This window comes from Misgurnus anguillicaudatus, chromosome 8 (assembly GCF_027580225.2).
Source record: "Misgurnus anguillicaudatus chromosome 8, ASM2758022v2, whole genome shotgun sequence".
In the NCBI taxonomy this organism is placed as follows: domain Eukaryota; kingdom Metazoa; phylum Chordata; class Actinopteri; order Cypriniformes; family Cobitidae; genus Misgurnus; species Misgurnus anguillicaudatus.
The window spans coordinates 44839101-44911189 of NC_073344.2; the positions used below are offsets into that span (position 1 = coordinate 44839101).

Genomic DNA, 72089 nt, shown 5'->3' on the forward strand with positions numbered 1-72089 from the left:
AGTGAAAACTATGCTTTGGGAGGAGGGAACAATTCAGTTTGAAGACCAAAATGTGCGAAAGCTGAGCAGCACCTTATTTCTGGATGTTAGCTGTGATGAAGCATATTTCAATCTATTCAGAAGCAGTGTTTATGAAGTTGGCATGGAGCTTGGAAGGACCATCTGAAACAGAAGAGACTTACATGTAGGACGAGTGTCAAATAAAAGTTCAGATTAGGTCATATCAGTCAGTAGATTTTGCACTTTTCAGCCTTTGAAATAACAACAGTTTAATATGCACCAAAATCATAACACAAGTACAAGCTCTGACATCCTTATTATTAATAGTAGGAATATTTAAAAAACTTACTAAGGTCAGAGTTCTGAATGGGGCTAGTTTCATATACAGCAAATAGTGTTTGAATTGATTCTCCTGCAAATAAACAATCATACTTACATTGGAAGACAGATAAATTGTCACGCTAATTAAAAAATAGTTATACTGGATTGCACAAAAAAATGAAGGAATAAAACTGTGATAAACATTGAATTGTAGGATGATTATTTCCCAGTGTTACATATATGCACATTTTACATTTATGAGTAAAAGTATTGATTTTCAACTTTTTTCAAAGATCAGGAAAGTACACTTACAATGAGCACAAGTGGACAAAACACATTGGATAAATGTAGTATTTTCTTATAAATTAAAATGGCAAGTAAATGCTAGATTAAGTATTTAATAAGAGTATGATTGCATGAACTTACCTTAAGTGAACAGTCCTGCATGATGGTGGTTGTATAATGGTGTGTGCATTTCTTTATTTAGTGAAACTGTTCCTCCTTGATTTACATATTTGGTTATTAAGTTGAGTTGTTGTGCTAGCAATAAAGATAAAAAATTGTCATCAGACCAACATAAATAAATGGCTGTACATGTACAAAATGTTGGTTTATTGAAGGATTTTGTTTTGTACAGTTTATTTTTACAAATGTGTTTTTTTTCTCAATATATGTATTCATTTGTTATTTTAAACTGTGTTATATATTCTAACAGAATACATATATTACATATAACATATATTGTTATAATATAAATGATTCTTCAATAAATATTTATGTTATAAAAGTTATTACCTGGTTTATAGATGAAAATTATCTTACCTATTTATATGAAGTGTGATGATAATGAATCAGCAAGGGAGGACAAGTACTCATTTCTTCTTCTCTTATCCTTTATAGGATACGTCTTTTTTGCATTTGTGATGAAGATTTTGTTTTTTTCATTTTACAGCACATTTAAAGTTTTGTATACATTTGATCAGTGTAAATAGTAAAATGTAAGTTTATATTTATTTTCATTATGAAATTACTTTACATAGACAATTTTTAAAATAAAATACATGGAGCAAACAAACAAAAATAGATAAATGAATGGATGAATGAAGTAATTAAGTAATATAAGAAAGCTATTAAGATAAAAACTGGAAAACTGAAATAAAACATTTAGATGAGTGTTAAGGACTTAATTTTGTATATGTATTATAAAATAATTGGAATCATAATATTAGTAAAAAAAAAATCATCATTATGATAAACAAGAATATGTACAAGTCTTTAACACCCACTAATCATAGAAATATTAAAATAACCCAAAAGCCTAAGGCTGCCTTTACTTGTTATAGTGAAGGCAGCAAAAATTCCCACAGGGTCCGTCCTATTTTAAACTATAACCCTGTATCCCCCTCCCTCCCATCATGCTGGACGATTATATCATAGTAACCACTTCAGTACAATGCATTCATGACAACTAAAATATGTTGGCATGATATCAACATTTATTTTGTTTAAGTCAATATCTTTCATATATACATGATCAATTAATGTGCCATATTCAGTTGTTGCCTTTTCAACAACTTGTGTGAAACCATTATCCTTCATGACATCATGAATGGTTGATTTATTTGCAAGGTTTTCATTAAAATCTCCTAAAATTATTTTGCCACCTTGCAAGCTATTTATTTGATCAATTAAATTAGTTAAATTTTGTCTAAACATATCCATGTTATATGATGGTGGTCTGTATACAACTGCCACAGTTGTGTGTAATTGTTCTATACTACACATTAGACATTCAATTTTAATACATGGTAAACTAACTACATCAACTTTTACTTTATGTTTGTGATAAACACCAACACCACCATGATCTTTCTGTTTTAGTTTAGCAAAAACATCATGACTTGTGTCATATGAAAGAATTCGTAATTTGTTATTGAAAGAGTATCCAGGTAGTGTTATATCATTTTCAAAATAGCTTTGCTTTAGCCATGTCTCTGTAACACAAATCATATCTGCTTGAAAATATCTTTGATCTTGTCGAATATCTAAAATGTGTGGAATTAGTCCTTGAACATTGTGTAGGATCAGTTTAAATTGTAAACTTTCTGTTGTTTGACTTTGAGTAATAAATGGAGGCATTACCTGGAGAGCTTGCTCAATGTCACCTTTTGAAAAAATAGCTTTTTCATTGAAGTCTTCAATTATCAGTCCATCAAGAGAGGTCACTCGACTTAATGCAACATATGCTTGTCCTGGAGCAAATATCTTTTTCAGTGAAACAACAGCTTTGCTTACAGTCAGACCTTGTACTTTATGAACTGTACATGACCAGGCCAATCTTAAAGGAAACTGTCTTCTCATACCACCACTATTTGTTACTTTTTCTTCTTCTGGTTCTATGGGTGTTGTTTTTTCAAGTCCGGGTCTTAAGCATGGATTTTTATTTCTGGCTTCTTTACCAACTCGTTTATCATCAAATTCAATGTATAGTTTTGATGGAAATGTTTGATTATCATCATAATGGAATTCTTTAATTGTTCCAAATATTCCATTTACAAGGCCATCCGAAACATTAATATTTTTCAACAACATTACTCGAGCATCAATGGCTAATTCAAGAGATTTCTCCAATGAACTGCTGTGAACTTTGGAATGAAATCCATCTTTTCTTTCCCTTCGGCCAGTTTTGGCATTTCTCTCAAAGTCCTGTGCATTTATTGTAACTGTGTCAGAGCAGATTTTGTACAACATTTTTACATTATGCTCATCAACTTCACTATTAGTTGCATATATGTGGATATCTTTACTATATTCAGCGTCACCAGTTTCACAGCTTTTAAGAGTAACAATATCTTTTTCAAGCATTGGTTCATCTTTCTTACGAAGCCTTAAACGATTTAATATTTCTGCAAAGTTTTTGTCTTTCTGGCGCATGATCTCTGTTAGCTCAATTATACTGAAGTTAGTTTCCCACAAATTCACACCATTTGGTTCAGTGTAAAGTGCCTTTCCTTTAACAGGAGGCAGTTGATAAAAATCTCCAACTGCTATAACAGAGACTTTTCCAAATGGTGAATAATCTCCTGTTTGTTTAATTTGTCTCAATCTTCCATGAATATATGCAAGAAGTTTATGATCAACCATAGAAATTTCATCAATTATTAATATTTGCAGTTTTCCAAATTTTGCTCTCAATGAATTAATTTTTTCATCTCCAAGTGGCTGATAAGGCAGTGTAGCATTTGTTCCAATAGAAAAAGTGCTGTGTATAGTGGCAGCATTAATATTGTAAGCAGAAACACCAGTCGGAGCTGTTAACAGTACATGTGTCTCATCAGGGTTCTCTGACAGCTTGGAAAGAATGCGAGTAGTTTCGTAATAGATTGCTTTAATCAGCACTGACTTTCCAACACCTCCTGGACCAGATATAAACACATGAAATGGATCTGAGTTTTCACTTTGTACTTTATGTAAACACCACTGTCGAACTTTGTAAAAGATTTGTGTCTGTTTTTCATTTAGAGAACGTAGCAAAGCCATTGCATCTTTCTTTGACATAGCAGATGGATTTCTTTCTAATGTGGAAACACCAGCATTTGGTAATAGATCAGGTATGACATCATCATATTCATCTGTTTCTATTTGTAGTTCTTTACTCTCCAGACATTCTAAACGTTCAAGTTCTGTTTCTGGACAGATTTGTGCCCACGCATCTTCCATTGGTCCATGTTGTTCTAAATCTTGTTGGGCTTTCTGTATTGTGTCTGCTTCTTTTTCAAATTTTGCCATATTTGTATCCATTATACTTTTTACTGATTGAAGCTGATCTTTATACATTTTAACATATCCAGTCTCATAGAAATTCTGATAGGAATTAAAATCAGCGGGTTTTAATTGGGTTTTCAAAAAATGAGGCAAAAATAACTCTAATATACTTTGATGATAGTTTTCAGGGTTTTTAGTCGGTGAAAAGCGAGCATATCGTATAATAGCAAAATCTGTGCGAGTTCTTTTCCTCACAAAACCCATGTCATTTTCCAATTCTACTCTGTCGGAAGACCTTTCAGATTTTGATAAAACTCTGTATTGTGATGCAAAAGTTGCTAAACACATTTCAGTAAAATGTTCTGTTTTTGGACGAGCTCTGTATCTGTCTGTGATGCTTTTCATCCATATTTCTTCATTTTCATTTTCTGCACTTTCAACTTTTTTATTTATGATTTTTAAGGGTAAACTCATTTTCACTGTATTACTTCCAGTTGGAACAAAAACTACTTTTCTTGATCCCTCTTTTAGTTTCATGTTAGTTAATCGATAAACACTCTCTTGAGCTGAAACGTCTCGATTATGTAAAAACAAACTTCCAAGTTTTCTTAAAGCCTGTTTTGCATCCATGTTGCCCTGATTGTATGCTTCTTTCTGAGCATTTGCCAGCAATAATCCCATTTCTCTCTCTTGTTTGGAAATGTAGGAAATTATATAAACTATACAAGAGTAAGCATCAACAACAAACTGTATGTCCATGTTTGTATTCCAACATCGTAAAAGATCTCTGTTATACTGATTCACCCATATATCACATGGCTTTCTTTTTAAAAGAACACTTGTTTTCTTTGTCATTTTGTTATAAGCTGCTTCAAATAATTCTTGATTTATACCTACTGTTTCAAACAAAGAGTCTACTGAGTCAAACACAATATCAGTATTCAACAAACACTCTTTTACTTTCTTTACTATAACTTCAGCTATTTCTTTTGGTATTTGTTTACAATTATTCATCTTTTTGCTTTTTTTTACACGTTTTATATTATCAGGTTGATTCTCATCTTCATTTGCATCATTTTGGCAACTTCTTGTAATGAAAGTGTTTTTACTTGCTGGACGGGGAAAATTGAATCGACATGTAGTACCCTTCTTTTTGCATGTCTTGGAATGTCTTTTACTGTGTTGTTGAACATTATTCACAATTTCATACATTTCGTCTTCTTCAGAAGGCATCTCACAAGTTATGTATTGATCTACAAATTTTACAACCTTATCATCATCATCTCTGTCCACCTGAGGAGCATTTTCCACCCAAAATAGACAATGTGTATGAGGTGATCCACGTTGTTGAAATTCTATTCGATAGAAATAATCAATTATTTTTCCTATTGGTTGAGCTGGTGACATAATAACATCTTTCAGGAAGCAATGAAATCGATGATCAAACATTCTGGCAGCTGTTACAGGATTACGTTTAAGCATTCCACATCTGTCAGACCAGTCCAGTTCATCAAGAGGTTTTTCACATCTTTCTTGTTTTGCTAAAGTTTTCATTAGTTCTGTCCATCTCAAATCGGCTGAAGAAAACGAACAAAACCAAGTTGGGATACCAAGTTGTCTTACCATTGCAAACAAATCTTTCTGAACACTTTGCCAAAAAACAGGAGTTCCTCTCACAGGCTTTAAGAATTTGTAACCCTCATCAAAATTAAAAATCTTTTGCAGTGACTCTTTGTTTCTCAGTGTCTCTGATGTAATTTTGTGTATGTTGTTTGTGTCATAGCCTTAGCTTTTGAAATAACTTGATTGAGCTCAGATAAATATTGTCCATAGAAAATGTAATCCAGGTTTTGGGCAAAACGTCCATCAGCATTTAAAATTCTATTGTTTAAATATCTAGACAGTGTTATTTTTTCAGATCTTGGAGCATGAAATGTCCCTGTTCCTTTGGGGAAAAGAGTTGGAAAGCATTTAGCTTCATTACTTTCATCCATTAACATTCTCACAGGATTATTGCCCTCTGCTGGTGCAACTGATGTAATACCATTAAAATGTTGATCTAAGATTTCCTGTCCCAAGTCTACTGGTTGTAAACATGAATCCATAAACAAGCCATGTTGTTGGCGATCATGAAGTGTTTCATCAGAGATGTCATCTTCATTTTCATTACTTTCCTTATTGTAGCGGTAGACTTATAGTGAGCCGCTGTTCGGAGGGGAAAGCACAATTGACGCGAAGTCTGAATCCTTCATATTAATCCTTTATTTGAACAGAAAACAAACAAAAAAAGAATACATACAGCCACTTCCCTCCCGGGAAACACGGTCAGAAAATTGTATCCGCTTCCCCTTACTGAACTCCTCCCCGTTCCTTACCTGCCCTATCTAAATACATAATAGTAATGAGATAATAAAAGTGTCAAATTCAAAACATTCAAAATTAGTCCTTGTACAATCCCAAATAACACACAAATAATAATAATCAAACACAGATTTAATTATATTCAAAATATTAAATAAATCCTTTTAATCAAAACATGCAATCAAAATAGAAATGGGAAGAAAAGAGGAATGGCTCCAACATTCCGGCCCCTAATTGTCAACTTGTGACAATTCTAATAATTCATTTCAAAAGGAGCCATACATTTTCTTAAAGGCCAATGTCAGAGTCTTTGAGTCTTATTATCAGTATATTTGTATTCTCATAACATGTCTCTAAGGAAGCACAATTTGCTAATTGGTCTCTCCAGAATGCTGTTCTTTGTTCTGACCTTAACTCGCCGTACATCTCCTTTCCTGTCCGGGAATGTCTCCAGGATCCGACCTAAAAGCCAGGAATTTCGAGGTGAAGAATCGTCGATAATGAGAACAATATCACCAGTTTTAAGATTTTGTTTGACTTTGTTCCACTTCTGCCTCCTCTGCATTAATGGGAGGTACTCTCTAATCCATCGTTTCCAGAAAAGATCGCAGATGTATTGCACCTGTTTCCATCTTCTTCTAGAATAGATGTCATCCTTCTGAAAAAGCCCAGGAGGCAAAGTAGGAATTCCTTTCATTTGGAGTAGATGATTGGGGGTTAAGGCTTCTGGATCGTTAACATCCTCAGAAACTGTAGTGATTGGCCGATCATTAAGTATGACTTCCACTTCACATAACGCAGTCTGTAGGCCCTCATCATCAAGAGTCTGTTGTTTCAGGATGGAATATAGGATCTTTTTGAGAATTCTAATGATTCGTTCCCATACACCTCCGTGATGAGAACCCAAAGGAGGATTAAAAGTCCACTTTACATTATCTCTCAGCAATGCCTTCTGCAACTGGTCATGATTGATGTTAACAAAGGCCTCTTTCAATTCTCGCTCTGCTCCAATGAAGTTGGTTCCATTGTCTGAAATTATCTCTTTGACTTGACCACTTCTACAAAAAAATCTTCTGAGGGCACAAATACAGGAATCTGTGTTCAGAGAATAAGCCATTTCAAGGTGAACAGCTCTACTATTAAAGCATGTAAATATCACGCCATATCTCTTGATGTGACTTCTACCCCTCTTCACCTCAATGGGACCAAAATAATCAATTCCGACATGACTGAAAGGTGGTAAATCAGGTGTAATTCGATTTAGGGGTAAATCTGCCATCTTTTGTTCGATTGCGTGTCCATGCCAACGTTTACAGAACAAGCAATTTCTGAGAACTTTCCTGGCAGTAGCATTGCCTTTAATAATCCAGTATTTTTCATGGAGTTTAGCAAGCAGTTGGCTTCTACCACAATGACCTGACGTTTTGTGAATATGCTCCATTAACAATCTGCACAGGTGACTCTCGTTGGGTATAATAGCTGGATGCTTAAACACCTTTGGCATTGCCATCCTACTCAGCCTTCCTCCAACTCTTAGAATGTCATCGTCCAGAATCGGATCCAATTTGTATATCCTGCTACTCATTTTCACAGCATGACCTTTCTTCAGTGAAGTCATTTCATCTTGGAAGTTCTGAGACTGAACATAACGAACAATGGAATCTTCGGCAAGTAAAAGATCTTTTACTGAAAGAGTTTGGGTACCAAGCTGAGATTTAATTTTAGTCATATGATTGTCAAGCATCTCTTGAGCTTTGGGATGTTGTGAAAAGAGAGCTGCTGATTCCTTCCGTTTTTGACTCAAGTGAAGGAGTACATTCCTACATTTCAACAACCATGCAGTTGCTTTTCGCAATTTCTCCCATGAGGAAAAATACTCAATCAACTGACTGAGGGGGTAGAGCTTACCGTAGTGGTACTAAAAACTACAGTCGTTCTCCTTATCTCTGTATCATTGTCCGCGATGCAAAACGATTCCTGGGTTTTAGGCCAGTCAGCAACAGGACTTCTCAAATATTCTGGGCCTCTTAACCATCTTCCATCATTCTTAAAAGAGCTAGATCTTAAGCCTCGGGAGGCATCATCAGCAGGATTAGCTGCAGAACACACATAGCGCCACTGAAACTTCTGTGACAGATCTCTTATAGTAGAAACTCTATTGGCAACAAATGTCTGAAATCTGCTGGTGTCGTTCAAGATGTATTTGAGAACTGATGTACTGTCAGTCCAAAATACTGAATCATCCAGAGTTAACTCTAGTTCTTCTCTTAACATTCGGTCAACTTTTACAGCGAGAACTGCAGCTGCCAATTCCAGTCTAGGGATGGTTACCACCTTCAGTGGGGCTACTCTTGCTTTACCCATCACAAAAACAACATGGACAGAACCCTTAGTATCTGCAAGGCGTAGGTAGCTAGCTGTCCCGTAGCCGATTTCACTAGCATCGCTAAAGTGTTGTAATTGGGCACTGCAAATTTCCCCGATATTCTTGGGTACAAAACATCTGCTGAAACTTAAATTTGAAAGTAACTTGAGTTCCTCTAGCCACTTGTTCCATTTTTGTGCGAAGGCTGCAGGAATTTCTTCGTCCCATCCACAACCCATTCTGCACAACTCCTGTCCAATTCTTTTAGCTGGCAGTATTACTGGGGAAAGAAATCCAAGTGGGTCGTAAACGGAGTTGGTGACTGATAGAATACCTCTTCTAGTACATGGTCGTTGTTTCAAAGCCATTTTAAAGGTAAAGGTATCATTCTCAGTATCCCACTGAAGTCCCAGTGCACTATCTACAGGAAGTTCCTCTCTGCGCAAGTCAAGATGTCTCACTTCTTTAGATCTCTCCTCTTCAGGGATTGAAGCTAATACAGTGCGACAATTGCTCACCCATTTAGTGAGCCTGAATCCACCAGTAGCACATACTGTACGAAGCTCTTTCACCAGCTTGATGGCTTGACCTTCATTTGAGACAGACTTTAGGCAATCATCCACATAGAAGTTCTTACGAATTGTGGATAGAACTTCTGGATCAGCTTTGCCTTCATTGTCATCTGCTGTCTTCTTCAACGCAAAGTTGGCACAACTTGGCGAAGAAACAGCTCCGAATAAATGTACGGTCATTCTGAACTCTTTCAAAGGCTGACCAATATCACCTTTAGGCCACCACAAGAATCTTAAAAAATCAAGGTCTTCCTTAGGAACCTTTATTTGGTGAAACATACCCTCGATATCCGCCATTACAGCGACCGGCTGTTGGCGAAACCGGAGTATTACACCTAAAAGGGTATTAGTGAGATCTGGGCCCTGCAACAATGCTGAATTCAATGAAGCACCTTGAAATGAGGCAGAACAGTCAAATACCACTCGAATTTTCTTTTTTCTTTTATGGTAGACTCCATGATGGGGAATGTACCATACTCTACCATCGTCCCTGTTGAGCTCTGTTTGTGGAACTTCCTCAGCATGGCCCTTTTTTAGGATGTCACCAATGAAGTCTCTATAATCGGATAAAAAGGCTTCATCCTTCCTAAATCTCTTATATATGCTCCGGGCTCGTTGTTCTGCAATCTTTTTGTTGTCCGGCAGGGTAAGGCCAGATTTACGAAATGGAAGGCATATTTGATAATGACCATCAGTTTTAACTACAGAGTTGTTCACAATTTCCAGAAATCTCTGGTCCTCAAAAGAAAGTTCACATTTCTCATCATAAGCTTGCTCTGGGAAATCATTGTTGTACTGTTCCTTGAGTAATTCATCCAGTTTAGCCACTGAGATCCTGTTAGACATAATTGCTCGTCCCTGAACAAGTGTAGATGAATTACCACTTAGTGGACCATTAACGAGCCATCCTAAACATGTTTGGACTGCATAGGGACCGTCCTTTTGGCTGTTAATAATTCTTAGTGGTTCCATCGCTTTCGGAACATTAATTCCGATCAACAGATCAATATCTGCTTTTGTGGAACACAGTCGAACATCTTTGAGATATGGCCATCTCTTTATGTCTTCTTCCCTGGGTATATTGTCCTGGCTAACTGGAATCGAATCTTGTGTAAAAGTTTCAGGCAATTCTATGAAGTAGTTGCTGTCCAGCCCACTCACTTCCAAGTCCCTCAACTGAAAGGTTTTTATAGGTTTTTCCTGTCCCATTGTTTTGAGCAAAATCTCAATTCGTTTGCCTTCCACATTCAACCGTCTCATTAATCTCTCTGTGCAAAATGTGGCTGAACTTCCAGGGTCTAAGAAGGCATACGTCTGGAACACTCTATTACCTTTTGTAGCTTTTACTTTTACTGGAATAATTGCAAGCTTGCAATCAGCTGTACCAGCCCCTGTACACTCAGTAGCGACAACAGCCATAGCAACAGATCTGTTGGTGGTTCCTACAACATCCTCTTTCTTGTGCATGTCAATCGATGTATTAGATGAGCCTTCATTCAATGAAGCATTTCTAATATGTAACAGTTTGGGGTGTTTTTTAGAACATATTTGACAGATGAGACGCTTTTTGCAAAATTTGGTCATATGCCCTTTTTTAAGACAAGCAAAACAAAGACCTTTGGCTCTTAAGAATTCAATTTTATCTTCATGTGATATGTTTGCCATTTTAACACAAGAGTCCATTGCATGATCAGAAGCACAAAACAGACAGGGTTTATTAAAAGCAACTTTTGCAACATCTTGATACTTTTCATTTTGTTGACGACTATCTTTTTCTGCTTCAATAGAAGAAACCGTGGTAACAAAGCTTTTCTTACTAGAAGATTTATGCAAAAGAGGCTCAGTCATTGTCTTTCTAATAATAGGATTTGGCTTTGGATCTTGAATCTCTCCAAAAACTGGATCAAGAAGAATCCTGGCTTGTTTCTCGATGAAAGCTACCAAATCAGCAAAGTCTGACCTTCTTTGAGAGCGTTCAAGAATTTCACAAGATGTAGCTCTCCACTTCTCTCTTAGCTTATAAGGAAGCCTAGAGACAATTATCTTAAGATTGAGTGGTAAATTCAATTCCGCCATGTTAGCCAGATCTTGTGCTGCATTGCAACATCCTCTGAGGTAGATTGCATAGCTGTACAATGCTTTTCCATCGTCGGGACGAATATTGCTCCATTTCAAAGCTTTCTCCATGTATGCACTAGCAATCTTAAATTCATCTCCAAAATGATTTTTTAACAAACGTTTGGCTTCATCATAACCTCTGTTAGCATTCATGTACAGACAACTTCGAACAAGTTCCTTTGGTTCACCTGCTGTGAACTGTTCCAGATAATACAATCGATCTTGATTGTTATCCGTCTTCTCCTCAATATTATGAATAAAAGACCTCATAAAAGCTCTATATTCCAGTGGATCACCACTGAATACTGGAATCTCCCTTGTAGGAAGTGAAACTTGTTTCTGCTGGGTCACAAACAAGTTAGCTAAATCGCTTTGTCTTTGCAGAACAGGACCAAGATCAACACCGGCAGTGGTGGTGTATATAGCTCCATCATGCTGTTGGTCCATGTGTGATGTTATAGTTGTGGTTGCAGCTGTTGTTTGATCAGTGGTGAGCCCCAACGAGACTTGAGGTCTCTGAACAATCCTTTGCAGTGGAGTCTTGGGAACGGTTCCGATCCTTGTATAATGTAGAGGAGATGTTTCAGAATCAATGAACAAAGACGATTTCTCTTCCAAGGCCTTATCCAGATATTCATTCATAGCATTTCCTTTATTAGAAGATGAATGATAACTATGCAGTTCACTTCCTTCAGAGAATTCCAACACTTTTAACTTTGCATTTGCAGCATCTATTTCAGACTGCAACTGAAGAGCTTCCATTTTAGATTCCAACTGAGCTTTTTCCAATTCAAGTGCCTGTTTCTTTTTAAGAGCTTCAGCACGGGCAAGTAAAGCTGCTTTATCAGCTGCAATTGTCACACGAGCTGACAGAATTGAACTGTTTCTAGATTTACTTGATCCTTTTGAACTTTTAGAAATATTAGATGCACTATCAAAATGTTCAATCAGAGTCTGAGGATCGGATTGGTTATTTTTCCACAGCTCCAATTCAACCAGTCAATTCTTTCGTTTTCTTTGACATCATCAGATAAAAGCAATTGTACAGACTCATGCACCTGATAAAACTCATTTAAAGCTCTTTGAAATTCAAGTTGAAGTTCATTCACTTTATTAACATTGCTCACATCAATCATCAAAGCCTTTAATTCGTTCATTTTTCTTGTACATGCCCCAAGTTTGCCTCTCCGTGAAGCACTGAGTGATTTAAAACTCTCCATTGCAATTTCAGTGCCTTCAGTCTCAGTCATTATAGACACTTCTTCAAAATGCAGTTATTTGTCATGAATAAGAATCAGAATCAAGCTTGCGTACTTGCGTCAGCCACTTGCAACAACTTGCATCCAAAACACTTGCTTAAATCTTCGGTCCACATATAAACAACCTTGAACCATCTTGCAAGACTGCCATCATCAACTTCAACTTCATATCAAACTTCACATGTGCACATGCAACAGCGATCTTAATTTGAACACTCCAAAGTTCACAAATAGCTTTCATATTATGCCATATCAGATCGTCAAAAACAGATTACTTCCAACGCAGATTCACCGCCAGCATAATTCATAATAAATCTGCCTAATGGCTACTCACGGCCCAGCAACATGTTCAAACAGCGTCCTAGACGATTTCCATCCTTCGCTGAATCCTCCAAAGCCCAGTGCTGCGGCACAAAACAACTCCAATCGACAGCTGGTCAGGTCTTTCTCATGATCAGCGTCCGCGTTTTCGCGGAATTTTCTGACTTAAATGTAGCGGTACACTTATAGTGAGCCGCTGTTCGGAGGGGAAAGCACAATTGACGCGTAGTCTGAATCCTTCATATTAATCCTTTATTTGAACAGAAAACAAACAAAAAAAAAGAATACATACAGCCACTTCCCTGCCGGGAAACACGGTCAGAAAATTGTATCCGCTTCCCCTTACTGAACTCCTCCCCGTTCCTTACCTGCCCTATCTAAATACATAATAGTAATGAGATAATAAAAGTGTCAAATTCAAAACATTCAAAATTAGTCCTTGTACAATCCCAAATAACACACAAATAATAATAATCAAACACAGATTTAATTATATTCAAAATATTAAATAAATCCTTTTAATCAAAACATGCAATGAAAATAGAAATGGGAAGAAAAGAGGAATGGCTCCAACACTTATTATCAACACATATATCTTGACACATGTCTAAATCAAGTTCATTTTTATTACTTTTATTATTGATCTCTTGTACTGTTTTACTGAGAGGATTAATCCAACTATCGTTAAACTCTACATCTGTATACCATTTGTTATTTTCTTTTAAATATGTTAGTGCTGTTTTTATCTTATCAGTATGTACAAATTGATATTCATAGTGCCCTTTGTAGGTTAATTTCCTCTTAAGCTTCACTCGTATCATCAAATCATCATTTTCTGATCTTGGTAAAACATTCACAACATCTGTAACATTAGATGGAACACAAGTAATCGGACCATGAACCGAATTTTGGCCCCCACGAGGTAAAGCCACAAGTTTCATAAATGGAATATTCTTTGATATTAGATGTTGTTCAAGAGAGTTTAAACAACTCAATTCATTAGGAATGGGATCCAGAGCAAGATTATTTACTACACTTTCTGCAGGCATTTTACCTTCACATATTTTTCGATGACACGTATAACAAATCCACAAAGATTCAGCTGGACTGTTTCTATATATGCAGTGTTCATTACAGTTGCTAACACATTCATGAAGATAATTAAATGTTATACATTTTTCTGCAATATTGCCAACATTGACAGATTTTTGAAAGTATGTATGTATTTTGCAAGATTTCACCTGCATTTTAAAACAGCAGCGATGGCATACTGAACAAACATATTCAGGACCAATAGATATTTTTTCTTTAAATTGTTCAATCACACAGTCTATCTCCTTTCTTTTCATGTGTGCCACACATCGTGTTTCAACATTTCTCATTTTTATACTACTGGCAAAACTATTATCATTTTTATATTTCTGTATATTGTAATCTATGACCATGTTTCTGTGTGCTTCATCTTCCTTGTACTTTTTTACACTCAATGATTTGACCCTCTCTCTGTGTGCTTCATCTTCCCTGTACTTATTTACACTAAATGATTTGAGACTTTCTCTATGTGCTTCATCTTCACTGTATTTTTTTGCACTGTAAGCCTTCAGAGACTCTCTATATGCATCATTGTTTATATATTTTCCAATGTTATACCTGTTTACAGACTCTCTGTGTTCCGCATCTGTATTGTACTTGTGGATGCTATATGCCTTTACACTATTACAATGCAAAACATCTGATTTGTACTTCTCTATACTATAATTCTTGACTTTTTCTTTATATTGTTCATTTTGTTTGTACTTATCAGTACCGAGTTTTATTTTTGACATTCTGTATATTTCATTATCATTGTATCTTTTGTTCTCTTTCTTTTTTTCTCATCTTTTAAGTCATCATTGTTGTTGTACTTACGTTTCTGTCTATTAAGCTTACATGGATCTGAGAGTGTATTTAAAGATACATTAGGAAGTGAACCTCCATTTGATTCTTTACAACACAAAGAACAAGAACCATCTTTACTTTTTACACACTGAACAACTTCATAATGACAGCTATTTACATGTATCAGGTAAATTCCTCTGTTTTCACAGCTTTGCCTATTACTTACTACAGATGAACATGAATATTTAAGCCATTTACTTTCACTATATGTAAAAATGTCTACACCAATTAAATCTGAAGTGGCTTGAATCTCAAGTTCTGTAGCCCAAACGCCAAGGTATTTCATTCTTGATGTGACAATATACTCCGATACAGAACTGTAACCTTGTCTGAGATACTGTGTGTATTTTTCCTCATTGTGCAGTATGTGTGTAACAACAGCTCGTCTTAGTTTTCTGTGTTCTTTTTCACTTCCACTAACAGCGTAAGTTACAGCTCTAAAGAGACAATTACCGTCAGCAAGAATACTTTTGATTTCGCAAGGCTCAGACATTGTAACAGCATTAATTACATTATTCTGTTCTCTTGCAATGTTAACAATATTTAGTTTTGAACACAGATTTTTTTGTTGCTGTACTGTTAATGGGTTAAACTGAAAAGTAATACTCTCAGTTTCTGACATCAATTCAATATTCATTTGTTGAGCATATAGAAGTTATTTCAGGTTTCTTTTGAGCATTCGTTTCATTTACAGATATTTTATCTGTACATATGACATCTGTGAAAGGCACACTACTTTCAACATCAATTTCCATTTGTGATTTCAGACCTTTACTCGCCTTCTCTATTGCAACAGATTTCTGCATTTTTGGACATGACACCAGATTATGTAGCCTGTTCGCATGAATCATAATTGCTTTTACCCCTGTTACCTCAAAATCATGAAAATTTGCATTCAATGACACACCAAGTTTTCTGAAATGAATGAACAGGGACTCCATGTTAGGATGCAACATCATTATACTTTTACCCCCTTCTGCACATGTTCCATCACTGGATCGTGAATGTGGATCAATTACAGCATACCAGGAGCCTTCTCTGACAGCTGCACATGTGTTTATACCAATAGTTACCAAACATGCATCAAAACTCTGGAATGCTAGATTTACTGCTTCATGAAATGGCATAGCAAACCCTTTCAGCTCTTTATCATATTCATTTACACCAAACAGTCCAGTATATGATTCACCATAGTTTATTGAAAAATCATAATTGTTCAGTGTGTGCATATCAGGCAGCTCATGAACACGTATGAAGCCTCGAACAGGATCGTTGATTTTCCCAGCATCTCTCATGGCACTGTACAACTTGTCTCCATTTACCAGAACAGCATCCAGGTCACTTGTGGTCCACTGCAACACATTTTTTAATTTACACATCATAACAGCAATTAAACTGTTTGCCCCACATTGCTTAAACTTATTTATTCCAAAACGAAAATGTCCTTGATGGAAAGACCCTGTGATGCAAGATGTGTGTTGGTCATGCTTAGAATAATACTCACGATCATGATTACAATCAAACTTAGGATCAGAGTTAGAGACAGACTTAGAATTAGGATCATGGCTAGGAACGTGCCTAGGATCATGATTACAATCAATCTTAGGATCAGACTTAGAATTAGGATCATGCCTAGGAATGTGCCTAGGATCATGATTACAAACAATCTTAGGATCAGACTTAGATTCAGTGTTAAGTTCAATCTTAGAGTCATGGTTCAGTTCAGTATTAAGTTCAATCTTAGAGTCATGGTTCAGTTCAGTATTAAGTTCAATCTTAGGATCATGCTTAAGTTTTTTAGGATTTTCAGGTTTTTTAGTTTTTTTAGGATTTTCAGGGTTTTTAGGATTTTCAGGGTTTTTAGGATTTTCAGGTTTTGCCAATGTTTTAAGAGGTGGCAAAACCTCTTCAGGATCAGCAGCCATCCGGTCTGCAATCCTCTTCTTGGCAGCCTGGGACCGACGGGAGTGCTTTGTACACGGCATCTACAAACACAAAAACAGAAAGAGAAATTAAACTACATTACTGCATCCTAATACATAAACACAATAAAAAATTAAAAACACTGTTACTAGTGTTACTACTAGTTTGCATTATAAAGTTTCTATTTATTATGAAATTGTATGTCATTGTCTTTCATTTGGCTGTTTACAGATTCCATGTTCTCTCTGTTACAATTATATAAATACAAGCATCAACTTTATTTTAATGTAAAATGTTTCTTATAAATATATCATAGCAAACATACATTCTTATAAATATATCATAGCAGATACATAAACTTATTATAATATGCAAATAGAAATAACCTAAATATACACTTTCATAACACATAATAACATTACCATATAAAGTAATTATGCTTTTACATAAACATTGTGTTATAGATAAGAGTGTGACTAAAGAGCATACACAGTTTCAAACAGCAAGTGAACATAAAATAGTTATTTTTTATAGTTGAAAGAATTATTTTATTAAAATTATATAATGAAGACAGTGTTATTATTTATTTGATTCGATTTCTGTACCTTAATACAAATTTTAGACCTTACTAAATGTGCAAATCTTTTTCTTTTTAGAAATGTTTGTAATTTCTTTATTCCTTCTTATTAAATTTTTCCCACCCCTTTTTGCTGATCCAAAAAATGATCCAATTTGTGCCTTAAAAAATCGTAATGTGATCCAAACCGTAGTGCAAGCGCAGACCCGTTGGCCTATAACATCACACTACCACGAGATCGGTTTAAAGGAAACTGAGTCATTTACATTGGTTTCACGATGGTAAGACATCTCATACCGATCGCTCTGCGCAGCGCCGCAAGAAGCCAAACTAGAGCTAAGCTAAGCCTATAGTTGAACTGCTATTTCTATATTTTATAGTGTTTAATGAAACCGCAGGTGTTGCTATTTGAAAATGTTACGCCTTTAAAACGCAATTTCAGTTTAAAAACGATTAACTTAATTGTGCAGACCTTGGAAAATATATTTATGTACAAACGTGTGATGCCATTATTACAACATAACTCAAAAACACCTCACATACTTTTGTACGTTGTACTCAAAATGCTGCAGTTTTTTGACGAGGCCTACTTCAACAAAAACTACACCTTTACACACTTATTTTCGATATCTAAGCACAAAACATATAAAAAACTACACTGCAATGAAACATTGCAAATAATTAACATTAATGTACAGAAGATTAAGTTTACATGAAGGTAGCAAAAAAAACACGACCTACCTTGTTTCTCCTCAAGTCAAAAATGGAGATTCTTACCCATTTAGTAAATCAAGATGCATATAACGCCACCTACTGGAAATGGTTGGGAAGCATTAGAAACCCCCATATTTAAATGCTATTCATTAACGTGTTGCATCACCCATGCTTTCTAGCTTTAAAACAGACACTTTGAAAGTTTACTAAAAAATCAAAATTATATTATTATTGTCATAATAAAAATTATTCTAAAACTGATACGTCTCAAACTGAATTTAATTAAATGCTTCCCATATCAATATATAAATAAAACAGATGGCCGTTTCTCAAACGGAATGTTCCTTTTGGAGGTCCATCATTTGGAGGTCGTAAATGTAAGTTGTACATCATAAAGACGTTTATTTTTAGAATATTAACAATTAAAAACTTCAGTATTATTCTTAGATAATCGTAAATTATTAAAATATACTTATGATTTGGGAATGCAATGTTCAGTTAACTGAAATAAACATGAGTTAACGTATGCAGCCTCCATATGCGACCTCCAGACGATGCAGCCGTCCATTGGACAAACCATTTCCATTTACCAAAGCCTTCCGAGAGTTCTGGTGCCGTTGGGTCTTCCGTTACTATGCAAAGACAATTGTTTCAGATGGAGGCAGACTGCTCTTTAGTACTGGACGAACCAATTGCTAGGTTTTTACAACATACTTAAGATCATTTAAATGAATTTAAACATTTTTGTTCACTACATTTAAACAACATTTAAACGTATCCTGAATGTTACATAAAAATAAAAAATGGATTTCATGTTTTTTAACTATAACCCGCACTTAAAAGTGAACCATGAAGAACATCAAACAAGCTTTAACAAACCTAACATTCGCTACAAATGTCATACGTAGAAACAACAACACTAACTCTAATGTTACATTATTATTATTATTATTATTACATTTTAACAATAATCCCGGATAGCACATACACACATCTCTGAGATGTCTATTTAATATCTGCATTTACAACGACTAAATATACATTTTCAAATATCTGTTAATCTTTAATACGTCTTTGACATCTTACAGGAAACATTTCAGAGTACTTTCACATACACGCTAAATGACAAACATATTGTGTAAGAAATTTCTTAGATTATATTATTTGAAGAGTTTGGTTCCAAAACGCAATAAATCCATTTTGACAAATTTTGGTAAAAACGTGTTTTCTATACCAAGAAAGTGACAAGATGAAAACAACTATTTTCTGTTACAAACTTTCACACAGCATCTTTAGGTTATAAAAACATAAAAAATTCAAATCCATAAGTTGATTTTCAAAGATTTATTATAAAAACGGATTATTTTTTCCACAAAATGCAATAAATCCATGACAAGTTTTTATTCAAAATGCTATAAATCTATTGAATCAATAGCCTATATAAATGTGCATTCATCTTTGCCATGTTATATTCATTTAGTTGAACAGTTGTACACACTAATTAAAAATATAAACATTAATGTCATTAATCAAAACACTTACTTTGTCATATTAAGATCACTGTCATTGCGGTTACTTGACGTCTTCGCTTAACGTCTTTCACAGCGATCGACTGTAAAATGTTTTTGGTCCTGCTCGATTTTCGTTGACTTTGAGTAAAATTATGGAAAGTTTTTCATAAGATCTTCTGGGGTCAATGTGTTAGCATGAGAAGCTTGATGCTGTCGGGAGAACAAGCACCCGTCTCCCGAGTGCCTCTCAGGGAAATTGTTAGATGCTGATGGCTTACGTTTCTTTCCCATCACAGAAAACCATCACAGGTTTAGCGATGCAATTAAAGTATTATTTTGTTTTGTTTGTTGATCACGTAGTACAAAGTAGATGAGGAAAACCAGGACTCCGTGGACTACGCGCGTCCGCCATTGTTTGTTTACATTGCGTGAACGGTGGGCTGTAATATCAGAAATGGAGTTATTGCGTTCTGTAAAAAAGTGGGAGTGGCGTTTGTCGCATTTTGGGAAAAAAGGGAGAAAAGATGACAGAATAACACGGCGGATATTGGATTTTGCGTAAAATTAAGAATTTACTTTTAACTACTGACCTGATATAATACTGATTTTGGCAGTAACTCATTTTTTTCAAAAATGGCGTTTATTGCGTTTTGGAACCAAACTCTTCATTTATAAATCCAGATTTTTACCAACATATAAACAGAAGAACCTGTGATATCTGTAATGCACAAACAATACAAAAGTTATCTTACATTTGACAAAAATAATTTATTCATGCCACCAATTTCTTAAAACAAATCTTATTATTAAACTTTAAATAACATATTAGACACTATATTCATATTTTTTTAATAGCTGAATCCCTTATGATATAAAACAAACTGGGCCCGGTTCCCCAAAACGTTCTTATCGCTAAGTAGTTCTTATCCTATTCCTTAATCTCTCTTAACTCTATGGCACGATTCCCAAAACGTTCGTATGCTAAGTATATCTTCTGTAAGTCACACTTTCGTAAGGTTGGTCTGGACCATTCGTAAGCTCTCTCCTAGCGTTGTTTGAGCGCAAAACGCTATTGCCGCAGTCTTTAGAAATCAGCGCACCGCAGTACAAGTCAAACTATGGTATGCTGACAATGATTTTATGTTATGGACATTTTTAAGACTTATAATAAAATATGTCTGCAATGGATACAGGACTATTTATGCAGTTGACTTTATTTGGTATGAGAACTAATGCATCAAAGACGGTGCCGGTGTTTGTTCTTCATTGAAGTCTGTTCCCTCTATTTTTATAGCGTTTTCATCACGTTACATTTATAATTTATTTAGAAAGATTAAATATTTCAATTGGTTGTACTAAAAAGCAATGTATTCTATTATACAATTTATTAAATATTTCATATTTGACAGTTGTATGTCTTTTAACATAGCCTGTCTTTTTCTTTTCTTTTTCTCTACTGTTTGTTTTAAAACTGTTATGTTTCCAAACATAATAAATATATATTATACATATAATATACTTCATACTGTAAAGATAATTGACTTACAATCAAGAACAGTCAAGATACATTACATAAATGGACACATATACATTTTAGTACTGTGGGGGCCACGAGGAAGCCTGTCACCTTCAGCACCATGGAGAGCACCATCAGTGGCACCCAGAGAGGATCAGGACCAGGGATAGCTCCCCTAACACAGGTGTGCTCAGTTTCCCCTCTGACAGAGAGCGTCAGCTGCAGGCAGTTAGCCTCAATCAACAGGCACATAAGAGAGAACACAGGAAAGGTGAAAAGGGGAGAGAGTGTGTTGGATGTGGCATGTTGTGCAGCCCAGCATTGAAGCAGTGCTCACCAAACCCAGCACTGAAGAACAAAGACCCAGTAAAGGACGTGAGTAGTCTGAACACTTGGACTAATTATACATCTCTTTTGCCTTCCCTCCAGATGTGATTCGAGGCCAAGAAAAGGAACTAAAGAGAAGAGATACCTGAGTTGCAGTTTTTCCATATTCCCCTTTCCCATACATTTTTGAAGAATAAAGAAAATTTACGTTTTGCTGCACTAACCGTCTGCCTGGTGTTATCTGTTTCACATCTTGAACTAAACTGACCAATTTGGTAAAAGAAGTTTACATATGGTGGAGAATGTGGGCATGACTTGAACCTCGCAAACAGATCAGACAGTGCAAAGAAAAATGGAGGAGGCTCTGACAGCCATTTTGCAGGCTCAAACCACTCTGAATGCAGCAGTCACCGAGCTATGCCGCAGGACGGAGACACAGGGTAGGAAACCCCAGGATTATCTGACTAAAATGACTAGAGAAGATGATGTTGAAACCTACCTGGATATCTTTGAAAAGACAGCCCAAAGGGAGAGATGGCCAAGGGCAGACTGGGCAAACTTGATACTTCCTCTGCTAACCGGTGAAGCTCAGAAGGCTTGCCGAGACCTTACCATTCATGAAGCAACTAATTATGATGTCGTCAAGAGAGCAATCCTGGCCCAGTATGGGCTCAGCCTGCCTGCCAAGGCCCAGCGCATCCATAGCTGGGAATACCATGCAACACTTCCAGCACGGGCCCAAGTAACCTCGTTAACCCGCATGGTGAAAAGCTGGCTAGAGGAAGGGGATGGACCGCCTGCTGTAGAAAGAGTAGTGATTGATCGATGTATACGGGGCCTCCCCGCAGATGCCAAAAAGTATGTGGCTCAGCAAGGACCACAAAATGTTGATACCTTAATTGCACTCATAGAAAACCACCAGGTGACAGTGAGCTTGTTAAAGCCTGAAGGAAACAAAACCCCCATGTGGAAATCGAGGCAGGAGCGAGAACCACCTAAAAAGTACCCTGAAGTCACCCAAGCAAAACCCTTAAGGGCTCAAGGAAATTGGAAAGATGAGAAACCTCTGCGAAATCCGGTTCCCTTCCGATGCTTCACATGTGGGAGGGAGGGACACCTTGCACGGGAATGCCCAGGCCGAGAGGAACTCATGCCCACAGCCAGTGCCTCAGAGTCATCAAGACTTCCATGCCATTTTCTTACCACCTGTTGGGCCCATGAGGGGGCGGCTGCCCCTAAGATCCCTGTCAAGATTGGGGGCCACGACACAGAAGCCCTTATAGACTCTGGGAGTATGGTAACACTGATCCGACCAGAGTATGCAGGCCCTACCAGGGGACGAGAAATCACTGTCTCCTGCATTCATGGAGACTCCAGGAACTACCAAACCGCAGAAGTAAGCATGGTCACACCCCGTGGGCAGTTTCAACTACAAGCAGGTGTTGTGGATCACCTACCAGTCCCTGTTCTGGTCGGCCGAGACTGTCAAGCCTTCTCTGCCTACTGGACAGGCCAAGATGCAGAGAGGAAGAGACCAACCCGACGTAGACGAAGAGATCGTCTGTCCACCCACCGGTGTCCTCTAACCACCGAAGAGATAACAGATGCAGAAGCAACCAGCCCTGAGGAACCCCTCAATAAAGATGAAGGTGAGAAAACCCGTTCTGACTCCACTGCTACTGCCTCAGAAGATCCCGAAGGTGTACAACTAATTGATGATATAGAATCCCATGAGGTATTTTCTGAATTTCCCCCAGCAGAGATCCTACAGCAAGGAAAACTGGGTCGATTCGGATCCGCTCAATTGCAGGACCCATCACTGAGCCAAGCCTGGGGGAATGTACAAGTCATTGATGGTCGACTACAAGATGGGGTGAGTGGGCTCACTTATCCACATTTTATGATAAAGAATAAACTGTTATATAGAGTAGAACAACGAAGGGAGGAAATTGTGGAACAGTTGTTAGTACCCAGGCCATATGTCTCTAAGGTGTTATATTTAGCGCACACTCATCTGTTGGGAGGCCACTTGGGGGCAGAAAAGACCTATGAGAGGGTCCTCACCCGATTCTACTGGCCCGGGGTAAAGAAGGCAGTCGAAGATTATTGTCGTCACTGTGCTGAATGTCAGCTTCACAGTCCCAAGGTAACATACCGCAATCCCCTTATTCCCCTGCCAATCATTGAGACACCTTTTAGCAGGATTGCACTGGACATTGTGGGACCCCTGCCCAAGTCCAACCGGGGACACAGGTACATTCTGGTCATCCTTGACTACGCCACCCGATTCCCTGAAGCAGTGCCTCTTCGGTCAGCCACCTCAAAGGCCGTAGCCCGAGAACTGGTCCAACTCTTTAGCTGGGTGGGAATAGCAGACGAGATCCTTACTGACCAAGGTTCATGCTTCATGTCTACCGTGATGAAAGAGACCTGCCGACAACTGAAGGTAAAACAACTTAAAACCTCCATATACCACCCGCAGACTGATGGGCTTGTAGAGAGGTTTAACAAAACTCTTAAACAAATGTTAAAAAAGGTAATTGATGTTGATGGGAAAAATTGGGATCAGCTAATGCCATATGTCTTGTTTTCTATTCGTGAAGTCCCACAAAGTTCCACCGGGTTTTCACCCTTTGAACTCCTTTATGGCCGGCGACCAAGAGGAATGTTGGATCTAGCCAAGGAGAGTTGGGAACAGCAGCCTTCACCACATCGCACCATCATTGAACATGTCGAACAAATGCACGACAGAATGGGGAAGATCTGGCCAATCGTAAGAGACCACATGCAACAGGCCCAAGAACAGCAGGCCAAGTTATACAATAGGGGGGCACAGGTTCGAGAATTTCACCCCGGAGAGAAGGTATTAGTTTTAATCCCATCTAATGAATGCAAATTCCTGGCCAGGTGGCTGGGACCCTATGAAATTGTGGAGCGGATGGGCCCAGTCAACTACAGGGTACGACAGATCGGCCGAAGGAAGGGCCAACAAATCTACCATGTAAACCTTTTGAAACCTTGGCATGAACCTATCGCCCCTCCAAATGATGTCCTCACCGCCAGCATCATTTCCCCTATAACTCCTGAAGTACGAATGGGGAACCAACTCTCCCCCAGACAGAAGCAGGAGTTAAGAGAGCTTTTATGGCGAAACCGTGATGTCTTCTCAGATCTCCCTGGACGGACCTCACTTATAGCCCATGATATAGTTACAGACCCTGGGAAGATTGTTAGACTTCGGCCATACAGAATTCCAGAAGCTAAAAGAGAAGCCATCTGCAGTGAAGTAAAGAAAATGCTGGAGCTAGGAGTTATTGAGGAATCACAAAGTGCATGGTCAAGTCCCATCGTCCTAGTTCCAAAACCCGATGGAAGTACAAGGTTCTGCAACGACTACAGAAAGTTAAACGAGATCTCTCAATTTGACACATACCCTATGCCAAGGATAGATGAACTGATCGAGCAATTGGGCCCTGCTCGATTCATTTCAACACTTGACCTAACCAAGGGATACTGGCAAGTACCGCTAACCCCCCAAGCCAAACCAAAAACCGCTTTCTCCACTCCTGAAGGGACCTTCCAGTACCGGGTTCTTCCTTTTGGGGTCCATGGGGCACCGGCCACATTTCAAAGACTCATGGATAGAGTCCTCCGTCCCCACCAAAAGTATGCTGCCGCATACCTAGATGACATTGTTGTCCACAGCAAGAGTTGGGAAGAACACCTACACCATCTAGAGGCAGTATTACAAGAACTACGCTCAGCAGCTCTCACAGCTAATCCGAGTAAGTGTTCACTGGCCCAAGAAGAGGCCAACTACCTAGGGTACACTGTTGGCAGAGGGAATGTGAAACCCCAATCTAGGAAGATCAGTTCCATACTCACCTGGCCCCGACCTCAGACCAAGAAACAGGTAAGGACCTTCCTCGGATTAGTGGGATATTATCGAACATTCATCCCTGGCTTTGCCACGAAAGCAGCCCCCTTAACCGAGTTAACCCGCAAATACCTACCAAACCAGGTAAAGTGGACCTATGAAGCAGAACAGGCTTTTGTTGAGCTAAAGCAAGCCCTCTGTTATGAACCTATCCTACAAGCTCCAAACTTCAACACAACATTTGTTCTGCAAACCGATGCTTCAGAAGTAGGGATAGGAGCTGTGCTGTCCCAAGTGCAGGAAGGTATGGAGCACCCAGTTATGTTTATTAGCCGTAAGCTACTGCCTCATGAGATGAATTATGCCACAATTGAAAAAGAGTGTCTCGCTGTTAAATGGGCTGTTGAAAAACTGAGATATTACCTGCTAGGTCGAAAATTTGTCTTAGTAACTGATCACGCCCCACTAAAATGGATGTCACAAAATAAAGGGAATAATGCACGAATCACTCGCTGGTTTCTTCAGTTACAGGACTTCAATTTTGCAGTGGAACACCGGGCGGGGAATTCTCATGCAAATGCTGATGCCATGTCCAGGAGGGATGATTGCCTCAGAGCCGGCGCTCCAAACAGGAGCTTGGAGCTGGAAAAGGGGGTATGTGGGGGCCACGAGGAAGCCTGTCACCTTCAGCACCATGGAGAGCACCATCAGTGGCACCCAGAGAGGATCAGGACCAGGGATAGCTCCCCTAACACAGGTGTGCTCAGTTTCCCCTCTGACAGAGAGCGTCAGCTGCAGGCAGTTAGCCTCAATCAACAGGCACATAAGAGAGAACACAGGAAAGGTGAAAAGGGGAGAGAGTGTGTTGGATGTGGCATGTTGTGCAGCCCAGCATTGAAGCAGTGCTCACCAAACCCAGCACTGAAGAACAAAGACCCAGTAAAGGACGTGAGTAGTCTGAACACTTGGACTAATTATACATCTCTTTTGCCTTCCCTCCAGATGTGATTCGAGGCCAAGAAAAGGAACTAAAGAGAAGAGATACCTGAGTTGCAGTTTTTCCATATTCCCCTTTCCCATACATTTTTGAAGAATAAAGAAAATTTACGTTTTGCTGCACTAACCGTCTGCCTGGTGTTATCTGTTTCACATCTTGAACTAAACTGACCAATTTGGTAAAAGAAGTTTACAGTACCCATTTAAACTTTCAATGTATATAAAGAATAAACGTATAATGTGATAAAAATGCTATAAAAACACTACACTAAAGGGAAACATGGGGAACAGACTTCTACACAACACCGGCCGCGTAACTGTTTAGTCCATGCCAATTTTTTTATTCGTCAACCCTTAAACATTTTGACATTTTGCCTGACGTTGCTAAAAAAAAAAATCGCCTTCCAAAACAACTCATTATGGAGCTGCTAGATCTTTTCATACCATATTCTCTATCTAACTCTCTCTGTTTATTGTAGATAGGTTGCTTTTTATTGAAAACATTAATGGTAAGCAATACCGCATTAAACAGAAATACTGCAGCTGCTTGCCAATCAATTCTGATTGTTAAGTACCTTAACATTCGTATAAAAGTGTGTTACATATTTTTTTAAAGTCAAAACCCATGTCAAGAAGCGGCACAAGTGGCACAACGGGATAAGGACGGTGGATAAATAGCGAGGTTCATCTACCCGTATTACTGACAATTTGATAATTTAATTAATAGTGTATATTTTACGGATAACTTAAACTATGTTAAAATAAATGTTACTGGAATAATTTGAGTAATGTTCCATCTGTATAGAGCGTGTTGTCTTTCTTAACGCCGTAATGCACTTTCGCGTGAAGTGAAAAATCGATCCCTGAGAGATCGATCGCAAATAATTCAGCACCTTCACTTGGGACAGCGACATTGTAACGTCGTACTTAGAGGCCGCGTGTTAAGAAGCTTCCTAAGAGACACTTTGGGGAACACACTTAGAAACACAAACAACTTTGGTAAGATATATCTTTTTGAGTCTTCTTAGCGCGCTAAAAGTGAACGTTATCGGGGAACCGGGCCCTGTGCCTTAATACCAATAGGGTTAATGTTATTCTTTTTTTTATAAGTAATTAGTTATGAAAAAAATAGGTAGACCTTACCTAATTTTTTTTACTTTATCATAGTAATTAAATTTAGGTACTCTTTAATTAAATATATAGGATATAATTTACTCAAACAAAGTGAGTGCAAATTGTTACAACAATTTTTTTGAGTAAATTCTATAGGTTGTTTTTTACAGTGTAAAAGAAGCAGCAATAGAAAGCGTGTGAAATTTCTTGTCCGGATATAAAGTAACATGGAGTGGAGGAACGACCTAATCTGTGGTTATGTTCATAATGTTTTTCTGAAAACTGCAGCTTGAAGTATGAACACGTTTTTTAAATGTAGTTTTGCAAGTAAACCGCGAACAAAAATGTGCTGGTCATAATCTTGTGGTATTTGATATGATAAAACATCACAGGTACCATACAAATATTGTTTTCATAGACTTATTTCTGTAGTATTTACCACAGGATTTTGTCGTAAAGTATGAAATATTCCTGCAATATTATTGTTGGATTGTGTGGAATTCATTTCATATTTCTTCGGTAATTACCACAGGATTCTGTTATGTAATATGCTTGCAGTATTCCTGTAATATTCTTGTGGTATTACTTTTATATTTCATCTTTTACCCTGTTTGTGAATAAATGTAAGAAAAATGCAAGAAATTAGTGCAAAAGAGGTTCTGTGGATTTATTAAACGTGCAATGGTAATCCTGTAATATGTAGCTCCACTCATTTGTTGTGTGGTACTTTGTTGTTGTACGAAAGTAGTACCACAGAATAAGGATACTTTTTTGTAAGGACAATGTTGTGGTTTTGTTTTCCGAGAAACGACCGCTGATTTTAAGAGTTAACGCCTGTCAACAACAGAGACAAAGAAGCACGCAAATGACTAAACTGCTGGTAGATTTTACAGTTAACCAACTTAACATTTCCATTCATGAATGATATCAACAAGTTAAATAAAAACTTACCTGTCAACAAACCGCAATTCTCCCGCCGATATGATATGAAAAATGGTGACTCGAGTCCTGCCTGGATGTTGATTCATGCGCACTTTGCGGTGCTAAGGCCAATATTTTGGGGTATATGTTACTTATTTTTTTAATATTGCAGTTATTATTGTTAAAAATTGGATAGTGAAGGTAGAATATACCCATTATTTTTTATTTTACTTGCTACCTTATATACTTAATTAAATTATAACTAATTTTCATGGGTTAAATTTAACACCCTCCAGAGTAATTTTTTACAGTGTACATTTTAATGTCGGTTAACAAACCTTAAAAACTAAAACCCCCTAAAAACTTAAATATTGCATTCCCGCCACCTACTGGATTGGACTGTGGATAACGTTATAATGGTAGTAGTTACATACATTTTGTTAATTAATTGAGCATCTTATAAGAAATGAAATACTACTATATTTTAAATTACTACCTAATAATCATTGGTATAAAAATTACAATAAAAATTTACATTTCATTTATCTTAATGATTAAAATAATTTAAATCTTTCTGTTTTATATAGGGATGGTTTTAGGATTTCATTTTTAGGAAGGCTTAGCATGTGAAAAGAGCATTGTGATGCCTTTTTACACGTTGGAACCATATTTTAAATAGCTAATTACCTAATAATCATTGAAAAGAAAATTTACATTTCATTTATCTTAATGATTAAAATAATTTAAATCTTTCTGTTGTATATAGGGATGGTTTTAGGATTTCATTTTTAGGAAGGCTTAGCCCTCAAATATGATGTGAAAAGAGCATTGTGATGCCTTTTTACAAGTTGGAACCAGTATTATCATTAATAAATTTATGTACGCTATATAAATTACTCTTACATAGTTCCAAGCCCTGATGATTTTTGATTTAACAAAAAAAAAAAACTCTTTAACAACTATAAAGGTATAACACGTATTAATTACTATTATTTATTAATGTTTATGTTGAATTAAAATTTATGTATACTTATATATATATATATATATATATATATATATATATATATATATATATATAGTCAATTTACTCATTATAGTGTACTTTTCGTTATACATTATAAATCACTTTTACTTTACAATCGTATCATCTCTGCTTGTAGCATACATAACATAATTCATGAACTTACCAACAACAACCTGCGCTGATTCTAAATATGACTGTAATAATAAATCATACATGACCCTTTAGTTCCTGATCAGATAATTAAAAGCTGTTATGTTTTATAATAACATACAGGTTAGTAAATAATGAAATGATGTTTACTTTAGGGACTAATAATATTTATCATGACTATGACACTGATAACATCACTTTATTTATCATCTCTTACCTGTTTCTGACCTCTTCAGTCTATCTAACTCGTTCTCCACCTGTGCAGCATAAAGTCGAAAACACTCAATAAAGGAATAGCGATTACTAATCTTAAAATTACTTTCAAGTCCAACCAGCGGGCTTCATTATTACAGCACAGTAACACACCATTTTACTCCAGATTTTTAACAGAAATATAAACAGTATATTTACTGTAATATCTGCAATGCACAAATAACACAAAATATCTCATACATTTGCAAAAAATGTATATATTTATTCACATTTTTTTCCAAAATACTTGTCTTAAAAACTCAAAGTTCTTTTTATAAATGAAAATGTACATGATACACATGTTAAAATTACAGTAAAATAATTATAATTTAAAATAAACAAAAACAATGCTAAGGGTGGCACTAAATTAACATAATTTTTCCCTTAATAATTTGCCAGTATTATCATGAACTTTTAGTGCTAATCACTTTGAATTATGCACTTTTAATGAACAGCTATTAAAATTCTTCTGACACATACAAATACAAGAAATCACCATGTCCAGTTTCTTAAGAGTCATTAAACAAACGCTCCATGTCTGCTGCTTCAACCTCTCCAAGGGAACTGTCAGTCCCACTCACATCCTCTCTGTTATCCTCCGACTTTCTCAGTGAAATAACAGTGTTTTCCTGCACCTTAAAAGTGCACAGTCCAATTTCAAATAAATGCTCTTCAACACTCTGTCTATTAGAAAGCAACTCAAGAAGTTCCTGTGCCTCCAAATAATGCTTCAAAACTGAATTGGACAACTTTAAGTCTTCTTCACCAAAGTCGCCTGACACCGAGACTTTGGCTGTTATATTTGGCTGAAAACTTTCACTCTTTTGCAGGAGGCCACAATTCTCACAACAATAAAATGTGCGTTTCCCATCAAAACTAAAACTTCTTTTTATAAATGAAAATGTACATGATACACATGTTAAAATGACAGTAAAATAATTATAATTTAAAATAAACAATACTAAGGCTGGCACTAAATTAACATAATTTTTCCATTTTTGAGTTTGCCACTATTATTATAAATTTTTACTACTTATCACTTTTAATTATGCGCTTTTCATGAACAGCTACAGAAATTCTTTTGACACATACAAATCCAAGAAATCACCATGTCCAGTTTCTTAAGAGTCATTAAACAAACGCTCCATGTCTCCTGCTTCAACCTCTCCAAGGGAACTGTCAGTCCCACTCACATGCTCTCTGTTATCCTCCGACTTGCTCAGTGAAATAACAGTGTTTTCCTGCACCTTGAAAGTGCACAGCCCAATTTCAAAGAAATGCTCTTCAACACTCTGTCTATCAGATAGCAACTTGAGAAGTCCCTGTGCCTCCAAATAATGCTTCAAAACTGAATTGGACAACTTCAAGTCTTCTTCACCAAAGTCGCCTGACACCGAGACTTTGGCTGTTACATTTGGCTGAAAACTTTCACTCTTCTGCAGGAGGCCACACTTCTCACAACGATGAAATGTGCGTTTTCCATCAAACCCAGCCTGCCAAGCATTACATTTCACACATCGTCGGCATACATTCACCTGAGCTGCAGATACTTGACCGGTCAGTGTTGTGATATTAGTTTCTTCCAATGTAAATGGAAGCTTTACAATCTCACCAGATAGACCTTTCAGCATTCTAATCTGTGAACCTTGAGTTGTCGTCACGTACAATCCATCAAAATCTCTGGTTGCCACATTCCTGATGTCGTATGAGTGACCATTCACCAACATTCCCAAATGTGCATCCCATAAGTGAATCTTCACAAAATCTGTGTGATCTGCTATATAGCAGATTTGTGTTTCAACAGGCACTCCTCGGATCTCAACAGTTGAAGTCGAAGAATTAACATGAAGTACCTTAACTCTAACAGCATCAACCTAAAACAAACAACAAAGTTCTTGATTAACATGAGAAACAAACACACAAACACAACTTATTACATGTTAAATTGTATTAAATTACAATTAATTTGTCTCCCACATTGTTGATGTATTGAATTCATTTTTAAAAACACAATTAATACATACATTTTTTTAATTACCATGTCATTCAGTATTTCCAAACCCTCTTCTTTTTTATCGTGTTTTAAATAATGGGTTCAGAAAACAATTTAAGGAAACTATTTCCAATTCTGTAAAATTCTACACTATATCGTAAACAGGTTTATTCCGTGGATTCTGCAATCACACCATCAATTTAAACATCATGGCAACCATTTCATATCAAACCAACATATGCTAATATTCACACTTTACATATAATCAATAAAAACATAAACAGCAGCTATTATTAGAACAGATACTAAAAAAAAAATAGAACAGATACTATAGTCACTTAAAACAAGTAACAGTCCATCAGGTCATTTATTTCAGCTCTTACCACTCTGATCCCATTCCAGGGGTGCAAACTCATCAGGGGTGAAAAAGGTGACAAGACACAAGCGCTCTTATATAAGCGGATACGCGGCTTGCACGCTCCTCTTAAACAGAAACAGGTATATAGCGCATATAGCACTGTTGTCAACGGCTTAAAATCACTTACTTAAAACTGCGGTGCGTGAACAAATGTTAAGCTTTATGACCACGCGCACAGCAACGTGACGTGGGCGCGTAACCTCAAATGAGAAAATACTACGAGTTAAGTATGTGCACTCAATCTGCAGACTGCTTAAACTTCGGCAGCAAATGAGGTGGCTATAATTGTAAAACATAACCCGCCAAACTGGCTAGTAATTTGACATCGTTACCACAATAGCTGGACATGATTTTCATAATTTCATTTACTGCTACCATGTCGCAGACCCCCCTCACCCCTCATTTTCAAAAACAAATCGGATCTAGACGAATCACAAGAATTACCTATTTTGTATCAAAAAACGGCGAATTTCGCCGAAAGGTGACAAGTTTGCACCCCTGCCATTCACTCTAAATAAATAACTGAAATATTTATTAAAAACTGACATGGTGTTATATTCATTAACATGTCATATTTTATTTTTCTAATTTTACTGATAGCATTTTCCTTATTGTTATTTATTATGTTGAGACAGAAGCCTTCATCAACTCTAAATACCTAATATAAAAGCATATCATCTGTTCACTTGTGTGGTTCACGATGGGAGAGAGGGGGAGACTGTGGAAGTTTTATTTTTGTTGACCGCTGTAGAACGCAAAACTTATGCTGTTCATACACAATTCCATATGCAAGTGAAATAATTATGGAATGTATTAGATACATAAATATGTTTATTTCTTACACAAATAAATGTATAAAACAAACTCTTTAGATTCATTATGATTGAGAAAGCGCTTCTAGCAATTAGTTTCCCCTGCTCAGCGTCTCAGCTGACAAATTTTAGGATTTCAGATTGTCGCCCACATTTTGTTAACAAAAACTTTACGATAAACTTAAAGAATAAACCACATGCATTGATGGCCATAATTACTCAATGAGAAATGGAATCATCAGACACATCTGGATGAGAATGGTCTATGAGAAAAGAAAAATTACTTTGACTGAAAAGGCTCTGGCAAACAGCATTGAGTCAATTCAAAACCAATGTAAAAAGAAAGGAAGCAACTTAAAGAGTCAGATACTGTCACTCAAAAACCCCATGAGAGATTATCAAAATGTTTCAGAATTTAGAGCACAGTTTGATGTTGTGCTACAATTGTCTGAAAATGCCACTACATTACACCAATCTTTGATGCCTTTAATCCCTCCTGATGAACAAGAAAGACAAAATGCATGTTTTACAATAGGGATGCTCCGATCAGAATTTTTTCAGCCAATACCGATCACCGATTTGTAATCTTCGTGATCGGCCGATACGGATTCCGATACTGATTTTTTAAAAGCTGATATGCAAGCTCTTTGATGACTGTAACTCTTACAATCTTTCTAAATAAAATAATACCACGAATGTTGCCTTCGTTATATTACTTGCAGTAATTAGATATATTATTGTTTTAATAGAGACTCAAATAAATAAGCACAACAAATATTTATTCTGCAAAGAGAAATTTAATATGGCTTTAAAAAGGCGTATGTCTCCTAAGGCTGCAGTCACACCAAAAGCGTTTATGGCAGTTGCAGGCGCCTTTTTTGAATGATATTCTATGGGCAGGGCGCGTTTGCGCGATGTTTATGCGCGCCGAGCGCCTTGCGGTTTTTTGCCGCCTCCCGCGCACGCGTTTTTGAAGGAGCGCTCACGGCGCATTCACACGGGGCGTAAGCGTCAACGCTTAACGGAAGGCTTGTCTGAAGCGTGGCCCACAGCCAATCACAGTGGCCGCTACACATGCTACGTTCTTCCATAAACGTAATTGGCTGGCTCTGTCTAGGTAATTTGCATAAGGCGATCTGATTGGCTGACGCACGCGTTGCCGCTTGAAAAGTTGAGAAATGTTCAACTTCTGCTGCGAGCAACGGCACTGACGCGGCACCCACGGATCCACAATTCAGATCGGCAACGCATGACGTCACCCATTAAAAGTGAATAGGAAGCGTTAACGCTGACGCCCCGTGTGAATGCGCCGTCAGAGCGGAGAAGCGCATGACGTCATTCGCGTCTTCCATTGTCCAATCGAGTCAGGGGAGAGGCGGGCCTTACGTTGTGGTGAGGGAAGTTTACAGTTGCTTTGAAGAACCGGACTCCACTCGCTCACTCTCTCCTGTGTGTTTGTGCACCTCTCACCCTCAAACAAGGTCAGAGCAAGCGCCCTCTTTTTAAAGTTTCTGCTAATATGACAGTTAACAGCAAAAAAGCGCTCATGCTTCAATATTTGATTGACAAGACAGCTGACTCGGTGGTTGCTTAGCAATATGAAAAGCCGAGTCTCACTGCTCTTTTTTTAAAAAGGCAGTGCGTCGCGCCTTGCGTTTGCAAGCGTTTAAAGCGCTTTTGGTGTGACTGGCCCCTAAAAGTACTGAAAATAAAACACTTCACAGAATTAACTGTATGAATTAAATATACACGCATTCGTATGAAGTATAAAAATTCTTTAGTCAAGAGCAGAGAGTGATTTTATTGAGAGATGAATTAGGTTACTGCAGCTTTAAGACGTGAGAGAGAGATTGCTCTGTTCACGTGCACTGATGACAGGCTGCTGTGTGTGTGGGCGGAGGCTGAACGCAGACAAGAGCAGCTGTGAGGAAAATAAAAGTTTAAACGCTCGAAACTTTAAGACGCATGCAAATAAGAAACGTTTGGCATGAGGATGCAATTGTCCGTGATAGATATGTGTTGTATACGCTGTTTGATGTGGATGTGAAGACGCCTCGCGCTGTTTACCGGAGCACGTCCTCATAGAAAATACGCATATCTCTGTAAAGGCAAAGAGAGACATACAAATCTGCACGCTGCACATGAGCAACAGGTTGTAAACATGCTCGCGCTACATAAAAATGTCTTTAATTGCAGCCGCATTCAGGATCCTTTTGATGACAGAAGTAAACAGAAAGATCGGTTTATATGATCGGCAGATTCAGCGAGCACAGATCGAGTCATTTAATGCCATTATCGGCCAATACCGATCGGCGCCGATCAATCGGAGCATCCCAAGTTTACAAGCATCCCTGAATACAGAAATAGCTTTATTAAGGATGCCAAAGTATCAATTTCAGAAATTAACAGGCCTCATTTAGAATTAACTCATAACATTGAGTGCCATCATCAGGAACTTTTGGCAGGGGACGAAATTGTGATTCACATTCATTAACATGCAAAACCAAGACTCCATTCATCTTCTCAGCATGATGACATACTGCCATGTGACAATATATCAAACCTAAGCAGTACAAAACAAGGTTCAAAATCAAATGTTTCTACTACTTCATGTGCATGTCTAACAGCAGAGGCTGAAAGGCTGCTCTGCTTGCCCGTCAAAGTTTGCTGAAAGAAAAACATTCTCTTGAGGTGCAGGAACAGAAACTAAGACAACAGAATGAACAACTTCAGCTTAAAGCCACTATAGCTGCATCAGTGACTAAAGTTAAGGTTTTAAGGATATCTCCATCTGGTGTGCGGAGTGCTGTTTCTCATCGATCTAATGCCATGGACTCATATTTTGAGAAAAGGGGAGGAAAGGTTATAGCTCTTAACATTGATGTAGAGACTTTTGTTTCACAACTTGGAAGGGATGATTTAACGTTGGAAAACCCAAGACACAAGAGGGAAGACAATATTATTCATCTCAACAGAGGCCCTCACAGCTTATGAGACAGAGCACACATACAACAACAACGCCTCCAGTATCTCATCCTGGAGATGTCCGTGCATCATTTCCCACAAACATTTTGAGTGACCAAAACCATATGTTGTCTATAATGAAAAAAAATGAGATAACATCCATGTTGGTAAAACAACAATATATTTTATCGCTTCCTAAAAGAAATATCCAAATATTTTATAGTGACGCTTTACAGTATCATGCTTTCATGCGGCCTTTTGAACAAGTATTTGAGGTAAAGAGTGATAATGCTGAAGATAGCCTGCATTTTCTGGAACACTACACCAGGGAGCAAGCACAAAAGCTTGTTTGGAGCTGTCAACATTTAACTGATGCTTGAGGCTATGCAAGGCCAAAGACTTTACTGCATGAACACTTTGGAAACGAGCATATCTGCTTATTTGGATAAGGTCTCTTCATGTCCAGTGATTAAGCCAGAACATATAAAAGCTTTACATGCATACAGTTTGTTCTTGCATGGATGTTGCAATGCCATGGATAAGGTTCATAGTCTGTGTGAATTGAATAAACCTGCCATTATGATTACTGTGAATAAAAGATTACCCTACAAGCTGAGGGATAAATGGTGAACAGTGTCATGTAACATCCAGGAAACTCGTTGTCGGAGAAATATGCACATTTACCTGAAAGGACTTATTTGTACTGTAAAGGTTAACACATCCTGGAGTTTTGTACTCTGCTTCAGAATAAAGCCCAAAGTGACAAGATTAAATTCCAGAAAAGGATAGGAACAACACAGACAACACAGTGCAGTGGGGAATTCTCTGGTTGCAGTGCAAACCAGTGGTCTTATTAGGGCTGGCAAACAAGATTTTAAGCTTGTAAAAGATCAATCAAAGAGTTGGCAAAGGATAGTGGAGACCTATGCCTTTTTGAATCAGGGCAGTTCAGCATCCTTCTGCACAACGGGTTTGATGATAGATTAAATCTCTCTGTAAAGAAAACAAAAATTATTTTGCGCACCATGGGCAAATAGAGAATTGTGGACAGTTGTATTGTGTCAAACTTGAAAGTGTCAGGATTTTCAAAGACAGAACCCAAACGCAGGCAGCTCTTTAACAAAAATGAGTTTTAATAAATAACAGAAAGCCCTCGAGGGAGCAAACATGACAAAACCTAACATGACAAACATAACCAAAGTACTGAAGACACTGAAGACAATGAACGAGCACAAGACTGAAAACACTAGGAGATTAAATAGGGAAACTAATCAAGGTAAACAGGTAAGAGGAGTAACTAATAATGACTCATTAATTAGATAACAAGGGGACAGGGCCACACTCAAAACTGGGAAACACATGGCACACACAACTGAGGTCAATCTAGATCTCCCACAAGACATCATAACACAGGTAGCAATGCCACGATCCTGTCACAATAAACAAGACACAAAAATACATGAAAGCTGCCAGGATCGTGACATTACCCCCCTCTTAATGAACGCCTCCTGGCGTTCCCCAGGAAACACAATAAAAAAGTCACATACATGAACAAAATTAAAAGCAACAGGGAAAGTCCAAAAAGTCAGGGAACTAGACATAGCTTGCAACGGAGTCCCAAGACAAGAAGGGAACTGACGGTTCCCACAAACAGTTGGACTCGAATATGAAGCATGACCTGGAACTCGTGGACTTCGGACACATCCCACTGCTCTGACATGGAACACTTTAGAGAGTCTCTGATCCAGGACATACTCTTGAAGGTCTCTGACCAAAAATCTCAGGAGGCTCTCCGTCCGGGAACGAACTTTCGAGGTTCACCGACCGAGCACACACCCTCGTTGCTCCCCGAGCGTGCACAAACTCTTGTGCCTCTCCAGACAGGAGCACACCCTCGTGACTCTTCGACTCAGGACATCCTCTCAAGGCTCACCGTGCGGGAACACACTCTTGAGGCTCTTCGGCACAGAATTCCCACTCGAGATACTCCGACCAGTAACTCCCTCTCGAGACACACAGACCAGGAACACAAGACTCAGGCCAGGAACAGGCTGACGAGGACATAGACGCTTGACAGGAACCAAAACAGAGCTGCCCGCTGGGTTCATGAATGGCTCGTTCATTCTGTCAGGATTTTCAAAGACAGAACCCAAACGCAGGCAGCTCTTTAACAAAAATGAGTTTTAATAAATAACAGAAAGCCCTCGAGGGAGCAAACATGACAAAACCTAACATGACAAACATAACCAAAGTACTGAAGACACTGAAGACAATGAACGAGCACAAGACTGAAAACACTAGGAGATTAAATAGGGAAACTAATCAAGGTAAACAGGTAAGAGGAGTAACTAATAATGACTCATTAATTAGATAACAAGGGGACAGGGCCACACTCAAAACTGGGAAACACATGGCACACACAACTGAGGTCAATCTAGATCTCCCACAAGACATCATAACACAGGTAGCAATGCCACGATCCTGTCACAATAAACAAGACACAAAAATACATGAAAGCTGCCAGGATCGTGACAGAAAGTAGCTGGATTGGACAGTGAAATACCAGATATCTTCACACAACCTAGAATGCCTGTCAATAGGAGTAACATCCCACAGCAGGAAGATTTCAATAAATGGTCTCATTTGCAACACGTGTACTTGTCTGACATAAATACAGATATCGACCTTCTGATAGGCATGAATGTACCAACAGCTTTGAAACCACTTCAAAACATCCGGAGTGTGGATGAAATGCCAAATTCCATCAAGACAATGTTTGGTTGGACTGTAAATGGACCCCTTGCTGGAGAATGTTGTGATGGACCTGATATATACCAGTCTGTATTTACCATCAACAGAATTTCTGCTGTAACACTTGATGAACTTTGGAAACAACAACTCATAACAAACTTTCCAGAATGCAGTCAGGAGGAACCGCTAGGACTTTCAAGGGAGAACTGCAGATTTTTAGAAATGGCTAACAATACTGTAAAATTAGTTGATGGTCATTACAGTATTGCTTTACCTTTGAAGGACAGAAAGATAAGCATGTCTAGCAACCATAACATTGCAGAACAACACATCCTTAACCTGAAGAGAAGGTTTATCATAGATGCATTATTCCATAAGAAGTATACTGCCTTCTTGAATAACCTTATAAGAATTCTTCAGAATCTGTGTTGGAGCAAGCTAGAATGAGATGACTTCATACCAGTAACAGTTATCCAGAAATGGATAGACTGGTTTAAAGCTCACATAACACACGCTGTTTATGCATTTCTGATGTTAATCTGGAGTACCTATAGAGTAGTATGACATCCTTTATATCTCTGAAGAGTCTTTAGTTTAATCAGATTTATAAAAGAAATATTAGCTTTACCAAATCTTTCCGATAACGTACGAAAAAATGAAGAAGGAGGATTTATACCGCGGGAGGAGCGAGTACGAGTCATGCAACACTATACAACACTGTTTTAACTTATGATTCACTACATGTTCGTGTCATTTATATAATATGCACGCACTTATTTCCAACATAAGACAGAAGTCTTACTTACCGCGTGCAACTCGTCATGACCCGGTTCGGTTGGGAAAAAACACTGCATCAAACACACACGCAAAACTCCGCTGCTAATCCGGATAATAAATGATATCCATTGTTTCCATAAGGCTGGATGTCTTCTCCTTACATCCAAAAACACACTTCTTCTTGTGCCATTGTTGACTTTTGAAATTAAACAAAGCTGAGTGGCGTGATAAGCTGTAAGCAGCTCTAGCGTGTCCTGCTGATTGACGGGTGGGCGGGGGGTTTCCGGGGGAAGTTTTCCGGTGGAAGCCCAAATAAAGAAGTGATACGTATCGAAAAACCCTGAAACGTCAGTTAGAACTGTAATCGAAAAAAAACTTGCCGAAACTTGTACGAACCCTGGCGAAGTGCATTCGGCACAGAAATACTCTGTAACACGTCCAATTGCTTTTTTGACACTTTGCCTACGTTTAGCATGAGGAAACAACTCTATAACTGTGTTAATAAGTCAGAATGCTTGAAATACCATTAAACCCCCCCTTTAAGGAGCTTCATAAGTTGGAAGGCTTCAGCATCAGACAATGTTTAAAACCTTTGAACTTTGTAGAAGCAGCCACCGATCAGTTGCATCATTTTACCAATGCAAGTGAGAAAGGATATGGTACTGGCACCTATCTGCTGCTGCATAATGAACACTCTCAGATACAAAGTGCCTTCATCATTGGAAAATCCAATGTGACACCTTTAAAGCCTGTTACTATACCACATATGCAGTTGATAACTGCTGTTGTAGCAGCTCTTATAGATAAACTGTGGAGAAGGGAGCTGAGACTACAGCTTCAAGACTCAGTTTTCTGGACAGATACGCCCTCTGTATTAAAATACATTAAGAATAAAACTTCAAGATTTCGTATCTTTGTGGCATACACGGTCTCAGAGATTCTCAAGATTTCTAATAGATCTCAATGGAGATTTCGGAACACCACACACAATCCAGCAGATCTGCCTCTAGTGCTGCAGGGGTGAAACCATTCTAAATAATGAAACTTGGATTTCTGGTCCCTCATTTCTCTTGCAGTCAGAAGAAGACTGGACTGTTAACCCAGATGAATTATAAGAGCTTCCACCTGTAGACCCTGAGGTCAAGGTATCAGCTGCAATTGCAGTTTCCGCAATAAACTATGAAAATTATGCTCTGACTTGTTTGATCAATCGCACCTCATCCTGGACACGCCTAACAAGAGTGATGGGCTGGGTCCTAAGTTTGAAGGCTTTGTTTTTGAATCTTAGGACAATGAAGAAGACCACTGCACATCTTACTCTGTCTATGTGAGATGCAATTCAACAGGAAGATGCTCTCACCAACAATGCATGTGATTTCAACAATAGGCTCTGTAGTGATTAGCTCTCATTGGGAGAGATTAGAGAAGCTGAAATTGAAATAATTCGGGTTTGGACACAGATTCTTGCATTAGTGCTTTGCGACGCTTCAATTTTAGGATTTCAGATTGTCGCCCACAATAAGGCTAGCAAAATCTCACATTAATATTGAACCTCACACATCAAAACATATTAAACAATCATAATCTTAAAGCACACTGCATATTTATAACATTTATCTAGCTACAATAATAACGTGAATACTATTTTTTCATATATAATTGTGCACTGAATGTCTATCAATATGAAGAATGTTGTATTATTATATTTCTTAAATTTAAATTTCACTAACTACACCTTATGTTTTGCAACTAATTTTGTTGAATTGTGTACAATCACAATAAAGGTTAACAGTCGACGTCAATAATAAAAAGATTCTAAATATCAGCATGTATATCAACCCCTGCAATATATTAGCTTATCAGTAGTAGTAATGTCAGCTGAGCTGTCTCAGCTTAAAATAAGTAACATCAACACATCTTCATAAAAATTAAAATATACCACTATCATTGATTTTTCTCAAGATATACACCAGTAACAACTTTTTCTAAGGCATGCTTATAAAATATGGATAGACATAAGCAATGTTCAGAAAAAGAAATTATACAACTGAATATAACAAAAACATAATTTTGGGTATTTGGCCGAACAAGTGAAAAGTCTGAATCAATTTTACCGAATAATGAGGTCTTTGATAACATTATACAATTTTATCACACTGACAATGTTTAGGTCAGCCTAAATGAACTTTCGGTCGATGTTCAGTTGTTTTTGGGTCAATGTCAATACAACAGTAACGCTCTGTTTTAAACCACACCGCCACTCCAACTCAACTCTAAAGACGTGGCCCATCTGATGTGTCAACAGGTGTTATATTATAAATCAACAACAAAACAGGGCAATCTTAGTCTGTGGCAAATATTTTCTGTTTCCTGGAGCTTTGGACTAATGATTTCATAAATGCAGACATATCCTTCACACAGAAAAATGTTGATTTTCCGACATATTTAAACGTTCTCTAAGCGAATTCACGCGTTTAAGACCATAAAACATTTTTTGTTATATACAGCAAACATCTCCTCACTATCTGCTTGCTTCCTGTCCGCTGATCAAACTGTAAAAAATGCAATCTCTGTAGACAGTCCAGCCTCCACAAAATGCAATAATAACAATCTGGCCAAACCTACACCAGAAACCATAACAAAGTGTTCTAACCAATAAACGCCAAGAGGGGTTGGGTTTGGGCGCGTTCATGAAAGCACGGAAGGGAGGGGGAGGGGGAGGAGTTAACTACGCTCAGTTTGTTTGAAAACACATTTTAAAAATCAACACACAGATTCGCTTAGAGAACCTTTAATATACCACTAAAAGACAAAGACTTTAAATTGTGGTACTCATCATGGTGTACTTCAAAACTGCATTAAAAAAACTTGGTCTCACTTCGACTTGTACTCCTCACAATAGAAACATTGTGAACATAGCCAGAGATTGTTTCATTCCTCCACTCCATCTTAATATTTACCTGTTTCAGAAATTTCACACACTTTCTTCTGCTAACTTTGTAAAGATGTATATTGTTTATCATCATATGTTCCTGGCTTCTCTCTTTATATCAGGCTAGTTCACATGGAAACGTAGATGATGGTCATGAGGGTCAGAGCTATCATAAACCAATAACAACGCGGACAGCTGTCACATTATGTACGGCGCAACCTTTCAAGCACGGTAAAAACGGCACATGTGAACAGAAACCACCCTAAGCGAAAAATGACACTACACAATCTGATACACTCCAAAAGTCCAATAACACATATAAAAACACACTTTCTAAAAACAAACTGTTCTAAATAGCACAAAAAGTGGTTCATGGAAGAACTTTTTTAGTGCCATATAGTATCAGTGAACCTCTTTAGCACCCGTGTACCACCCCAGCCAACATTTGTATATAGGGCCCATATGGGTATGAACTGGGCTGAAAAATGGGCCCTATATAGGATTGTCCGCGGGTTCCATAATGGCCTCATGCCAGTTGCCCACATGGATTTCATGCAGGATTGCACTTGCTACTAGGTGGGCCCCACCTGGGCAACATGCACGACACCCATATTGGGCCCAGATTTGAGTTTTATATGGGTACTACATAGGGACAACATGGTCATGAAGTATGGGTTGTAAGTGGGATTGTCCACGGGTTCCATATTTGCCCCTTGTCAATTACCCATGTAGGTTATCTGTAGGATTGCACTGGGGGTTTGGTGGGCCCCAATTGGGCAATATGCATAATGCCCATGTTGGGCCCAGATTTGAGTTTTATGTGGGTACTACATTGGGACAACATGGTCATGAAATATGGGTTGTAAGTGGGATTGTCCACGGGTTCCATATTTGCCCCTTGTCAATTACCCATGTAGGTTATCTGTAGGATTCCACTGGGTGTTTGGTGGGACCCAATTGGGCAATATGCATAATGCCCATGTTGGGCCCAGATTTGAGTTTTATGTGGGTACTACATAGGGACAACATGGTCATGAAATATGGGTTGTAAGTGGGATTGTCCGCGGGTTCCATTTTTGCCCCTTGTCAATTACCCATGTAGGTTATCTGCAGGATTTCACTGGGTGTTTGGTGGGCCCCAATTGGGCAATATGCATAATGCCCATGTTGGGCCCAGATTTGAGTTTTATGTGGGTACTACATAGGGACAACATGGTCATGAAATATGGGTTGTAAGTGGGATTGTCCGCGGGTTCCATGTTTGCCCCTTGTCAATTACCCATGTAGGTTATCTGTAGGATTCCACTGGGTGTTTGGTGGGCTCCAATTGGGCAATATGCATAATGCCCATGTTGGGCCCGGATTTGAGTTTTATGTGGGTACTACATGGGGACAACATGGTCATGAAATATGGGTTGTAAGTGGGATTGTCCACGGGTTCCATATTTGCCCCTTGTCAATTAAACATGTAGGTTATCTGTAGGATTCCACTGTGTGGTTGGTGGGCCCCAATTGGGCAATATGCATAATGCCCATGTTGGGCCCAGATTTGAGTTTTATGTGGGTACTACATGGGGACAACATGGTCATGAAATATGGGTTGTAAGTGGGATTGTCCGCGGGTTCCATGTTTGCCCCTTGTCAATTACCCATGTAGGTTATCTGCAGGATTTCACTGGGTGTTTGGTGGGCCCCAATTGGGCAATATGCATAATGCCCATGTTGGGCCCAGATTTGAGTTTTATGTGGGTACTACATAGGGACAACATGGTCATGAAATATGGGTTGTAAGTGAGATTGTCCGTGGGTTCCATGTTTGCCCCTTGTCAATTGCCCATGTAGGTTATATGCAGGATTTTACTCGGTTTTAAGGTAGTTCCCAAATGTACAACATAAGCAAAACCCATCTGGGACCCATCTTACAGCTCTAAATGGGTGCTACACGAAGACTACCTGATCTAAAATCTGGGTTGCTGGTGGGATTGTATGCGTTTCTGCTACATCTACACGAGTTTCAGATTTGAAAAGCTGTGGCAGAGGTTAAACCAAAAAAATTAAAATGTTAGTCTGAACTTGCATTAAACTACACAAGAAAAACTTTTTGAGTCTGTTACCATAAATACATTTGTTGCAGAATTGATCAAACTTTCAGAATAGGAAGTTGTGAACCAAAGAATCATACAACCCCCTTGACTATATTTAGGCAAAAAATACCCCAAAAGACACAATTCACAACAAAAGGTACAGCAAAATATAGATTTCTTTAAAATTATAACTATAAATCCTAGGTCAGCAGCTAGTAAATACAATAACTATAGTTAGGCTGTAATTAATTTGTTGCAGGTAAATACATTATTTTAGTAAACTGCATATTCAATAAGACATATCCAGTGTTATCCAGTTAGCGTATTGTAATAAGAGGAGTGTGATGACGCCCTGTATTAACAGGGCAGAAAGAAGTAAAGCACACAGTGACACTGAAATCCTTTCAAATTCCATTTTTATTTAACTAACCATCATGCCACATTTGTTACAATGGCACAAAACTATTTTAGAACCTTTTAGAGTCTTGAGTGTTTTGAAAAGAAGTATGTTCTTCAAGAAATACAGTAACAAGATAAAGTATATTAACCTTTTGGAATTTCATAGCTTTCTAAATAAATTTGTCATAAAATGTGATCTGGTCTTCATCAAGTCAAGGGTATTGACAAACATAATGGTTCTAAAAAAACAAAACAATAAAGACATGAAAGAACAGAATTTTTTAAGAACAACCTAAAAACTCATAGTGCTTGTGAAAAAAGTACAGTATGTGAACTTTTAAGTGAACGAGACCTCGAAAAAGCAAAATGGAGTCAGGTTTTATCACACCTGGAGTCTCTTTAAGATAATGTATTTGGAGGTGTGGACTACAGCTACTTTAAAGTTTACTTTTGGAGTTCATTTTTTTATATGGGCCATGCCTCACCAAAAAGAGCTATCAAAAGAGCTTTAATCAAGAATTGTTGCTTTACATGGAGCTCGAAAGGGTTAAAAGTTATGTCAAAGACTGTAGAAATTCACCAGTCTACAGACATACAATCTACAAATGGAGATGCTTTGGGACTGTTGCTACTCTACCAAGAGATGGACACCCAGTCAAAATGACACCAAGAGCACCACGAAGACTCATTAAAGGAATAGTCTACTCATTTTCAATATTAAAATATGTTATTACCTTAACTAAGAATTGTTGATACATCCCTCTATCATCTGTGTGCGTGCACGTAAGCGCTGGAGCGCGCTGCGACGCTTCGATAGCATTTAGCTTAGCCCCATTCATTCAATGGTACCATTTAGAGATAAAGTTAGAAGTGACCAAACACATTAACTTTTTCCTATTTAAGACGAGTAGTTATACGAGCAAGTTTGGTGGTACAAAATAAAACGTAGCGCTTTTCTAAGCGGATTTAAAAGAGTTACTATATTTTATGGCGTAATAGCACTTTTGGGAGTACTTCGACTCGGCGCAGTAACACCCTCCCTCTCCCATTATGAGAGTGAGAAGGGGAGCGGACTTTTCAGGCGAGTCGAAGTACTCCCAAAAGTGCTATTACGCCATAAAATATAGTTCCTCTTTTAAATCCGCTTAGAAAAGCACAAAGTTTTATTTTGTATCACCAAACTTGCTCGTTTAACTACTCGTCTTAAATAGGAAAAACGTTGATGTGTTTGGTCACTTCTAACTTTATCTCTAAATGGTACCATTGAATGAATGGGGCTAAGCTAAATGCTATCGAAGTGTCGCAGCGCGCTCCAGCGCTTACGTGCACGCACACAGATGATAGAGGGATGTATCAACAATTCTTAGTTAAGGTAATAACATATTTTAATATTGAAAATGAGTAGACTATTCCTTTAATGAGGTATAGAAACAACCCAGAATGACAGGCAAAGATTTGAAGGCATTATTGGAACTCTCTGTATTTGAGTCTACAACACGTAAAACACTGAACAAGCAGTGTATTCACGGCAGGACACCAAAGGAAGTCACTAATTACAGTACTAAAAAGAACATTGCTGCACGCCTGAAATTTGCAAAAGAACAAATTGACATTCCAACAGTGGTGTTTTGTGGACTAATGAAACGAAGATTGAACTATTTGGAAAAACACACAGCACTACATCTGGCATAGAAAGGGCACGCAATATCATTATGAAAACATCATCCCAACTGTAAAGTATTATGGAGAAGACCTGTTGATTTGGGCCTGCTTTGCTGCATCAGGGTATGGCCAGCTTGCAATCATTGAGGGGAAGATAAATTCCCAAGTTTATCAGACAATTCTTCAGGATAATGTGTGAATGTCTGTAGGAGGAATGTCTGGGTGATGCAACAGGACAAAGACCCAAAACACCGGAGCAAGTCCAGAGGAGAATGGCTTCAGAAAAACAAAATCCGCCTTTTGGAGTGGCCAAGTCAAAGCCCAGACCTCAACACAATAGAGATTTTATGGACTTGAAGAACGGCATACACATGAGACGTCCAAATATTGAAGCGTGAGCGCTCTTTTGCTGTTAACTGTCATATTAGCAGAAACTTTAAAAAGAGGGCGTTTACTGTGACCTTGTTTGAGGGTGAGAGGTGCACAAACACGCAGAAGAGAGTGAGAGAGTCCGGTTCTTCAAAGCACTGTAAACTTCCCTCACCACACCGTAAGGCCTGCCTCTCCCCTCATTCGATTGGAAAATGGAAAGACGCGAATGACGTCGTGCGCTTTTCCGCTCTCAGCGCTCCTTCAAAAGCGAGTGCTGCGACTGGCAGCAAAAACCGCAAGCCGTTCGGCACGCATAAACAGCACGCAAACGCTCCCTGCCCAAAAAATATCATTCAAAAAAAGGCGCCGGCAACTTCCATAAACACGTTTGATGTGGTTGGCCACTAAGTGTGTTCAATAAAGACATAAAAGATCAGAAGTTGTGTTATTTTTTTAGACACATTATGTTAGATGGAGATCAGATCACATTTTATGAAAAAATTATAAAAAAAAGTATGAAAATCTAAAAGATTCACATACTTTTTCTTGCCACCATATATAGTATAAGGAGGTTTGTACTTTGATAAGTATATTGCGAATACAATTAGAAAAAAAATTATATTTAAAGGGCCCATAGCATGAAAACCTGGTAAAATGTTCGCTGCAAGCATGTCAAAAATAGGTAATATAAATGTGGCTCCCCTTGTGATATCAGAAGGGGATCTTATTATAATAATAACACTCCTTAATCTGCACTTTCCAAACATGGCACTGCCATTTAGTGCAGAGAGTGAGAAAAAATAATTGACAGAACAACTGAGTTTCAATTTCAACAAACCACCATCATTGTGATCTGTGTTTGCATTTTAAAGGACACGTTTAAAGGACGCAGTTTTGCTTGGACCTACAAAGTGGCAATTTCAACTTGCTATAACAAATTATCTATATATACACGATATTTTGAGCTAGAGTTTCATATATGTACTCTGGAGACACCAAAGATTTATTTTACATCTTAAAGGGGCCATTTCACAAGACCTTTTTAAGATGTCAAATAAATCTTTGGTGTCCCCAGAGCACAAATGTGAAGTTTTAGCTCAAAATACCATATAAATAATTTATTATAGCATGTTAAAATAGCGACTTTGTAGGTGTGTGCAAAAATGTGCTGTTTTGGGTGTGTCCTTTAAAATAGGGGTGCACCGAAATTTCGGTCGCCGAAATTTTCGGTCGAAAATGGCATTATCTGTTTCGGGCCGAAATAAAAAATCCAGCCGAAAAAGTCAACCGAAAATGAATGTCAACTGCGCCCCTCCCATCCGTTGCTAGCGCTTGGGTTTCACTCACGGTGATCAGTCGCCTCCCACCCCTCCCCTTCGTGCTCAAGCAGGTTTCACTCGAGCTGCAAAGATTAAGCATGTCTTGATGTGTAAACTTTAGAGAGAGTCGCGCTAATATGTCTCATACTGTAATCCATTAACATACATTCGGCGAATAAAGCAACGAAACGCAACGAAACACAACGTAACGTTTTTATGTGGAGCGACTGTTGCGCTGTTTGGGATCCACCCTCGTTCTCTATGTGTGCGCGCGTTTAATAGTGCACATACGAGAGAAACGCGTTTAAAAAAAAAAACAAGCAAACATAAAATCTCTCTGTTATTGACAGGGCACATATAAACAAAATTATCTCCACAGTATTCTTTTTCTAATAAAAACATTTGTTTATGTCTTAAGTGTATGTACAGATTACAGTCAGATTAACCTACTTAAGTCTGTGTCATTAATGTTAATCAAACAACCCATGACAAAGAGACAAATAGCTCTAAAAATAATAATACATTTAATTTATTGTGTTATGATTCATTTAATTTGATTTCTGTACCTAATGCTAATTTCAGACCTTATTAATGTACAACTTTGTTCTTTTTTGTAAATGTTTGCAATTTCTTTATTGTTTATTAGATTTTTTCCCACCTGCTTTTTGCTGATCCGAAAAATCATCTGATCTGTGCCTCAAAAACTGTAATGTGATCCGAACTGTGAGGTTTTTTTTATCCATCACACACCCCTAGTAAAGTTAGTACACAGTGATAGCCATAAATGCAATTGTACTTATAATTGGCATAATAATTTCTTTCGGTGTTTCGGTTTTTCGGCCTTGGTTTCCTTTTTTTGGTTTTCGGTTTTGGCCAAGAATTTTCATTTCGGTGCATCCCTACTTTAAAATGCAAATGAGCTGATGAAATTCTGATTTCAATGAAAACACTGATAACAATGATGGTGGTTTGTTGAAATTGAAACTTAATTGTGCTGTGAATTTTTTTTCTCTGTCTCTCCCTCTCTGCACTAAATGGCAGCGCCGTGGTTGGACAGCGCAGATCAAGGTGTGGTACCATTACAATAAGAGCTCCCTCCGACATCACAAGGAGAGCCAAATTTCAACTACCTATTTTTTCACATGCTTGCAGAGAATGGAAGTTACTGGGTTGATCTTTTTCACATTTTCTAGGTTGATAGAAGCACTGGGGACCCAATTGTAGTACTTAAACATGGAAAAAGTCAGATTTTCATGCCATGGCCCCTTTAAAAAATTATTGAAATGGGGCCCTTAAAAGTAAATGAAAGTAAGATAATTACAAACACAGTTTTTCAATATTTTACTATGTTCTTCCATCAACTTAGCCGAATAAATACATATCTCTCTTTTCTCAATGCGTACACTTAAACTTAACTTGATATTTCGCAGAGTCTGCTCAATGTACTAACATTAGTACAGGCGTGTTGGTTATGTTGACTGTAGTTTAAGCAAGAGGGGGAGTAGTCAGGAGTGATGATGTTTCTGTGCCCAAGGTCGAGTGCTACAAACTAAGTGCTCTTCCGCCATACAATATAGTTATATTTTTTACCATACTTCCTCGTGTAACTACTCATGTAACAGTCTTTGAATAGGGAAAACATGGAAGTGTTTGGTGGCTATTAAATTCATCCCTGTTTGGATCCTAATGAATGAATGGTGCTTGGCTAAATGCTAACACATTCACGCCACACTTTACAACAAATAAAGGCAGGGTGCATGAAAGCCAATGTTGATATTTGAAATCATCTAAACAAACACACCCTTACCCTAATAGAATCTGGACCTTCTTTTGATAGACCCGCCCCACACATACGCAACCCAGGCAACGATGTCATTTAGTAGACATGCTGCTAATTGGCTACAAGTGTGTTTTGATAGTCGGCCTGTCTCCCTTTTCCAAAACGTTTTTTTTAGAAATTGTGCACCCCACCTTTAAGTGCACACATTGAGAAAAGAGAGGTTTGTATTAATTCATCTAAGTTGAGGGAAGAACATGGTAAATATTGAAAAATGATTGTGTTTTCCTTTAAGACAAATTAAAGAACTACAACAGTTCAAATCAACAACTGTAGTTTTAACCTTTCTCAAACAGACATCCTTTTCTGCATTCTTGATGCTCTCTGTCCTCCTCTGTCCCTTGCCCCAGTAAACCATTTTGGCAGTGCCTTCTCAGCTTCTTGCTGGTTGACCTTGGACATCAGGGCGTTGTTCTTAAGAGCATCTGCAAAACCAAATACATTTTTAAGATAAAGAAATATTAAAAATGGCACATTTGTACTTTTTACAATGACAGTCTTTGGCATACAGTAGGTATTAAAGGATGGATACTCGAACCGAGCCAGCGGGACCCGACGGTACCCGACGGGCCGGGTTCGGATAGATATTTAGAAATTATGTTCGGGTTGTGCTCGGTGCAATAAACATTTGAAATTTAAAACAGCTTATTATAATATGTAGGCAGCCAATGGGCCTGTTTATAGCGATAGTTCATCTTAAAATGAAACACGCGCATTCACACATCACCTTCTTATTCATCTAATGTTTAATAGCGGGTTGCAAAACAACTTCATAGGTGCATACTGCCACCTACTGTATCGGGTGCACAGAATGAGGGCGTAGGGGCTGCCGTTTCTCTGGGGATAATGTTGTATTAGAGGTAAAAAATGATAGAAATACTGTTCGGTTTCTCGCACAAACCGAAGGTTTTGTGTCTTAAGTAGGACACGGATGTGTCGTCACGAGCTGCAGGGTTTTATTTGGATTTGTCTGTGCATGTTTTTTTTCTCTTTCGGTTTTTGTTACCATCCACTTATACAACTGACAGACTGAAACTGTTGGAGTTAAAAATCTACATTTGTGTTCTACTTAAGAAACAAAGTCACCTACCTCTTGGATGGCCTGGGGGTAAGCTGATAAACATAAGTTTCATTTTAAGATGAACTATCGTCATCCATCTTCATGTGTGCGGAAATGTGTTTATGTTGAATAACAGCTACTCAGGATCTGAAAAAAATCCATAAAAATGACAAAATTATATGAGTTAACAGCTACTGTTAAAGTTCACTAACCAAGTCTATACTATACAGTATGTACGCTAAAAAAAAATTCATGTAAAGGTAGGCATAGAAGTCAACAGTCTTGTTATAACGCTGCACCTAATTGCTTCCCTACATCCAAAATGACATTAAAACTTGTAATAGATATCAGTGATCAAACTGAGCAAACAAAATAGTGCTCTTACTAGATGCAGCCAAACGAAAACGTGATTTCCATAGGAGGGGACAGCAGTCAATATTTTACTTGAGTAAAAATACAGTAATTCGTGTTATCTTATATTATTAAACTAATGTGTCACAAAAAGCACTCACATCTGAACAAACATTACTTTTTAGAGCGAATCAGACGCCAATCGTCGATGGATTTTCTTCCTGCTGTGATTCAAGTGAACATTTCTGAAAGCGCGTTAACTTACTTTGTCAGCTCGCGTGCGTTTATCCGGGTCTGACGCACAGGTCGCGCGAGCATTTTCGTCTTCGAATACATTTCCCGCTTCTGTTTCAGTAGATTGATAGTTCACTTGCATCCACTCCTTGGCGTGTTTTTAAGTTTCACGTTACGAGCGAGAAGTGCTGCAGCCTGCAGATGTACAGATGATTCAGATCTTGCAGCAAACGGAACAAATCATTCAAACTGATTCAAACCGTTCAATCAATAGCTAGTTTAGAATCGACCCGGTACAAAACAGTAATTCATTTGCAATATTTTGTGAAGAACCGACTCGTTCAAAAGAGTCATTCATTCACAAATCAAATGCTTCGGCAAATTATGAAATAATAATAATAATCTGAAGTTCGCATTTCGTACTGCATTAAAATAAATAAAGTGCGTCGTGCAGAACTGAGGGCATGTCAATAGAAATATCATTGAGTTACGAGTAAAAGTAAAAATACCCACTATAACTGTTATCCTAAAGCGCTTCTTAAGTAAATGTTACGTTAACAGAGTAAATGTAATGTTTTAAAACTCTAACAATTTAAACACAAGGTTGATTTTCGCAACCTCGACCGTACGCATTCACCAAACGTTATCCCGGCGAGCTTCGCCGCTGATTTAGAATAACATCCAAGAATATTTTAATGTTTGACTACTTGAATATACTTTTTATCAACAGTTTAATGTCATATATTGTAATAAAACAGATCTACTCACCACACTTCGAGCTTGCAGCACTCCAGTGAAGACAGCAATGTACCAGCTCTACGTTAACTGGCTCAGGAGGAGAACAATGCGCATGTCCTTTCTTTCTTGGCGCCGTTTTTTTAAACGAATACAACATAGTGATGATGCAGGACAAATCACTTTTTAGCATTAATACTGCATTTTCTGTAGGATACACATATAATTCGAGTTTATTGCAATACACGTACACACACACACAAACACACACACACAATGTCTACGGTTTAGAATTTGTATGGGTCTGTATCTGCATAAATATACCCCAAAACACAATGTGCATATAGCCCTTACGAAAATTTACCATGGTTTTATTGTGGTAAAAGTGTAAACATGTTTTTTTGGTGTATTGGTTACTAGCAAAACCATGGTTCTACTATGTTTTTTGTTTTTGTTTTAACTATAGTAAAACAATGGTTAATTTTCTACATGAAAGTATAATAGCCCATTGAAAAAAGTGACAGCCTAGCTAACGAAAATTAAGCATGTTTTTTTGTGGTAGCCTACAGTAAAATGTTTTTTGGTATTGATTAGGCCTACTATTGGCAAAACCATGGTTTTACAAGAGTATGTTTTTTTTGTTTTGTTTAAACTGTAGTAAACCATTTAATTTAATTTAATTATTTAATTTTCATAAGGGTATATTTTGGAAAACTGTAGCCCATAGACCCCAAATAAATAAAATCCAGTAGCCATTCACGCAGTGACGGCCGCGTGGTGACTTCTTTATCGAGGGCACATGATGCAAATCTCATCACAACATGTAGCCTGTCATGTGTGTGGCATGAATTTAGTGTAGTGTCTTGCAAGTATTTTGTGAGCGCCTCTTTAATTACAAATCCTTTCGATGTGTGTCCAGCAGGCACGATGCATGATGCACATGGTTCACATGACGCAACAAACACATATTTTGACATGATGAGCAACACACATGACACCCCAAACACAAATTTTTGAATCCTTCACAAGAGAAGTCACCAGCCACCCCTGCACCACACCATAGTTGGTGAAACAAACTGTAAACTTATTTCTGAAATCTGATTGGTTGATTGAAATGTTACCCCCGGGTCAACATAAAGTTGCCCTGAGGACATCAACCACTTGGCAAAATCAGGAGAGCCTAGTTGCTCAATGCTCTTCTCATGGACCTAAACTCATGGACTCAGCATGACTCAGCTTGTCTCAATGTTGGCTAAACATTCTAAACACTTTCAGTATTGAAGGTCTGGCCAGAGCATGATAGAGGCCTTTGGTGTATGGTGATAATTCACTTAGTATCTATCAAAACATAAAATCAGTTCTACATATGAACAAATCCTCTCAGTATAGCAAACATTGGAGACAATGTAAATAAAAGATTTTTGTGCAGTTTTGACTGTTTAATTTATTAAAATTACACTCAGACATCCCACCCTACAAAAACTGATTGGGAAGGAAGCTCACCAACAAGCCCCCGCAAAAAAAACATACATTTAAAATAATTAAATCATCAATATAAATTATATATTATTTTGTGTTATGTTGTTTATTAGCCTACTTTAATATGGTTGCTCTTTTAACAGCTATAAAATATATGTACAATTATGAAGGGCACCTTAAACTCCTTTGACCCTATATTTATAAAAAACTACACATATTTAAAATAAGATAAAAAGGAACAAATAACGATAGGATCAAATGTTTTTGTTTTGTTTAAAAGCAGAGGGTTTACACACAGATACACTTTTATGTACTTGAAAAATAAAGTAAATATTGTATTATTTTCCAGTGTTTTTTTTGGACACTCTGTCATTTACTGTACATTGTAAATAAACTACTGTACAGTGGTTTACTGAGCTGAAGAGAGAGGTTGATTGTAAGCCTGCCCACAGTGAAAACTGATTGGTCTAGATATCAGAATACGGTGAATATGAAAAATATGAAAATTTTAACCTGAGCCTGAACCTAACTAATTTTTGCAATGTTTTGTCATCATATTACAAATAACATTTTAAATGCACTAATACCCATGCAAGCTTTGGGTAAAAATTTATGCACATTGATGCAGCCGTATTTACTTAGAAGTTATCCTGCAGTCCTTTGGGACTTCATAAACTATAGGCTACATGTCTTGCTTTTAGCGTCACCATGGTTTGTGAAGTAAGACAGTCTGAAAACATAGGCATAAACCTTTCAGGATCCCTGTTTAAAACAGGGCATAAAATGACAATTACATATGGGGGTCCATGTCGGGAGCTTGTATGGGACTGATTGTGTTTGCCCATTTTGGTCTAATATGATTTGACAGAAAGGGTCCCATAAGTGTTTCCTTATTTAGAATCCATATACTCATGACCTATGTGGGTCCCACTTTGGGCCCATATAAGGAGTCTTTATAGGAATTATTGTGTTTGCCCATGTTGTACCCATATGGTTTGGCCGAAAGGGTCCCAAATGTGTATCCTCATTCAAAACCCATAAACTCATGACCTATGATGGTCCCACTTCAGACCCATATAAGATGCCTACATGGGAATAATTGTGTTTGCCCATGTTTTACCCATATGGCTTGGCCCAAAGGGTCCCATATGTGTTTCCTTATTCAAAACACATATACAGGTGACCTATGTGGGTCCCACTTCTAAACCATATAAGAAGCCTATATGGGAATAATTGTGTTTGCCCATGTTGTACCCATATGGTTTGGCCAAAAGGGCCCCATCTGCGTTTTCTTATTCAAAAGACATATACAGGTGACCTATGTGGGTCCCACTTGCGCCCCATATAAGCAGCCTATATGGGAATAATTGTGTTTGCCCATGTTGTACCCATATGGTTTGGCCAAAAGGGCCCCATATGCGTTTTCTTATTCAAAAGACATATACAGGTGACCTATGTGGGTCCCACTTTCGGGCCATATAAGGAGCCTATATGGGAATAATTGTGTTTGCCCATGTTGTACCCATATGGTTTGGCCAAAAGGGCCCCATATGCGTTTTCTTATTCAAAAGACATATACAGGTGACCTATGTGGGTCCCACTTTCGGCCCATATAAGGAGCCTATATGGGAATTATTGTGTTTGCCCATGTTGTACCCATATGGTTTAGCCAAAAGGGCCCCATATGTGTTTCCTTATTCAAAAGACATATACAGGTGACCTATGTGGGTCCCACTTTCGTCCCATATAAGGAGCCTATATGGGAATATTTGTGTTTGCCCATGTTGTACCCATATGGTTTGGCCAAAAGGGCCCCATATGTGTTTCCTTATTCAAAAGACATATACAGGTGACCTATGTGGGTCCCACTTTCGGCCCATGTAAGGAGCCTATTTGGGAATATTTGTGTTTGTCCATGTTGTAACCATATAGTTTGGCCAATAGGGTTCCATATGTGTTTCCTTATTCAAAACACATATACAGGTGACCTATGTGGGTCCCACTTTCAGCCCATATAAGGAGCCTATATGGGAATAATTGTGTTTGCCCATGTTGTACCCATATGGTTTGGCCAAAAGGGCCCCATATGTGTTTCCTTATTCAAAACACAGACATGTGACCTACGTGGGTCCCACTTTCGGCCCATATAAGGAGCCTATATGGGAATAATTGTGTTTGACCATGTTGGACACATATGGTTTGGCCAATAGTGTCCCATCTGTGTTTCCTTATTCAAAAGACATATACAGGTGACCTATGTGGGTCCCACTTTGGACCCATATAAGGAATCTATATGGGGATAATTGTGTTTGCCCATGTTGTACCCATATGGTTTGGTTAAAAGGGTCCCATATGTGTTTCCTTATTCAAAACACATATACAGGTGACCTATGTGGGTCCCACTTTCAGCCCATATAAGGAGCCTGTATGGGAATAATTGTGTTTGCCCATGTTGTAACCATATGGTTTGGCCAAAAGTGTCCCATATGTGTTTCCTTATTCAAAAGACATATACAGGTGACCTATGTGGGTCCCACTTTTAGCCCATATAAGGAGCCTGTATGGGAATAATTGTGTTTGCCCATGTTGTAACCATATGGTTTGGCCAAAAGTGTCCCATATGTGTTTCCTTATTCAAAAGACATATACAGGTGACCTATGTGGGTCCCACTTTTGGCCCATATAAGGAGCCTATATGGGAATATTTGTGTTAGCCCATGATGTACCCATATGGTTTGTCCAATAGGGTCCCATGTGGGTTTCCTTATTCAAAACACATATACAGGTGACCTATGTGGGTCCCACTTTCAGCCCATATAAGGAGCCTATATGGGAATAATTGTGTTTGCCCATGTTGTACCCATATGGTTTGGCCAAAAGGGCCCCATATGTGTTTCCTTATTCAAAACACAGACATGTGACCTACGTGGGTCCCACTTTCGGCCCATATAAGGAGCCTATATGGGAATAATTGTGTTTGACCATGTTGTACCCATATGGTTTGGCCAAAAGGGTCCCATATGTGTTTCCTTATTCAAAACACATATACAGGTGACCTATGTGGGTCCCACTTTGGACCCATATAAGGAATCTATATGGGGATAATTGTGTTTGCCCATGTTGTAACCATATGGTTTGGCCAAAAGTGTCCCATATGTGTTTCCTTATTCAAAAGACATATACAGGTGACCTATGTGGGTCCCACTTTTGGCCCATATAAGGAGCCTATATGGGAATATTTGTGTTTGCCCATGATGTTCCCATATGGTTTGTCCAATAGTGTCCCATGTGGGTTTCCTTATTCAAAACACATATACAGGTGACCTATGTGGGTCCCACTTTCAGCCCATATAAAGAGCCTATATGGGAATAATTGTGTTTGCCCATGTTGAACCCATATGGTTTGGCCAAAAGGGTCCCATATGTGTTTCCTTATTCAAAACACATATGCAGGTGACCTATGTTGGTCCCACTTTGGGCCCATATAAGGAGCCTATATGGGGATAATTGTGTTTGCCCATGTTGTACCCATATGGTTTGGCCAAAAGGGTCCCATATGTGTTTCCTTATTCAAAACACATATACAGGTGACCTATGTGGGTCCCACTTTGGGCCCATATAAGGAGCCTATTTGGGAATAATTGTGTTTGCCCATGTTGTACCCATATGGTTCGGCCAAAAGGGTCCCATATGTGTTTCTTATTCAAATACATATACAGGTGACCTATGTGGGTCCCACTTCGGGCCCATATAAGGAGCCTATATGGGAATAATTGTGTTTGCCCAAGTTGTACCCATATGGTTTGGCCAAAAGGGCCCCATATGAGTTTCCTTATTCAAAACACAGACATGTGACCTACGTGGGTCCCACTTTCGGCCCATATAAGGAGCCTATATGGGAATAATTGTGTTTGCCCATGTTTTACCCATATGGTTTGGCCAAAAGGGTCCCATATGTGTTTCCTTATTCAAAACACATATATAGGTGACCTATGTGGGTCCCACTTTGGGCCCATATAAGGAACCTATATGGGAATAATTGTGTTTGCCCATGTTGGACCCATATGGTTTGGCCAAAAGGGTCCCATTTGTGTTTCCTTATTCAAATCACATATACTCATAACCTATGTGGGTCCCACTTTGGACCCATATAAGGAACCTATATGGGAATTATTGTGTTAGCCCATTTAAGACCCATATTGGTTGCCCAAGAGGGCCCCATATGTGTTTCCTATTATGAGCCCATGCCCTCATTTCCCATTAACATCCCAACTAGGACCCATATAGGGAGCCTATGTTTTTTAACCCATGTGGGGCCTACTACACTAACCCAAGTGAGTCCCATATAAGATGCCCATAATAGGACCATGCCCACTTGGTACCCATGTAGCCCAAGTAAAACCCATGTGGGGCCCACATATACATGTTGGCTGGGACCAAATAGTGCTATTTAGAAACATATGTTGTACTATACCGGTGCTATATGTCCCCTGTAGGGTTTATCATAGGTGCTTTACTAGTACTATACGGTGTAACGGTGGCAACACCCGGTAACTACAGGTTAGAGAAAATACATTTGGAGTTCGGGCGCCAGACAGCATTTACTGTCAATTGTAATGTTCCGGATAGCTCAGTTTTAAAAAAAAAAAACCACCAGTTACATACAAAAAATGATAATAATAATACTTTGTATTTGTCAGAGAAAACAACCAACAGAGTATGATATTATTTCTTTATAATATGGAAGAGTAAAAAAAAAAAAAACAACAAACAAAACATTTAAATTCACAACACAGTGATAAGCCTTCAAACAGTGATGTGTAATAGCAGGGTTTAGGCCTTTCACGACTTGCTCAAAATACAAACACACTAAGCCCGGTTATATTGGATGTAAATACAGGAAATAAATATAACCACTCATTTTAACCCATCATTGTTTCACATGAATGTGCATATTTTAAGTCAGTTTAAACCCAGTACATTACACAGTAAGCACAGTGATATTGGATGTAGATACAGGAAAGAAAATTAAAGGTTTTAAATACCCCAAGACAGTCCTTTAAAGTCTCTGAAATGTCATCTCAACAAACAGTCTTGAAATAGTATAGGAGAAGAATAATGCTGGAAATAGTGGGTGTCCTTTACACAGAAACAGTGTCACTATTTTCATGTACAGTAAGCATGTACACCGGGAAAGAAGAGAAAAATAAAAATAAATAAACTGAACTAATTTCAATTGTAAACAAATAAACATTTTGCATACAAAACACCTATATTCAAAGAGTACTGATGCTTTAACTCTTATAGAAGAAAAAGTGCGGAGTTTACGTGAATGTTTATTTACGTGAGTATACTGTAAACATGTGTGCGTGTATGTGTGTGTGTGTGTGTGTGTGTGTGTGTGTGTGTGTGTGTGTGTGTAAACAGAGTATGCAGGGAGGCACTGACCAGTTTCTCAGCAGATCGCAGGCTTAGTGGTGATACAGCGAGATCGACGATGTGTCCGTATAGCGTGGCGTGAATCTCCGTGTAAATCTCTGACACGCTTTAGACTGGAGTAGGCTTCAAAGAAAACTCTTTCGGAAAGTTACCCATCTCATCACTCCTCTCCAAACAAACCGCAGCATGTCCGGAAACACAGACTGAACTCACGTGAGGCGTCACTCGTCACGTCATCCCGCTTACGATCACGTATCCTGCTGAAGATCTGCTTTTGGAACACCGCCACCTAGACGTGCTATTTTCCCCTTTTATTCAGAATATTTTGCTTTCTCATGCCCCGTCATGACGTGTTAGCAGAGTAAAAGGTAGAAAAAAAACTCATAACATCTACTACCTGCTGCTCTGTTACACCTTCTCCCCCCCTAAAAGAAACAACCCAAGGTTGTTAGAAAAGGAAGCATCATCAAAATCCCTGGAACTCTTCCTCATCATCCGTGGATTCCTGGAAGATTTCAAAGAGACGCTGTTTTTCCTGGGCCTCCAACTCTTCAGCCGTAGGAAAGCAAGGTTTTAAGTTACACACATGGACTGTGCGAACATCCTCTCCAGTAGCCTCCAAAGCTACTCGATAATTCAATGGCCCCAACTCCATGATTACCCGATAGGGTCCTTTCCATTTTGGAGCAAGTTTGGCGCTGAAACTGCGAGCTGCACTTGACTGTGGAAATGCTCTCACCCACACTCTATCCTTTTCCTTAAAGGAAACGTCACGTCGTTTCTTGTTGTAACTCCTAAGTTGTCGTACCTGGGCTTTTTTACAGCACTCGTTCGCTCTGGTTTTCAGTTGAGCTAAGTGTTTCACCAGATCGTACGAGGGTTCAGTGGGACAAAGATCGGTACCTTGTAACAATTTGTCCATGGGCCCTGGCAGCTTCCTACCAAGGTGGAGTTCGGCTGGTGTCATCCCGATAGTTTCCTGGACTGCTGTGTTGACAGCAAATCTTAACTCAGGTAAGTACTGATCCCATTTTTTGTGATTTTCATTGACGTATGACGCAATCATTTGCTTTAAGGTCCTGTTGACGCGTTCTGTCATATTTGTTTGGGGGTGATAAGCAGTAGTCATTTTTTGAGTTACTCCCCACTTTTCACACACTTCTTTGAATACAGCAGACATAAACTGAGATCCTCGATCTGATAAGAGAAAATCAGGAACTCCCCAGCGGGTTAGAATCTCTCTTCGGAGAAGATCTGCAACAGTTTGTGCTGTAGCTTTCCGCATGGGATACAATTCAATCCACCGTGAGTAATAATCTACAAAGACTAGTAGATGTTCATTTTGGTGAGTACTACGGGGTAAGGGTCCCATAATGTCAACTCCGATCATGTGATTTGGATGTGTTGTAGTAACTTGTTGAATTTTACCAGCAGGTTTTTTGTTATCACTCTTGAGAGTCTGGCATTTTACACATTTCTTGACATACTGCTTTACATCTGTCCACATTCCAGGCCAATAAGCTACACTGTGTAACCTTTTGTAGGTTTTGTAGATTCCGACGTGTCCACTTAATGGATGGGAATGGTAATACTGCAAGATGGTCTCAACTAAACTGCGGGGAACGTACACTCTGTAATGGGTTTGGTTGCTGTTCAGGTGAGTGACATAATACAGTTTGTCTTCTACCACTTCAAAATTTTCTTTCAGAGCATAGTCAATTTCTGCCATTTTTTGAAAAATCTCAGTGATCTCTGGATCCTTGTGTTGCTCTTGCCAGAGTACATCAAGAGGAATGGGCAATTCCAGATCATCTTTCTGAGCAGAGATTATACAACAACCTGGCTTGACATGCATCCGTGATAATGCGTCTGGTGCAGCGTTAAGTTTTCCTTTTCGGAACTCAACCACAAAGTCGAATTTTTGTAAGCGTAGAGTAGGGCTGCACGATTCGGAGAAAAAATCTAATTGCGATTTTTCTGATCAAAATTGCGATTCGCGATTTAAAGTGAGATTCATTAGTATATAATAAAAGAGGTACATCCAGGTTTGTTGTGGTGGTTTTAATAGCACCAAAGAAAGATGCTGTGCTACTGTTTATTTAAAACCTCTTAAACATTGTACCAGGTTGTCTGCAGGACTTTGCTATTCTGCAGACAAACTTTTTTTTAAATCTAAGAACATTAAAAAAAATACAATTAAATTTTTTTTTGTAAGTTTTATTTAAAATAACATATAGGCCAATGTATTTTGGCTGTCACTACAATGCATCTGACAAGCAAATGTTTAGTTTTTCTTTTAATCATAAGACTATACTCATCTTGTTTTACTTTTCAGGCATCTGTAATAAATGTAAATATATTAGTTATTAGAATCTATGATTTAACATAAGCAAAAAATACATATAAAAGACTGCACAGTCCTCACTGTAGGATTTTAAATGTGGAGCTGCAGAAGCTTGTTCAGTTAAGAGTAAGGAGTGATTTTAATTTTTGGTGTGTAATAAACATTTCTGACACAGAAAGCACCAGGTTACTGTCACTTTAAGACACAAGACAGCTTTAAAACTGCTCTGCTTCAATATACTGATAAACATCCAGCTGTTTATGTTCACTTAGACAAGAAAGAAAACTTAAGTTTAGTGATCACGCGTGTGCTGACTGCTCTCTGTGTGCGCGCTTCATGAACCCTCGTGCCTGTAAATATTCAAAGCGCTGCAGATGTGCGCGTGCAAGAAAGTATTATGTACCTCTTTCGTCTGCTGTGTTCCGGGCTTTAATGAAACCTGCTTATAGTCTGATGAGGCGTTTGTCATTGTTTGCGATGCATGACGAGAAACGGACGTATATACACCTTTCTTTAAGTCCAACATTACACAAAAGGGAAATGTTTTCGCGCATTTCTGTCCTTTCATTTTCAGGTTAATGAGTTATAATGGGTTTTTAAAATGACTGAATCCAAAATCTGCCAACTTCATGACATTCCGCGTTGTGCAGTTAATTCCATTTGTATGCATTTCGCGATTCTGTCCGTGTTTTCCGCATCGCGGAAATCATATGGCCGTACACTTTGTTGAGGAGTTGAACTGCTGCTCGCGCTCATGTTTTCCAAATGGTGTGATGACGTGTAGTCAGCACCTCAGTGTTCATGCACTCTATTGGTCTAAACTGCATCAAACGTAAAATGCGCATGAAGCGAACTGTCAAAAACTGCGTACTAGATGATTGTTATATTTAATAGTTTTGAATCGAAATAATCGCATTTCTTGCGATTCGAAAATCGCATCCATTCACATCGCGATTTCGGTTTAAAAACGATTAATCGTGCAGCCCTAGCGTAGAGCCCATCGGATCAGTCGGCTAGTTGTTTTAGTGGAGTTCATTACCCACTGCAATGCTGAATGGTCCGTCACAATGGTGAACATTTTAGGCTCCAAATAATGTTGCCATCTCTCTAAAGCCCAAACCACAGCGAGGCATTCTTTTTCAGTTGTGGAGTAATGAGACTCGGCTTTGTTCAAAGCACGACTTGCGTAGGCAATCACTTCTTCATGGTTTGTCCCTTTTCTTTGAGTTAACACAGCTCCCAGTCCAGAATCACTGGCATCAGTGTATACTACAAAGGGTTGCCTAAGGTCTGGATGACCGAGGATGGGTGGAGAGATTAAACAAGCTTTTAACTGATTAAAGGCTGACTGACATAGAGGGGTCCACTCAAATCTGTGTCCTTTTTTCTTTAAGGCATTTATGGGTTCAGCCAGTTGAGAAAAATGTGGTACGAAACGGTGATACCATCCGGCTAACCCAAGGAATCGCTGAACTTCTTTTAGGTTCTTAGGCACCGGATAGGATCTGATAGCTTCTACTTTGCTTGGATCAGCAGAGACACCTTGAAGACTGACTACATGTCCAAGAAAGGTTAATTCCTGAAGACAGAATTTACTCTTTTTGAGGTTAATGGTTAGACCAGCGGAATGCAAATGGGTAAGAACAGTTTGTAAATCATGAAAGTGCTGAGTCAGAGAGGGTGAATATATGATTATGTCATCAATATACACGAAGCATATCTTCCCTCGCAGCTCTCCCAGGACAGTTTCCATTAACCTCTGGAACGTTGCGGGAGCATTTTTCAACCCAAAAGGCATGACATTAAATTCATATAAGCCTGAGGCAGTGGTGAAGGCAGTTTTGGTCTTGCTCTCTTGGTCCATCATTACCTGCCAGTAACCGCTATTCAGATCAATGGTAGAAAATATGGCTGCACCTGAAAGAGATTCTAGGATTTCAGTGATATTTGGTAATGGATAAGCATCCATTTCGGTGATAGCATTAACTTTACGATAATCTACACAAAATCTGACAGTTCCATCTTTCTTGGGGACCAACACAACCGGTGATGCCCATGCAGAATGTGAAGGTTCCACAATGCCCTTCTCCAACATTTCCTTTAATTGTTCTGCAATAACTGCTTGCTTTTCAGGCATTACCCGATAAGCTCGTTGTTTTATGGGTACAGGATGGGTAGTGTAAATGTGATGCTGAAGAACGGTAGTCCTACCGAGCTGGTGAGTACAAACTTTTGAATTAGATGTTAAAAGATGCAATAACTGTTCTTTTCCTTCTGGTGGTAAGTGTGCTTTTGAAACTGCAGCTGAAATTAAAGTTGTGTCATCTGCGATTTCAGGAGATACTGTGGGAAGGTATGTTGGGGGAATACTGCTCAGTAGTGAAAGTGTTTGGTTGGACCTTTTGAAGTGTTGTTTTCTTTTTGTCTGATGAAATCTTTCCTTTGGAACACTAGCTTGTCCTGGCTGGAAAGGATATTCTTCATTAGAATTTGACTGAAATGCATACTTTCGGTCAGCTACATTTATCTGAAGTCCACTGGAAAAAATGAAGTCCAGTCCCAACACTACGGAGTATGCTAGGGCTTTAGATGTAAGAACAGCAACCCGCAAGTGAAAAACTTTGTTGTGCAGTGTGACTTGGGTATTTAGCCAACCTAAGGGTACTTCAGCCTCACCATTAGCTAAGTAGAGTGGGCCAAGTGTCCAGGGTTGAAGTTTGTCAAGAGGATGAAGCTCCTTCCATAAGTATTCATGAAGAAGAGTATAACTTGATCCTGTATCGATGATAGCCTTTCCTTCCCAGGCTCTGATACCAATTGGAACAACTAACTGTTGTGGTATAGGAACACTTTCATTTGTGGCCGGGGTAGGAAATGTTTCAGATGTAGTTGATGTCTCTGTAGGAATTGAGACAGTCATGGCATTATTAGAATGTAGACCACCGGTCTTCTGAGGTTGAGCAGAGCTAGAGCGTTTATTCCCAGTAGTCTGAGTCTGATGGGAAGGCTGTGTAAATTGAAGAGTAGAATATAATGGACAATTTCCAGGTGGGTGTTCTCCTTTGCATCTCCAACATTGTACTGGCGGTTTATCAGTTGGCCGATTAGAGGTAGGTCTTTGGGTATTGGAGTGTGTCATCCGACCCTCATAGTGCAGTTGGTGTGCATGATCCTTTTCCAGTTGTAAGCCTAATTTCACTAATTCATCCACAGTGTTTACCCTACTGCGAAGTTGACTTGCAAGGTAAGGTTTGGTATTCTTAAGTATCAATTTCACTAACTCACTTTCTGTAAGGGCAGGTTTCCATCGTTTACACAAAGCTCTATACGTAAAAGCGAAATCCCGGATTGATTCCCTTTCTCCTTGTGTTTTAGTTCGGACCCGTTCTGCTAATTCATCTTCATAGTCTTCAGAGAGAAATGCGGAAAGAAACGCAGCTTCGAATTCATTCCAATTTGCAACGGACAATCGAGCAACCTCCCACCAGTCCCGAGCAGTGCCATACAGAACCGTGCGGAAAGTAGCCAATATATCTGCATTATCCAAGGGGTGTAAGACCAAGAAATCCTGACAGCGTGCTAAATATAACAAAGGATCAGAGTCATCTGATGGTCTTCCAAACGTTGGGAAAGTTAACCTTAAATGATCTGTCTTAACAATGGGGGTTTGATGCACTATGGGTGCAGTCACTGAAGATGAAGAAGATGGAAGAGTTTGAGAAGATGTTTGTGCTACTGTACTTTGTTGGTTTATCACAGTTTCCTTGGGAGAATGAAAACACTCATCCACTTCTATTTGTAGCTCTTTGAAGTGATTGTCCAAGTCCTGCATTTGAGTGCTACATTGACGAATCTCTTTAGTTAGCTGTTGATACTCCTTCTGTGAGTTCTCCATGGTGGTTCGAAAATCTCTCTGCAACTCTAGCTGAGCTTGTTCCACCATAAATCGGATTTCGGAAAGCATGGTACTTTCACTCTTCTGTATCTCTCCTGTCACCATCACCTTTATGGCTTTGATCAGCTGATCTGTGTGTTCCTCTTCATCATGTTTATGTCGCATTATGGTGTTTAGAAGGTGCTGATGATTCGACTCTACTTTTGCTGTCAGAGTGGTAAGCTGTGTATCATGTAAAGACATGGTTTTTGTGACTTCATGGGTAAGATCTTGTGTAGCTTTATTCTGGTATTTCAAACAATTCATCACATAATCCCAATTTCCCTGAACTTGAGCTGTAAGCTGTGGTATTTCTCTCCCAGGTGTGGGAAGATAACCAGGCAGTCCATGCTGTAGTACTGGAGATGATGGGGAACCATCAGAAGATGAGCAAAGTTGCATAGGATCTGACTGGAAAGGAATAGAGCCACCTAGTGGTGCAGAGGCAAAGTCCACCTGAGGCCTTGGGAAGGAACTACTGAACTGTGTCGGTGTTTGGGATGTGGAGGCACGTATCAAGGGAACTAGCTTTGGTGGCACTGGTGGCCAGACTGGTGTAGCTATGTCTACAGGATCTATGACCACAGAGGTTGAGGGGGAAAGAGGAGTAGTGGCCATGTTTGTAATGTATGTATGTATGAAATTAATGGGATATGTAGTGGAATGAAATAAAGTCAGATTACACTTTAGTGTGCCTGAGTTGATTTTTTCCCCTTTTTGTACCCCACACACTCACAAGCAAAAACAAAAGTAAAATAAGATTAAATCAATTTCAGCAAAAGTTTACCATCACTTTCCCCTGTACACTGATTTTATTCAGCAAAACAATTTCCAAAGAATGCTTAGTTCACAAAAAAAAAAATATACATGGGTAATGCATTATTCAAAACCAATGGGCTTCAAACCCTTTTACGTCATTCAAGTTATTCACGTTATTCACGTCATTCACGTTATTCAGGTCCCTGTTTGGGCGCCACTTCTGTAACGGTGGCAACACCCGGTAACTACAGGTTAGAGAAAATACATTTGGAGTTCGGGCGCCAGACAGCATTTACTGTCAATTGTAATGTTCCGGATAGCTCAGTTTTAAAAAAAAAACCACCAGTTACATACAAAAAATGATAATAATAATACTTTGTATTTGTCAGAGAAAACAACCAACAGAGTATGATATTATTTCTTTATAATATGGAAGAGTAAAAAAAAAACAACAACAAACAAAACATTTAAATTCACAACACAGTGATAAGCCTTCAAACAGTGATGTGTAATAGCAGGGTTTAGGCCTTTCACGACTTGCTCAAAATACAAACACACTAAGCCCGGTTATATTGGATGTAAATACAGGAAATAAATATAACCACTCATTTTAACCCATCATTGTTTCACATGAATGTGCATATTTTATGTCAGTTTAAACCCAGTACATTACACAGTAAGCACAGTGATATTGGATGTAGATACAGGAAAGAAAATTAAAGGTTTTAAATACCCCAAGACAGTCCTTTAAAGTCTCTGAAATGTCATCTCAACAAACAGTCTTGAAATAGTATAGGAGAAGAATAATGCTGGAAATAGTGGGTGTCCTTTACACAGAAACAGTCTCACTATTTTCATGTACAGTAAGCATGTACACCGGGAAAGAAGAGAAAAATAAAAATAAATAAACTGAACTAATTTCAATTGTAAACAAATAAACATTTTGCATACAAAACACCTATATTCAAAGAGTACTGATGCTTTAACTCTTATAGAAGAAAAAGTGCGGAGTTTACGTGAATGTTTATTTACGTGAGTATACTGTAAACATGTGTGCGTGTATATGTGTGTGTGTGTGTGTGTGTGTGTGTGTGTGTGTAAACAGAGTATGCAGGGAGGCACTGACCAGTTTCTCAGCAGATCGCAGGCTTAGTGGTGATACAGCGAGATCGACGATGTGTCCGTATAGCGTGGCGTGAATCTCCGTGTAAATCTCTGACACGCTTTAGACTGGAGTAGGCTTCAAAGAAAACTCTTTCGGAAAGTTACCCATCTCATCACTCCTCTCCAAACAAACCGCAGCATGTCCGGAAACACAGACTGAACTCACGTGAGGCGTCACTCGTCACGTCATCCCGCTTACGATCACGTATCCTGCTGAAGATCTGCTTTTGGAACACTGCCACCTAGACGTGCTATTTTCCCCTTTTATTCAGAATATTTTGCTTTCTCACGCCCCCGTCATGACGGGTTAGCAGAGTAAAAGGTAGAGAAAAAAACTCATAACATCTACTACCTGCCGCTCTGTTACAACGGCACTAAAAATGGTTCTTCTATGATAACAACCAAAGAACCACTTTTTGTGCTATGTAGCAGACTGTTTTTAAACTGTATTAAACACCCTCAGAGATTAGCAAATATTACAAACATGCATTTTATGTTACTAATTAAATTTAAAATGTACATATTTGTATTACAAAATCACAACCATTAAGAATTCAATTTTAAAAAATTTACTTTTTACTCTACACTACATTAAACATCAAAAACAACACCTAGCCATTTCCTCATTACAAATAAATGCTCACAGTATATTCCTCCCTGCTGAAAAAAACAGCATGCTGGTGCTGGTATGCCGTGACCACCAGCTAAATCAGCATAATTCCCATGCTGGTTTGATGCTGGTTTTTTCAGCAGGCCTCAGAAACACAAACGAGTTTCGCGGCTGCTATATACATAATATTAAACTAACAAAAATATATAAATCCAGAAATAACTTACGTTTTGTTTCGGAGCCATGTTCTTCACCTCTGCGATCGTTTTATACTTCACAGGTGGTTCTTTAAATGGAAAGTCAACATCTACCACACACACATCTGTAGAACTGCCACACTGTACGTCGTATTCGCTGCCATCGGTACCTTATGCACACAACGATGTACACAAAAACATTAACATTCATATTACAACAAAATCTGAAACATTACATGAAAACTTTACCACACTGTAAATTTCTTCATACTCACTGACACTTCGTTTGATCCTCACTAATTTGACGGAAGTTCTGTTTTTATTAGCACGTAAAAACAGCGGCCGTTTCTCTGAGGAGAAAACCACGAGATTGTGGTACTCGTCGCGGTTAACTTGCAAAACTCCATTAAAAAACTTGGTCCCACTTCGACTGTTGTGAACATAGCCAGAAATTGTCTCGTTCCTCAACTCCATATTGACTTATTTCAGAAATTTCAGACACCGTCGTCTGCTAACTATTACACACTTCGATTGTATGCAGAGCTGCAAGAACCGGCAAAACGATGACGTCAAAGTACCGCGATAGCAAGTCGAAAAATCCCATGTCGGAGTCTAATATCAAATATCTCTCGCGGTACTTTGCAGTCATTTCCCTGTCGCTTGCACTGCGAAATAAATTGCAATACACGATTGCTAAGTTTTTACAAAATACAACTTCCGCTTACAGTAATATTGAAAATGTACTATCCCTCCTGAAAAAAAACTATAAAACCATTTCAGAACATAATGTTTTATTGGTTTTATTAGGATTTTTTGTTCTAATGGAATATGGTCAAAAACACACTACAATGTATTAGTTTTTCTTGGTCTCTAATGGTATGTATTAGTTCTATGTAATGGTTCTAATGGAATATGTATTGTTTCTAATGGATGACCCAAATCACAGTACAGTGTACTGGTTTTAATGGTAAAATAAAATGGTTCCTATTAGTACTTTAATGAAAACCATTAGAATTTTCTGTAATGGTTTTATTTTCTCAGCAGTGATTACGTGCAGTAAATTATTCACCGAACTAAACTTATAATTACAGTAATATAAAGAGTTTTAACAATATTTGTAAAATGTGTTGTCATATAAAATACACATGTTTTTTTCGTTAATCGATGTGCTTCTATGTTTTCCATTTTTTAAAGTAGTGTCTAAACAATCGTTCAAATTATAACGATAACTATAAAAAATATAGTTTTCAAAACCGTTTTATATTTAAAACGATATCGTGTTTCACACCACAACTATAACAATACAAATAAACGCTATACCTTTGTACTACTTTCTGGGCGATTTCACTCCATATAATAAACCATTGAGCCAATCAATTCAACTTTAACTTCAAGTGAAGGCGCACTTGAAAAGCAATGGGGAAGCAGATGCACTCAAAGTTATAACATAAAATTACCTCATATTCAGCGCTGATGCAATTGCTTTAAAACTCACTACTTAATGCTTTTTTCCCACTACAATGACTACGCCAAAAGGTATAAAGTTACATTACACAAACTACTAGACCCATTGTTTAAATGTACTCGAAATTCAACGTGTTAGGGTTACCCACTGTGTAATAATTAATAATTATAATAATTCGTTACATTTATAGCGCTTTTCTGCAGTACTCAAATCGCTTTACATAAGAAAGGGGTATTTTCCTCAACCACCACCAATGCAACAAAAAAACGCATATTTACGTGAAATTTAAACAATTACAAAAAAATTAATAAATATCCAATAGTTAATGCCATTAAAGGTTATGCTTTCCGTCAGTGCCGCTCGGTTGGGCGAAATACCATAAACTTATGGTGTGGACGCTAATATAGTTATCGTTATAATGCGAACGACCCTGAATGGTTCTTCTATAGTAATTTATATTATAGACTCACGTGTACATGATTTTAAAAGCTTAGTTTTATTTTGATAACAGCTCAAATGATTTTGAAATAATTATTTGATCCAGGAGTCTGTAAATTTACTTTGTCAATTTGGATTTATGTTCAGGATTTTGAGAAAATTACTTATCGTTTCAAAAAATGTATTTTACCAATTCATAAAAACTTTAACTATAACACACTTAAAAGTATTCCATAAAAACATTAAACAAGGTTTAATAAGAACCTTAAACAGTTGATACAAATGTCATATATATAAACAAAATAACTAACTCTAATGTTACTACCCATTTTTCCAACACTGATCCTATAGCACATAGACATATATATATGTCTTTTTCACGTCTGCACTTACATCTCCTAAATATACATTTTTAAATATCCGAAAATCTGTAATACCTCTCTGAAATTTCATAGGAAACATACTTTCACATAAAAGCTAAATGACAAACATATCTTATAAGAAATTTCTTAGATTTATTTTATAACGCAGATGAATTTATATAAATAAAAAATTTTAACAACCATATAAACATAACTACTACCTGTGGTATCTGCAATGCACAAACAATACAAAAGTTATCATACATTTGCCAAAAATCATTCATTCATACCACAAATTTATTACAAGAATTCTTATTATTACAGTTTAAATAACATATTAGACACTATTCAAATTTTTTTAATAACTGAATCCCTTATGATATAAAACAAACTCAAATTTTTACAATACTGTATTGAAAACTCAAAATACATGAAAAACATATTAAAAGTACAATTAAATAATGACAATTTAAAATAAAGAAACACATACACAGTAAAAAGTACTTATTTTTTAATCTACGTTAAGATTAGTTTAATTAAAAAAGAAAATTACACCATGACTTACTCAACCTAACGCCATTTCAATTATTAATACAAAAATAAATTCTGTATTAAAATAAATAGTAATTTTTATTTAAAAATAAAGTTAATACATTATCAATTTAGGAGACAATTTAATTGTAACTTAAAGGAATAGTCTACTCATTTTCAATATTAAACTATGTTATTACCTTAAATAAGAAGAGTTGATGTGCGTGCACGTAAGCGCTGGAGCGCGCTGCGACACTTCGATAGCATTTAGCTTAGCCCCATTCATTCAATGGTACCAATCAGAGATAAAGTTAGAATTTACCATTTTACATATAATCTGTTACAATACTTTATTATAGAAGTTTATAAAAAAAACAAAATAAAAAATAGATAGGGTATAAATATATGTGTGTTTAAATTAAAGAGGAGAAATGTATGTATTTGTAAGTGTAGTACATAGTACTAAAAATAAATTATATGTTTTTCCTAAATTTTTTGTTGAATAAATGTTATTTATGATTCTATCTAATTCTATCTAAAATGTATACGGTACTTTAACGTAGTGATGGGAGAAAGAAAATTTTTCGAAACTTCGAATCAATTGAAATAATTTCTTCGCAAATCGTTAAATTTTTTTCAAAAGGTTCGAAACTCCATGGCGACACCTGCTGGTCAAAATACTGTAAACCAGGAAGATCTGTCCAAACATTTTACACTTTTTACAAAATAGCAAGATTATTCTA

At 38.0% G+C, this 72089-nt stretch overlaps 1 protein-coding gene and 1 long non-coding RNA gene across 2 annotated transcripts; one reads left to right on the forward strand and one right to left on the reverse strand.

Moving 5' to 3' along the window:
• The first annotated feature begins 21355 nt into the window (after positions 1–21355).
• Positions 21356–26623, forward strand: LOC141365933 (uncharacterized). Its single transcript, XM_073870946.1, has 2 exons — positions 21356–23237; positions 23349–26623. The coding sequence occupies exons 1-2, from the start codon at positions 21941–21943 to the stop codon at positions 26471–26473; spliced, it is 4422 nt and encodes a 1473-aa protein (XP_073727047.1). The 5' UTR covers positions 21356–21940; the 3' UTR covers positions 26474–26623.
• Positions 26624–48116: 21493 nt separating this feature from the next.
• Positions 48117–52786, reverse strand: LOC141365934 (uncharacterized). Its single transcript, XR_012370901.1, has 4 exons — positions 52658–52786; positions 51921–52084; positions 51335–51451; positions 48117–50669 (listed from the first exon to the last, which is right to left on the reverse strand). It is a non-coding gene; the product is annotated as an uncharacterized lncRNA (long non-coding RNA).
• Positions 52787–72089: the final 19303 nt, after the last annotated feature.

Bases quoted from the DNA above. Each gene is read 5' to 3' on its own strand.
- LOC141365933 (XM_073870946.1), top strand. From the start codon at position 21,941: ATGGAGGAGGCTCTGACAGCCATTTTGCAGGCTCAAACCACTCTGAAT. The intron at 23,238-23,348 runs GTGAGAAAACCC...TTCCCCCAGCAG, and splicing joins ACCCCTCAATAAAGATGAAG to AGATCCTACAGCAAGGAAAA.